Below are 72089 nucleotides of genomic sequence, written 5' to 3' on the forward strand. Positions count from 1 at the left end.
GCGGGCTCCGGCGGGGCTGTGCTTGACGCCGCCGCCGCCCCCTCAGCTCACCGCCGCCACCGCCCCCTTAGCTAGCCGCCGCCGCCACCGCACGCATGAGTGAGAGAGAGGTACGCACGAGTGAGAGAGAGAGAGAGAGTCAGAATAGGGTTTGGCTTTGGAGGGTATTTTCGCCATTAGGAACTTTGGAAACATTTTCTTTTTTAGAAAAAATTGAACCCTAACGGAGTCAGCGAAAGAGGGTCAGACGGAAGCTTCGTACTCGAAAAGGAGGGTCAAATAAGCAAAGTTCAAAAAGTAGGGTCAAATTGGTAATTACAGTTTAAAACAGGGTCAAATAAGCAATTGCCCCTTATTTTTAGGCCAACTCAATGGACTAACATCAAAATCCCCAATCTCAGTTCTCAAGTTTGATATCCCCGGCCAACTTTACCTGGACTTGCTTTATTGAGCAGCCTGAGGTAGTTTCACGAGCTATTGGGGCACTATTTTTCAGGTTTGAATTGGTGAGACCATTGCGTAAGGAGCACAAAAATATAGTCGACGTTGGGCATGCTGACTAAGTCAATGCTCCGTTAATTTTTTTAGCGAGAGTCATTTTTTTCCTTTTTTTTTTCATTTTATCACATATGCATATCAGTGCTCAAAAAGGAAAGTCATATATTTTACATGTTAATATGTACTGTACCATGCAAGGTTTGAATATGTAATTTTTTTATTTCGTAAGAGCTAATGTCTGCTATTTTATTGGACTTTCTCCGGTCAATGGCTGCTGAAATACATAAGGAAGGCAACATCCAAACCCTCTTATTTGGCCCAGGCAACAAAATAGCAAAAGATAAAATCAGTTCTTTTTTTCTTCTGGAAGCAACACAATAGCACCAAATTTCATTTTAATGGTACAAGTTATGGAACTGGAATAAAATGGTTTTGGCTTTGGTAGTACGAGAAAACATTGGCACTACTCCCAAAACCTAGCAAGTTGAAGCATTTCCAACATTTTAGTAAAATGTGTTTTATTGGCAGTTTTTGATAGTAAACCAAACATAAAGAAAAATATTGTCCAAAATACTATTATTTCTATACGACAATGTTTGACTTCCAATCAAACCTGCCTAAAGAAACAAAGACTAGGTACCAGACAATTGTGACAGTGGTGACTAGTGTGGTGGCTAAATTTGTTGCTATTCTATCGTACGCACACTACTGGAAAACCGGTTTTTACCAATGTTGGCCTTTTATTTTTCCTAGCGGACAAAAAAAAAATCCTCTTATAACCATTTGCGAATATAGCTAAAGAAACCTCTAGATTTAGCCCTGCCTACAAAAATCATTTTTTCCAGACAGACCACTTGAAAGATCTGCATATAAAAATACATTTATTTTCGCAGGTGGGCACCCTAAGAGGTCTGCTTTGAAAAATATGATTTTCTCAGGTGCGACCTTTTGTGATCCGTCTGCAAAATACAAGAACATTATAAATTTTGATAAAGTCCCAGCGCAGTCCTCCACTTCTCTCCCTCTCCCTCAATTTTTCCTCCCCCTCCCCTCTCCCTCTACCGGACACGATGGCGACTGCGGGCACAACCAGCGCCGACAGTGGAGGAGGCAGCGCGCGTGGTCCCTCCCCTGCCTCCCTCTCCTTCCCAGATCCGCCGAAGGGGAGGGGTGTCGGCAGTGGCGCGACAAGAGGGGAGGGGGCAACGGCGGTGGGGATACCCTCCCGTCCCTCTCCTTCTCCCTCTACCTCTCGGATCCGGAGAAGGGGAGGGGCAGCGGCGGCGGTGCGGCTCCCCTCCCTCTCCCTCCTAGATCCGGCGGAGGGAAGGGGTGTCGGCGGCGGTGCGACCGGAGGGGTGAGTGGCGGCTTCAGCTGCGGCATGGCTTCCCTCCTTCTCCCTCCCAAAACCATAACCCAAGATCCAAAACACCGGATCTGGCGCCGGGTGTGCGCGAGAGCACTGGATCCGGCGCTGGTGGTGCTCTTCCCAACCATGCGACAACATCGACGGCTGAGGGCTGCGAGTGCATGACGACGGCGGCGGGCGGCAACCACGGTCAGGCTCGGCTCCCGGCCTCCATCTCCTACTACTCCTTCAGTCCTCTTCCCTTCCGTCTCCTAGATCCGGTGTGTGATGTAATTTGTGAACTTGGGAATGCTATATGAATTTGGAATCGAATTTGTGAATGTGAATACTATGAAAGTTTTTGTGATTGAACTTGGGGTTTGATCGAGATTCGGTGGCTGGATGAAGAGCAGGGTACGCTGCGGTTTTTTTTTTGTCATTGAAAATGATTTTTACAGGCGGAGTGCATAACCGAGCCGCCTGCTAAAATTGTTTTTTCAGGCGGATGGTATAACTTAGCCACTTGGAAAGTTGATTTTCGCAGGTGGCCAAGACATCCGCCTGCAAAAATACCTAATATTCGCAGGCCTTTACTTACAAGCGCCATCTCCTTTTGTTAATATTTGTTTTCCATTCATTTGACATTTATTTTGCTATTTTATAATCATAGATTCAAGCTCACTTGAATGCTTGCTAAGGCATACGAAAATGCACTTTCTATTGACAATTTACTTCTTTATTTTTCCTTTTTTTATCTTGATCATGTCTTAGTATGCCTTGAATTTGGTCGATCGTGTACGCTATACGTATGTACTTTGAGCCCACCCTTCATTTTCATCTTAGATTCGCCACTGGTTGACCCCTCGCAAAAATAGTTTTTTCTAGTAGTGGCAGGGCTGCAGGCCATAGCTACTGAGCTGTATCTGGCAATGTCGGGTGGTCATGCTAATCCAGACGCTGTGTCAAAGAGTGCATTTCCCATTGCCGCCTAATCCTATTATGACGATGTCTACTACTCTTACAGTGGCGTCTGGTTTTGACTTGCAGTAGCAAGTAAGGTTCTTGTCAAGTTGCATCTATGAATCTCTCTCACTTTACATCTTTTCTCAACTTAGTTAAATGTGTCATGTGTTATATACAGCATGTTGAAGCTAGCCTTGTTTCTCTCTAGCGTTTGTCCCTTCTGCTGCCTTTATAAAAAATGTGAGTGTTCTCAACATGTACTGGTGCAACAATATAATCCAGTCAATGCGTAAAGGCCGTGCAAAATTGATTATGTATCCTCCCTTTAGACTGGATTTGAGGTACCCTCATGCCCCATATTACAGTGATTTTAGATGACCCCACATGTAATTGGCACAGGGAGGATAAATCTATTCGTATTTTTTTTAATGTAAAGGGAGGGAATGAATATGATCCAATCACCCGAGTTCAACTCTTGTCTTCAATTTCCTGCCAAAAATTACCATTCTGGCTGTACAAGTATCCTTGATTGGTCGATATGTGCGCCTATATTAATTTCAGATCTGTGATAATGTGGAATACTTGGTAATTGTAATTCTGATCGTGATCATCAGCAGTTTCATCAGCTAAAGTGCCATTTGTTCAGCTTGATGGAAGTTTGGTTTTGTCTTAATGTTAGGACTGGTTAAAGTAAACTAGCTAGCTATTACTACCCTGGTAGTCTGGTGCAAGTAGATACTGTACCAATTGGGAGTTTGGAACACATATCAGTGTACTTATATATACCCGTTTAAATTTCATAGTTTGGATGGACGTACTACCCTAATTCTTGATAAGTCTCATCAAAACAGATAGTGGCACAAGAAAATGTTATATTGAAGCCGAAAAGCAACAGTAAAGGGAAGCATATATGTCTGGTAGGATTTTGCAGACTTACTAGATGACATCATGTGCGTTAGTACACTGGTGGAGAAACCATCTTTCGTCGGTCGGCCGATTTCCACAATAGTCCCGGATGCAATAAAAACCGGGGCTAAAGATGATCTTTAGTCCCGGTTCAAAAGGGTAACGGGCATATTTGATCTTTAGTCCCGGTTTGTGTTTCCAATGCTGTCAGGGCCTGTCAGGCCCCCCCGGGATCTTTAGTCCCGGTTGGTAACCGGGACTAAAGATCGTAACTTTAGTCCCGGTTGGTAATACCAACCGGGACTAAAGATCCCGGTGATCTTTAGCCCCGGTTGGTGCTACCAACCGGGACTAAAGTCCCACCCCTATATATATGTCTTCTTCCTCCTCCAGCTGCCCGAGCAAGCTTCAAAATTTCTTCAAAAAAGAGGGGAGGTCATGCCAAAATTTCTATTGAATTTATTTTGGTGATTACATACAAATCGGAGGTGCCTAAAAGGTTTGCAACTTCATCCTCCAATGTTTTTTTTGTCATACTACATTTGCACCTATGTTTTGCACACTTTTTTTGTCTCCAAAATTTAGTTGTAAGTTGATGAGAGAGAAAATGTGTGTGGGGAAGAAAGAATATATAGAAATTTAGTTCATTTGCTAAACAAGGTTTTATAAAATAGTTGAGAAGGAAAACTCTAGTGAAAGTTAATCTTAAATAATAGAAAACAAACTAAAATGAAATTAAAAGAAGTAAAACACATTAAAATTAGTTTAAAACTTTACAAATAGTTTTTAAGAATTATTTGGTGTAATATTTTATGATTTTTGTATGAATAAAGATATCTTATAATTATTGTATGACTGTCATTATTGTAAGAATAATTATTTGTGTACGGTTTTTTTGACTCATGTAGATGGATCGGCAATGGATGTACGCTGACCGGCAGTCCAAAGAGTTTATTGACGGCGTGCACTATTTTTTGAGAGTGGCCGAAGCTAACAGGCAAAGGGGTTTTATTTGTTGTCCATGCAATAAGTGTAAGAATCAGAAGGAGTATTCTGCATCCAGAACTATTCATTTCCACTTGTTTGAGTCGGGGTTCATGCCAAGCTATAATTGTTGGACATCCCACGGAGAGCAAGGTGTTGAAATGGAAGAAGATGAAGTGGAAGACGACAATATTCCGGACTTTGCTCAGTATGTTGGATTTGAAGGAAATCAAACGGGGGAGGAGGAAATAGCTGCTGATGGTAACGACGTTGCGGATGATCTTGGTCAGATGTTGCAGGACGCCAGGGAGGACTGCGAAAGTGAAAAGGAGGCCCATAAATTGGACAAGATGTTGGAGGACCACAGAACTTCGTTGTACCCAGGTTGCGAGCAGGGGCACAAAAAGTTGGATACCACTCTGGAGTTGTTGCAATGGAAGGCAAAAAATGGGGTTAGTGACAAGGCATTTGGCGATTTATTGAAACTCGTCAAGAACATTCTTCCGGGGGGAAACAAATTGCCCGAGACAACGTACGAGGCTAAGAAGATAGTCTGCCCGTTAGGACTGGAAGTTCATAAGATTCACGCATGTCCGAACGATTGTATCCTATATCGCGGTGAGGAGTATGAGAACCTAGAAGCATGCCCTGTTTGCAAAGCACTACGATACAAGATTAGACGGGACGATCCAGGAGAAGTTGACGGGCAGCTAACAAAGAAGAGAATTCCTGCTAAGGTGATGTGGTATTTCCCTATAATACCACGGCTAAGGCGTTTGTTCAGGAACAAGGGGAATGCTAGAATGTTGCGATGGCACGCTGAAGAGCGTCAACAGGACGGGATGCTGAGACACCCCGCCGATGGTTCGCAGTGGCGAAACATCGACAGAAAATTTAAAGAATTTGGAAAGGACGCACGAAACATACGGTTTGGTTTGAGTACGGATGGCATGAATCCTTTTGGAGAGATGAGCAGCGGCCATAGCACTTGGCCCGTTACGATGTGTATCTACAACCTCCCCCCCTGGCTATGCATGAAGAGGAAGTACATAATGATGCCGATTATTATTCAAGGCCCCAAGCAACCTGGTAACGACATCGACGTGTACCTAAGACCACTGGTAGAAGATCTTAAACAGTTGTGGAAGAAGGAAGGTGTCCCCGTGTGGGACGAGGACAAACAGGAGGAGTTTAACCTACGAGCGCTGCTGTTCGTAACCATCAACGATTGGCCTGCACTTAGCAACCTATCCGGACAGTCCAACAAGGGGTACAAGGCTTGCACTCACTGTATGGATGAAACAGAAAGTACGTATCTTAAGCACTGTAGGAAGGTTGTATACATGGGTCATCGTCGATTCCTTGCAGCAAACCACCCGGTACGGAAGAAAGGCAAGCACTTCGAACATAAGGCCGACCACCGTACGAAGCCTAAACATCGCAGCGGGAAAACAGTGTTTGCTATGGTTAAAGATCTTAAAGTAGTGTTCGGAAAGGGGCCTGGAAGCCAGCATATAGAGAGCGAAGATGGTCACGCGGCGATGTGGAAAAAGAACTCTATATTTTGGGAGTTACCATATTGGGAATTCTTGGACGTACGCCACGCAATCGACGTGATGCACCTCACTAAGAACCTTTGCGTAAACCTTCTTGGCTTCCTAGGTGTATACGGAAAGTCGAAAGATACACTGGAAGCACGTAATGATCTGAAGCATATGGAACAACGCGGCGACCTTCACCCGGAACCAAAGGAGAAAGGAAGCCATTACTTGAGTCCAGCCAGCTACACTCTTAGCAAGGCAGAGAAGGAAAGTATGTTTGAATGCTTGGAGAGCATAAAGGTACCGTCTGGATACTCCACGAATATCAAGCGAATAATAAGCACGAAGGAGAAGAAGTTCACAAACCTAAAGTCTCATGACTGTCACGTGTTGATGACACAACTGCTACCAGTTGTAATAAGGGGTATCCTTCCAGACAATGTCCGGGCAACAATAACAAAGCTATGTGCATTCATGAACGCAATTTCGCAGAAGGTCATCGATCCGGATAGATTAGAAGCCCTTCAGAATGAAGTGGTGCAATGTCTCGTCAGTTTTGAGTTGATATTTCCACCTTCATTTTTCAATATAATGACGCATCTGCTTTGTCACCTTGTGAAAGAGATCCGTATTCTCGGGCCTATGTACCTACACAACATGTTTCCTTTCGAGAGGTACATGGGCGTTCTGAAGAAGTATGTTCGTAACCGTGCTCGTCCAGAGGCAAGCATCGCCAAGGGTTATGGAACAGAGGAGGTCATCGAATTTTGCGTAGAATTTATCGAAGACCTTCACCCAATCGGGGTACCTGAATCACGCCATGAAGGGAGACTACGGGGAAAGGGAACTCTCGGAAGGAAAGCAATAATGACGGTAGACAACAATTTATTCCGTAAAGCCCATTTCACTGTTCTGCAACACTCTTCATTGGTAGCTCCTTACATCGAGGAGCACTTGGCTCTAGTTCGCGCCAGGAACATCGGTAAGTCCGATGCATGGATTACACGGCATCACATTGATACTTTCCCCGCGTGGCTACGACAACATCTCATGGGTAACGAGTCGATCAACCAACAACTTGCCTTCCTGGCGAGGGGACCGTCTGGGTCTATCGCGACATTCCAGGGATATGAGATCAATGGGTACACATTCTACACGAGAGCCCAAGACATGAAGAGCACGAACCAAAACAGCGCTGTTCGTGTCGATGCCATGGGACACGATGGAACAACTGCCACGTATTACGGTGCCATCGAGGACATATGGGAACTTGACTATGGTCCTCTCAAGGTTCCTCTGTTCCGGTGCCAATGGGTTAGGTTGACTGGTGGAGGCGTAATGATTGATGACAGTGGGATGACAACTGTTGACCTTAACAAGGTTGGATACTCGGACGAACCTTTTGTCCTTGCCAATGATGTAACGCAAGTCTTTTTCGTGAAGGACATGTCTAGCAAAGGAAAGAAGGGCAGAGGGCCTGATGAGCCTAAGCGTCAAGTGGTTCTCCCAGGCAAAAGAAAAATCGTCGGAGTTGAGGACAAGACTGACGAGGATTACGATCAGTTGGATGGGCAACCCCCTTTCACGGTGACGATTGACCCTAGCATCCTCCTATCAAATGAAGACACCCCTTACTCACGCAGCGATCACAAGGAGGGAACAATAGTGAGGAGAAAGTACGTGCGGTCAACCGTCACCGCCGATGTAATGCCGTAATTATTGTGTACACGATGTAAACTATTTTGGATGTATTGATTATCCATATAAATCAATTGATGTATGGCATATGTTAATTACGCACGATTATTAGAGGTTTCAACAAGTTTAAATCATGTATATGCTAGTTATATGTGATACTTACAATTTTTAAAAGTTTTAAATCACACAGGTTGCAATTTCATATGTATGTTAATTAGATTTTTTAACATTTAATTTACTAGCATTCATATGCTAATTATAATTGACTAGAGGATTTTTAAAAGTTTTAAATCACGCAAGTGGCAATTTCATATGTTAATTAGAGTTTTTAACATTTAATTTACTATCATTCATCTGCTAATTATAATTGACTGGAGAATTTTTAAAAGTATTAAATTTAATATATTTTTAAAACTATCATTCATATATTAGAGTTTTTAGCATTTAATTTAATATAATTCCTACGCTAAGTATATATGATGATTACAATTTTTATTAATTTTAAATCATGCAGTATGTACATACATATCTTAATTAGAGTTTTTACCAATATAATAATATCATTCATATATATGCTAAGTATATATATATATTGGAATTTTTATTAATTATAAGTCATATATTTGCTTATTATGATTTATCCACTTAATTTATTACAGACAAAAATAATTTTTCGAAGTAATTGTCATTAATCTTTGTACTTTAAATAATGTTAATGCATTAACTTCTATTTTATAAACACATATGTAAGCGAAAATCATATGCAGTGCTATAATCTTTAGTCCCGGTTCTTAACCCTAACCGGGTTTAAAAAGAATTTCGAAATAGCGGGAAAAGATATTTAGTCCCGGTTGTTCTCAACAACCGGGAGTAAAGATCCGGGGGTATATATATTCCCGGTGCGCCCTCGTCTTCTTCACCAACACTTAAACGTTTTCGGCCGATTGATCTCTCTCGGCCTCTCTCCTTCGCCGCCACTGCCTAGGGCAAATCCCCGCGCCGACGCCGCCGTCTCTCGCCGTCGTCTCGAGCTCGTTGTCCTCGCCGCCGCCTCCGCCTCCTCCGCTGCCGCCGCATCTCTGGGGTGAGAGCCGCCGCCGCCAGATCTCCCTTCATCTCGATCTCTCCGATCTCGATCTCTCTCCGTCGCGCCGCCTGCCACGAGACGCCACGCCACGACGACGACGCGCCACGCCGACGCCGCGCCAAGCCGCCGCCGGCACGCCACGCCGCCGTCTTCGCCGCCGCGCGCGCAATGCCGCCGCCGGCACGCCACGCCGCCGCCTTCGCCGGCGCGCGCGCATGCCGCCGCCGGCACGCCACGCCGCCGCCTTCGCCGCCGCGCGCGCAATGCCGCCGCCGCCACGCCACGCCGCCGCCGCCACGCCACGCCACGCCGCCGCCGCCACGGCCCCGCAACGCCACGCCGCCGCCGCCACGCCGCCGCGCCAACCGCCGCCCCGATGCCGCCACACCACCGTTAACGAACGAGAACGAGAACGGTCGAACGAACGAGAGCGAGAACGAACACGTCAACGTACGTTGCCGCGAGAACGTGAACGAGAACGAGAACGATCGAACGAACGAGAGCGAGAACGAGAACGAGCGATCGAAGACAAGCGAGAACGAGGGAACGAACGTGAATGAGAACAAGCGAACGAACGTGAATGAGAACGAGCGAACGAACGTGAACGAGCTAGGGAACATGAACGAGCGAACGAACGACGACGAACGTTAACGTGAAATGCAATATATATATATATATATATATATATATATATATATATATATATATATATATATATATATATATATATATATATATATATATATATATATATATATATATATATATATATATATATATATATATATATATATATATATATATATATATATATATATATATATATATATATATATATATATATGTTACTTCGCATTTATCCTAATACATCTTTTTGTATCTTGCAGAAAAGACGTGTTGTCGGAGTCGTCCGTCAAGCCTGAGTGGAAGAGCTAGCCCTAGAAGGAATTGGAGCAGGCAAGTGACGTAATAATATAAATGATTGTTATATTTGTAATGCAATTAATTAAGATTATTAGACCTGTAATTGGACTTATCATATAAGATTGTGTAGTGTTCTAATATTATTTGAGTTTTAATATAAGATTACTTTATTTGTAATTAGACTTAGTATGTATAATTATTGACTACGGAATTGGGGCGACAAGTAGCAATTGACTATTGTAGTCTTAATTAGACTTAGCATATACGCACGAAACACTTAGCATAGATGACTATTTTAGTCTTAGCATGTAATATTATTGGAGTTTTAATATAAGATTACTTTATTTGTAATTAGACTTAGTATGTAATTATTTACTATGGAATTGGTGCGACAAGTAGCAATTGACTATTGTAGTCTTAATTATACTTAGCATATACGCACGAAACACTTAGCATATACATGACTATTTTAGTCTTAGCATGAAATATTATTTGAGTTTTAATATAAGATTACTTTATTTGTAATTAGACTTAGTATGTAATTATTGACTACGGAATTGGTGCGACAAGTAGCAATTGACTATTGTAGTCTTAATTAGACTTAGCATATACGCACGAAACACTTAGCATATACATGACTATTTTAGTCTTAGCATGTAATATTATTTGAGTTTTAATATAAGATTATTTTATTTGTAATTAGACTTAGTATATAATTATTTACTAGCTAGGGTTGTACAATATACGTCACCTAGACTTAGCTTATATCACGATTTGTAATTAGACTTAGCACGTAAGGTTGTGTAGGGTTCTAATGTACGACATTTACACTTAGCATACATGACTTAGATTGTTAAAACATAAATGTCTCGTGACTTAGCAGATGTTTCTTGTATCAACAGATGGCTGACCGCGATGAGGAACAGATATTGTACGATACAATCGCGGAGGGAAGCAGCCAGTACTGGAATGAAGAAGAGGGGAACGAGGATCCAAACCAGTACTTGAACGAGGAAGGGAACGTGGAGAGGGATGCGGAGGGGAACCAGCAGGGGCACGTGGAAAGGGATGTGGAGGGGAACCAGGAGGAGGAGGCTAGTGGTAGTCAACCCTCCGTTGGACAGAAGAGGGCACGCGGGCAACGAGGTGCAGCGAAGAAGCTTGAGGGTCGACACATCATAACGGAAGTGCAAGAAGATGGACGTCCTAGTGCCCCGGCCGAAGCCGCCAAGAACTATGTACGTCACAGCGGTTGGGTTGTGCGGGATAACGTGCCTGTCAGTACGGTGTACTGGCGAAGAACAAGGGCACGCGGAGATCATGAGAGCTTTGTCCCAAATTCGGAGAAAGAGATGCTGTGGACCACAATGCTCGAGACATTCACCCTTCCTGCGGGTACAGAGGACAAAGTGAAAAGGTGGACTCTGAAGAAAATGGCAGAACAGTTTCAGAGCTTCAAGGGAGATCTGTACCAGAAGTATATACTGAAGGGGCAGACACCGAACTTCGACACATTCCCAAAGCTAAGGGATCACTGGGACGAGTTCGTTGCATATAAGACAGGTGAACAAGGGCAGGCGATGATGGAAAGAAACAAAGAAAATGCCGCCAAGAAGAAGTACCATCACCACTTGGGGTCAGGAGGCTATAGCGTCGCGATGCTGAAGTGGGAGGAGATGGAGGCTAGCTTGATTGCGAGGGGTATCGAACCGGCAACAGCCAATTGGCCGGAACGATCGAAGTTCTGGTACTATGCTCACGGTGGAACGCTCAACCCAGCTGATGGCTCACTGGTCTTCGGCGATCAGATACGAGAGGCTGCGCGACGACTAACAGATGCAGTGGAAGCCTCCTCTCAGGGCACGTTCCGACCAGACAGAGATAGGGACGAACTGACACTCGCCCTGCAGACTCCAGAGCATCCAGGACGAACACGAGGGAAAGGGGTGATTCCTTGGAAGATTGGTTTCAAAGAGGACATCCACACGTACAGGAGTCGGATGAGGAGCAAGAGAGATACCGAGGCGAAGATTGCAGACCTAGAGTTCCGGGTATCGAGCTACGAACTCAACATGCAAGAGGAGGTGGCAAGGAAGGTTGATGAACGCATGTCCGCACATCGGTCCCATGATCCCCAGCCGACCATTCCTCCTGCAATGGTGAGCCCGTCAGGAAACCGTAGCAGCTGCGCCTCAACGGGGCAGGTAGGATCACAGAGCATGGACGCCATGCAAACACAGGACGAATCGACATGTCCCGTTGATGACATCACTCAGCGGACACCATGTGAGCTGCATATTCCTTTCAAGAACTTATCAATAAAGGTAAGATTTAGCCATTCCGCTAGTTGCTGCTTATATATGTTGATTACTAATAAATAATCTCTCACAACATGAAGGTGGCGTCGGGCATGGCCATCCCAACGGACCCTTCAGGTACTTACCACTGCAGGCCGATTCCAGCAGGATACTCGAAGGTCGAAGTTGAGTTGGTCGAAGGCGCGTACGAGGACCTCGAGCTGGATTACCCTGGAGGAGACGGTGAGACGCATCTACGAGACACAAGCCATGCCATTATTCTATGGCGCAGGCGGTACATCATCCTCCCTGGGCGACAAGCGGCGTCTCGTGCACCATCTCCTCCGGCTCCGCCATCTCCTCCTCAGGATCCTGCACCGTCTCCTCCTCATGCTCCGCCAGCACCGTCTCCACCTCAGGCTCCAGCATCGACTCCTCCTCAGGATCCTGCACCGACTCCTCCTCGTGCTCCTACACCTACTCCCCCGCAAGCTCCTCTTCCGGCACCTTCAAAGTCAAGGGCCCCCCCAGCTCCACCGCCTGCCCACACAAGGGCAACGAAGAAGGCGAAAGTTGACGCCGCCAAGAACAAGGACCCGGGGTACGATTGCACGCAAGAGGAGCTTGACGCTTACGTTGCATCAGAAGTCAAGAGACAATTCAAGCCTCGAAGTCCAGAAAAGAAGATTCCTATAGACCCCAGTGTCAGGAACTTCTTCAGGGGTATGTCTGCACCTGTCAAGGAGGCCATCAAGCTATCGGACTATGAGCGAACGCTGAAGAAAGCATCTTCTGGAAAGTCCAAACCAGTCCCTCAGCTTGGAGAGCAACCAAACCAGGAGATCGAGCCGTTGGTTACCGGTAAAGAAATGACGATAGAACAATTTATTACTGACACCGGTCTAACTACGGATCAATTGCTAGGAGTCGCACCAATCGAAAAGGCGGAAGTGAAATACATGTACGAACTCGGTAAACCGCTTGTCAAGCCTGAGCTGCTGCAGTCCCTACCCACACAAATGTACAAGTTCCATCAGCTGTACATGGAGATGAGCGCCGCCGGTAGAGAGATGATCGGAGCGAGGATCAGGGACACGGACTTCTTGCAAGGAGATGACATTCTCTGGATCAATTTCAAGGGAATCTACGAACTATACCAGCTGGACGCCCTCGACGTCTCTATTATGAGTTGCTGGATTTTGTAAGTATATCGTTCGGTTAGATTTCTTACTATACGTCTCCTTTAATAAATTAGGTCCTTGTATATAAGTAGACTATAGAAAATAATATACTCCCTTTTATCGTTGTAGAATGGAGATTCAAAGGGCCCGACGGCAGAGGGTTTTCGATACTGGATTCATCGACCCTCGGAGAGTAAACGTCGCAATGCTCGACCAATATCCACAAGAAACAGAGGACAATCTCGTCCATCTCCTGAAGGCGCAGCATTACAAGACGTTCATACTGTTGCCATACAACACAGAGTTAGTTTAATTTTACTGTCTTCCTACATACCAAATTTCATTCCCGTACGAACTTGCTAAGTGTTTCATATGTAATGCATCCCACGCACATTGCAGATTCCACTGGGTGCTTTTACTCTTCGACCTGGAGGCCTGCACCGTCAACGTATATGACTCAATGGATAAAAAAGAGTCTACGTTTGACAAGGTTTTCGAACTTATAGACAGGTACCGTCATAAGTTCCTTTGTTAATTAAGAAAATCTTGTTATGTTAATTGCTACTACGAATCATAGCTTTAAACTCCATGTAGGGCTTGGTATCGGTTCCGTCATTTGGTCCGCGGCAAATGGAGAGAAAGACTTAGGCGGAAGTTCAAATTTCCTGTGAGTACACATGCTCTACATTTATATTTCTCCGATTCAAATACATACAAGTGTATATTAATTAGATCTCTCGTTGTTTGTCATTTATTTGTAGTGCGCAAAGCAAAAGCAGGGAAATAACTTGTGCGGCTATTACGTGTGCGAGTATTGCCACTGCCTTGCAAACCAAATCATCACCACAAGAGAGCTCGATGTACGTACAAATAAATTCAAAATTTCATTACGTAGCGATTTCTTGTTTAATTACTAATCAATTTCATACATTCATATAGTTTATTCGCATGAGGGATAACCTGACCACACACAAGGAATTTATCACGGCGGTTCAAGAACAACTCATGGGATTCATCAACGAAGAAATCCTTAATCCCAAGGGTGAATTCTACTACGACGGAAACACAATTCACCGGTCCTTAGCTTCTGAGCTAGCAGCGAGTACTACTACGTCGAAATGATAGCTAGCTAGCTAGGACATATAATGGATTGTAATTAATACATGACTACATATGTTTCTATATGCATGTGTACACATTTTCTATAATGTAAATATATTTTGGTCATATATATATCTATATACATATGCATTTGCATAACATATATATGTATAAATACATATATATTATGCATGTATATACATATAATATAATATAATATATATATATATACATATATATATATGTATGCATATATATGTATTGAAACATATATATGCATGGTTTATATATATATATATATATATATATATATATATATATATATAAACCATGCAGCAACAGGGCCATGCAAAAAAAAAAAGGTCAGCTCGATCTTTAGTCCCGGTTGGTAACACCAACCGGGACTAAAGATGGCTCAGCCGGCCACGTGGCTGAGCCATCTTTAGTCCCGGTTGGTGTTACCAACCGGGACTAAAGATCGATCTTTACTCCCGGTTATTTCACCTGGGACTAAAGATAGCGATCTTTAGTCCCGGATTGGTACTCCCGGTTTGGAAACCGGGACTAAAGGGGGGTTACGAACCGGGACTACAAAGGGTTTCTCCACCAGTGGTAACTTGCTACGGGAACTCGTAGCCAACAGTAGTTAGAATGAAGTGTTTTTAAACAAATAATCACAGGTGACTAGTAATAACTATATCTAGTGTGTACTAAAAAAACAAGTTCCGATAATTCATATACTCCCTCCGTCCCATAATATAAGAGATTTTTACTTTTTGTTTACACTGTTTGACCATTCATCTTATTCAAAAAATTTTGGAATTAATATTTATTTTATTTGTGACTTACTTTATTATCCAAAGTACTTTAAGAACAACTTTTCGTATTTTATATTTGCACAAATTTTTTGAATAAGACGAATGGTCAAACAGTACAAGAAAAAGTTAAAATCCTTTTTATTATAGGACAGAGAGGGAGTATTATACTACTAATAGAATTTCCGATTTTCAAATCACGGACGAATAATATAACAAAATTAATATTAATTATTAAGGCGAGCAAACAGAGAGCATGCAGCTGATATTTTCTTCACCGTAGAAGCATGGCCTTCCATCACTGTTTGAAGACTCTACGTATAATAGGATTTCTTTGTCAAAGCTGCATGGGACCTTGGACATATGCAATATCTCCGTTGGGGGCTAACTGGGTCAGGTGTGGCTAAGGTTTGCAATTCCGTTTTGCACCTCTCTACACATGAGCGTATACTTCTTTTTTTAATATATGACGCGACTTTTTAAAAACTAAGTTTATCCATTCGTCTTATTAAAAAATTTGCGTAATTATCATTTATTTTATGATGACTCAATTTCTCATCAAATGTTCGTTAAGCATGACTTAAATATTTTTATATTTGAACAAAATTTTTAAATAAGATGAATGGTCAAACGTTGGTTGAAAAGTCATATATTAAAAAGATAGAGGTAGTATTTCTTTAGTGTTATTGCTGGACAATTTCTCCATGCATGGCCACACAGATCATGGAGATTACGGCGGTGAAGGGAACAAATGCACTCCACCGTGCCAGCCCAGCTAGTTGGACCATGTATGGAGCTTGAGTACGGCCAGTAGAGACAGACAGTAGAGACTCACATGCTGCCAGTTGAAAACAGCTTACAGAGTTGCTAACAACACAGTGCATCATTTCTTACTAGTTGGCTGGGACAACTCCAACCATGCCTCAGTGGGCATTCTGCTCCCAAGTTCTCCGATTCCTCCTAGTCCTATCCCTACACTAAATGCATTTATGTTCCCCCTGCAACATGTATATGAGAATGCCATATATACTGCATATGTACCAATTACCAGACATTTGGGTGGGTGATGCTGCTTATGATCATCATCAGTGCGTACGCACGGATCATGGCATGGATATGCACCAAGTTCTCCTCTCCTCTTGCTCTCGCATTCGCTGGTCATTTGGTTTCACTTCCCTGTCAAGAGTCAGAGGAATGCATGAGGCATCCCCTCCCTCCTCCACACTCATAGTGAGAGGAGTCGAAGTGTCTTTCATTCAATTTAATTCGACAATAAGATGATGGATTCGAAATTGTACTCAAGCGCGTACTAGTGCAGTCAGGATTAATTCCTCTGAATTTTTTTCTGCTAGTAGTTTGTTTAGATGTATACATTTTTCTTACGAAATTGTGCCAATATAGTACATGGCTTCTCTCACTATGTAGAAAAAGATCACTGGCCCTTCCTGAATCATGTCTTTGAAGCCGCAGCCCTCCCGTCCAAGACAGCTGTTGTTGCGCATACGGCATGCCTCGCGACATGCACATTCCCCACAACTAGAGGGTCCACCACTAATGTAATCATCACATCCAAGATGTCGAGACGACTGTATGGTATCACTTGCTCAACCAACAATCCCAACTCAACCTAAGCCTTGGCCTGAAGCCAACGTACACCTCTACAGTAGTAGCACCATCCAGATAATCTGGCATGGTAGAGAAATGAGCACCTGTCACAATGTGACAGTCACGTCGGTGGGCCAGCGGTGAAGCTCGGTCGGCGGCCATGGTGGGGTGAAGAGGCTGATCCAACTCTGCTCCTATCCTCCCCCTTCGGGGATGAATATTGTTCGTATTATTTGTGATTTGTGAATGGATTACAATGTTTGTGAATGAATTTGTTGAATGGATTATGAGACTTGTGCTGAATTTGTGATTTGTGAATGGATTAGGGTGACAGAGGATTTTGGATTTGGGGTGGATGATTTTGGATATAGTGAGGGATTTTCACTGATGGTCCTCTTTATGTCCCCAGTAGCGTAAATATATTTTCGCAAGCGGCTTATCGCCACTTGTGAAAATACTCCTGTTTTCATTGACCTTTGGTTGCTAGCGGTTGGACTGGCCACCAGCAAAAATATAAAATGGCCGTAAGAAAAAGACTTTTTTTTATAGTGAGATGAAGGCAATAGATATTTTGCTTTTTTGCATTTTTCTACATTTCTGGTAGTATGTAATGAGTATCAATTTCTGCATTTTCCCATATTCTGCAGCTATCTATGTTGGATATTTCAATTTGAGACAGGTCATATATGAATTTCTAGTGTATTTCCCTTTTTTTCTACTTAAGATAAACCTGAAAAGGCCAGATCATGGACTGTAAACAATTGATGCTTCAACAGAGCACCATCAGTGAAAATAATATATTCACTCTAGATTCTATAAGTTGATCTCTGACTCCTCTCTTTTGTCACCACTAAACTATGTACTTCATCCAGGCATCTCCATTGTTACAGGTGTAGAGTTAATCAAACTCCACAAGGCAATATGGCACCGGCGAGGTGCTAGCCAAGACTCGTCACCTGAGGCCGGCCAACCCGAGTCGTTCATGATGGGCAGCATGTGAGTACCTTCGTTACAGTGTAACTCGCCGTGCTGCCCATCATGCCGTGTGGCGCTCGGGTGAAGGCGAGACGCCGAGCTCACTGCGGTTCAGGAATCGCCTGCAGCTCGCCGCGCCGCACTGGAGAGCTCGCTGCGATGGAGGAACATGATGTTCCATCGCAACATCCACGGCTGCTACCATACTGAACGGAACACTCACGCTAGCTAGAGGGGCGTGTTCTCAAGATGCTATGTCTAGATTTGTGGTGCCGTGTTCTCCGATGCTTCCTAGTCCTAATACCTACTGGCCGCTACTACTACTACGACATGTACAATACATACCTACCATGTAAAAAGTATATTATACGCATGAGGAAAATTAATACAGTAGGCTAGCATGGGGCATTTCTCATGGCTACTTATAGCGTGAGGAGCCTTTTACAATAGTTGGAAATAGATTGGGAGAGAAATTACTCCAATATTAATTAATTTGCAACACCCGTAATGTTAAGAGTAATTTTTCCGATAAAGATGTACCCAATAAAGTCACAATACTTTTAAATTTAAAGATATATTTTTTTTCATTTCTGATATTTTTAGGAACATGCAAAAAAAACTTGCACATATTTGTGTTAAGATTGGACAAAAGATAAAATTGCTGACTTAGTGGGGGTCAACCCCACTAAATAGACTATTTTCACAAATGGGCCTATTAAGACACCCGCCTGCGAAAATAGGCTTTCACACGCAAACCTTAATTGAACACCATCGAAATCTTTTTACATGCTGGCATTATTTTACCAGGCCTTAACTGAACACCATCGAAATCTTTTTACATGCAGACATTATTTTAGCTAGCCTGCTATTAAATAGGGGGTGCATCTGTAAAAAATTGTTTTTTATAGTGAGTATGTTATCATGCCTAGGCGAACATTACGATATACTACGTGTTGACGTTTAGTTCATCTAGCTGGAAGAGGTATGTGGGAAGAAACCTTTGTGAATCACCATCCGCATTAACTTATTGCTTTTCAATATTAAGAGTACATGCATTGATCTTCTTAGAAATGTTAATTAGAGAAAAGTCAAAATCAATTGTGACCAAGAATGAGGAGAGATTCTAGTGTACAAAACCAGAGGAAGAAAATAAGAAACCACCAATGCAAAATCTGTACAATAAGAGGAGACAATGCTGGGGTTTAGAACATGTTAGCTAATCTCATTTAGAATATGGCAGTGTCTTGAAGGATATTATTTGAGGTACCGTACGTCCTTTTTACTGATCATCTCTGCTCATTCTATACCGAGGCATAAGATGATGACTGAACTAGTGTGGTTAGATCTTTCTCTTGTGATATGAGACTCTGAATAAAAAAAACACAAATAGGGGAGTATGTTCTTTTTTTTTTTCGTCGTACATGCAGGAAAGCTGCGTATCGTTATAATAATAAGAAGAAAGGAGAGGGTAATAACCCTTACAACATACACATAAACCTTACATTAGACCAAAAGATGACCTCAACCTAATATATACAAGCAAACACTATTCATCGTTCAGCGTGAGGGCATGCTGTATGAAAGGGGACTATGTTTCCTTGTGGGTTTGTTCAGCTCATCTCTACAAGAAAATGATTGGAAGGAATCAGGGGATTATAATTGCCTACCTTGATATAATTGTGGAATTAGTAATCCCCTTCATTACGTATAAGGGAAGGAATTAACCGAACTAGGTCTTAACAGATAATAATTTTCTCTGTCACTTATATGTGAAATTTTGGCCCAAGCATCCAGTAATGACACGAAAATTCATAAACCCAAGAAGCATTCAAATATTTGAACAACCCCATTATTCACATTCAAATGCTCTTCAAAATTTCAGTATATGGTAGCAGTCGATGAGCACCTGTCACAATGTGACAGTCACATTGTTCCAACTTCCAAGCCTTGAGCACACATAGAGAAGGGCAGGAAGTTACTTGAAGATATATGGCACCACTCCTGCACCACCTAGACGAATGCTGCTTGTGACAACGAATATACACAGCCTTGTGTCGCCGTTGTTTTGGTAGGGCCGTATCCAGTGAGGCAGCTAAGTCGATGATTTCACGGGAGGATATTATGTCAGGGCTGAACCTAACTTTGCAACTGCAACGTCTAGGGTAAGTGACATGGTACTCAAGAGGTTTCTTTTGGTTGAACAATGTGAATCTGAAGATAGCTTCATCAGGAATACACTATTGTTCTCTCTGATGCCTCCTAGTCCTAATCTAAAGATAGTTGTGAGACACCAGGTGCCAGTATAGAAAAGATTCTCCAAATTCGCTGGCATTAAATCTTCTGTAGTGTGGTAATTTATATAATCACCTCTGGCCATGCATGTTCTTCGAATCTGTAGGCAGGCAGGCATGCTTGGTCGCAATTTATACTCTCTCCGTCCCTAAATATTTGACGTCGTTGACTTTTTATACTCGCAGAGGTTTACGTCGTGACCTTGTTTGCTTGCCCTCGTGCGCCATCTTCATCATCCGCGTATACCTTAGCTGCACTGCCGCTCACCGGGTGTAAGAGACGCACACGGAGACAACTGCGACATACATAGGAATGGTCAGCACACAGCGCTTAATTTGACCCCACAAACTGTGCTCGCTGCTGCGAGGATGGATTGATGTTTTTAGCAAACTTACCGTGTAGCCGCAACATCCACGGCTGCAGGTGGGCATTCAGCACGGAATTTTCTGGCTAGCTGCAGGGGGGAAGTTCGAAGATGCTATGGTGAACATCGTGCTGCCCGGTTCTCCCATGCCTCCAACTCCTACTACCTGCTACTACCAATAGTTGCACATGGCATACATAGCATGCAATGTATGTATAACATGAGCATGAGGCAAAATATAGAGGGTAGCATGAGGCATTCCTCATGGCTACTTATAGCATGAGGAGCTTTTTTCTATGGGAGTAGCTATATAACATTTGATAGTTTTGTTATGAAAAATATTTAAATATCATAATAGTATATTAGAGTGTAATTACATTATAACTATATTGTACACGGTAACTTGTATTAGCACCTACAAAGTAAACCACAAAAGCCATGTGATTGGCTTGGCTTGCGCAGAGAGTCTTTCTGTTCGTCTCATCTCTGGTTCATTCATGCTGAAAAAAAATAAAAAAAAAATCCCCTCCGCCCCTGCTCTAGTAATAGCATAATTATTTAATGGTACAGAAATCGAAAGTTTAGGATAAAAAAAACTCTAGAAAATTTACTCAGACAGGTATCTACTCAGAAACTATGATATTACTCTTACGATAAACTAGCATGGAAAAATGCTTCACTGATCAACCGCTATTATTTTTACAAGGCCCCCCTCACCCTACAAACGTACGTGACTTACGTTTAAATGAAAAAACAACTAAAACAGCCTCACCTAATCGGGGTTAGCGATCTACTAATGAACTCACCAATCTTACAATTAGTGTTGTTAAACATACAATCGTTTCTTTGTTTTAAGATTTTCCAAGCCACCAAAATGATAATTGAATTGAGCCATTTTTTGGAAGTCTTGTCAAAACCTCTTACTACCTTAGCACCAACGGTAGAAGTGAGTGAAATCTTGACTTGGAGAAACGGGAATCAGCTCAACCTTAGGAGAATTAGAGATCACACTTATCGAGAAAACGCATATCAGACTGGGATGTGATTAATAAATTCTTCAGCCTGATCATAAACAGAGAAGCAGTGAGATGCTCCAGTCCTCGCTTAGCTATGCGATCGGCCCTCCAGCAGTGGTTATTAATCGCAAGCCATATAAAGGACTTGGACCGCAAGGATGTCCAACTCTTCCAAATTCTTCTACACGGTGAGAATCTTACTGTGCTAACAAGCTAAGACTCATAAGCTGATCTCAAAAATTCCATAACCATTATCCACCCCAATTGTTTTTTGTTGCACTGATGGTACGAGGCATGATGAGAACCATATGTCGATTCGAATGCAATTCTAGTAATAAACCTATATATATAAAGTGTTGGTTTACCTTGGAACAGTTACATGTTCCTTCAAGCGGTACATTAATATAGAGAGAAATTTCTTACCGTCCAACATAGTTTTTGGTACCTCCCGGTACTAGAGTCAGAACCATCCATTCAACCATATCTAACAGTCCACAATCCTAGGCACCACAAGGTATAGGAATCCCGTGCGGGGTACTTTCTGCTTCGTCAGTGTGAATTGAACAAAAGGGAAAGCAAAATAGGATTTTTGCATGGAATCTCTCTCCTCCCAACGCCGACAATCTCTCTCCTCCCGATCCCCTTCCCCCAACGCACGGGAGCGCAGCCAGTCTCGCCGGCTGGAGATGTCGGACGCCTCCACTTATGTCGCTGCATCCAAACTTTCTTTTCCCACCTCCGGCCAGATTCGGCCGCTGCGGATCTCCTTCGTGGGTGGGCCAGCAACGAGCATGACGAAGAGGCGACAAGCTCAGCACTGCAGATGCAGCGTATGGGCAGTGGTGACCTTTGGAGATGGTATAGGCTGATATGGGGATGCCGACTCTACTTCCTAGCCTCCTCCCACTTCTTCGCACGGCTGTGGTCTCCTCCCAACGATGCTGTTGCTTCCTTCCTCCTACATGGTCCGCTCGACCCATCAAGAATGAAGGAGGGTTGGTAATGGTAAGATCATGGCCTGGAATTTGTCAGTCTTGGTTGGGCATGTGAATTTTTATTTTTGGCATGTGAAAACAATTTTTGCTCCTCGACATTGGTTTCTTTGTATTATTGGAAATGACACGCTGAGAATCACTCTTCTTTGTCTCATAGTGGAGCGCTGAAGCCCCTCTTCTCTCTGTTTGCAAGTTTGGGTTCCCAACCCAAATAGTAAGCACGGAAAACGGAGTGGTCCATTAGCATGTGATTAATTAAGTATTTACTAAATATCTTTTTAAAAGGGATCAATATGATTTTTAAGCAACTTTCGTACATAAACTTTTTATAAAAAACGCACCGTTTAACAGTTTGAAAAGCGTGCGCGTGGAAAACGAGAGTAGAGAGTTGGGAAAGAGGGATTCCGAACACACCCAATTGGGTCGGAGCTGAAGCTGTCTTTGGGAGGATTTAGGCTGTTAGGAGACAGATGTGAAGCCATTTGGTGTTTTTTTTAACTTCTTCTGACTTATGTGGATGTGTATGGATGTTATTCCGATTAACATTTTTGTGATTGCTTGTTTGTTCTCGAAAAATTTAATGTATTGTTGTCTCTAAAGAAGTTGATCGATAGCAGTTCCCGTGATTTAGTACTTCGTAACTTTAATTGGATGACAAAGTTGGCAGGTAGGGTTGGTAAGTTCTTGAACCGTGAATTTGTCAGATTTGTTTATGCGTGTCCCTCCAATTTCTTCTTTGGCTTTTTCCACCTTGCTCCTCTCACTTTGAATTCAACAACGCTCGCTGCATGACCAGCAAGTGTGCTAGAGTGCTGCTCTGTGCTGATGCAGACAGAGGCTATTCGTCCTCTCGGCTTAGGGCATGTACAATAGAGGCCACAAGCCCCAGCGGTCTCAATACACCACGTTGGATAGAACCACGTAAAGATCACACTACCCACAGTGAAAACCACTCCAAAAGGTATTTTGCATTTCAGACCCTATCTATTTATATGTCAGCCCTTGCATGTATCTTATTATCAAACCTATTTGAACTTTTTATTTTGAACCCTATAGTAACCAAAAGAAGTAAAGTAAATGTACACCCCTAAACATCTTGTGACCCACTGTCAGCCTCTTCCATCCCCCTCTTTTTTATCCCCCTCTCTCTCACTCTCTCTTCGATTTCTTCTCCACAGAGAGATCTTCTCCACCTTCTCTTCTCAGTCCACCCCACCGACGAGATCCATCCACTCCCCGCGAGCTTGCCGGCGAGAGCCCTCCCCTCCCAGGCCCTCTCACGCCATGCGAGCTCCCCATCTCCCCTCTCCTTCTCTCTATGCAAGGCAAAGGGAGCCAGGACCGATGTCGTTCGAGCTCTCCGGCAATGAGAGCGAGCTAGGCGGCACGGATCCAGCCTCGTGCTTGCTACATCTGGCGAAGTCGACCGTCGGAGAGGTCCACAGATCCGGCGAGCTTCCTCTCCGACCACCGTCGTTGGGCTCTCTTTCCTCCGTCCCTGTTAGTGCGGCAACGGCGGCGGTTCCTCTCCTCCTCCCCTTCTTCACAAGCGTCAGCGGATCCTCGCGGCGGCGGCACCGAATCCCACGATGGTGGCTGCGGCGGCAGATCGGACGGCAACGGCGGCGGATCTGGCGGCGGCGGGGAGCAGCGGTGGTGGTGGATCTAGCGAGGCGACATGAGTGGTGATAACAACCATGGCGAGATGGGTATTTGGGGTAGGTGCACGGGGAGACCGACCGTACGAGGCGACGAGCGGGACTCCGACTCCTCCAACGCGTGGCTTTACCTAGGCGCGACACTTCGATCGGTTCCTCTGCAAGCTCGCTACCAGCCTTTGAAACCACAAGCGTGTCACGCCCCGAACTAGTACCAACCGGAACTAGCCCGTGACGCTCCAAATTAACCTGTTAATCGATACCAGTCCCAGGAAATAGTGCTGGTATCACAGGAAGACAGATTATCACAGCAACAGAGGTCTCTTTATTATAGAGTAGAGGTACAGTCATGTTGGGCTGCGGACAGATCCCGAGCTCACAACTGCATTACAAAAGGGAAGCGGAAGCTAGGACTTGGACCAAACAACACAGGCGCGACTTGGGAACTAGGCCGAAACCCTAAAACTCATCGTAGCCGGCTTGCTCCTGGAAGAACTCCTCTTCAGCAGGATCCGCTTCATCTTCTTCAGCAACTGGGGGGGATTATTTATATAGAGCAAGGGTGAGTACGGGAGTACTCAGCAAGCCATGGGAAATAAGTGTTTAATGCAGGCTTTAAGGAAAGGCTGTTGTTTTTGCAATTGATTTTATTTGAACTCTTTTTTGAAAACAACTAAGTGAGTGCTTCTCAAACGACACGGATGAGACAGTGCGTCTCGTCCGGTCGGAGTATGTGCAATGTATCAGTCTTTAGAATTGTTCAAGATTGGCACCCGGCCAACAACTTTCAAACGGCCACCCGGGCCAACAACTTTCAAACGGCCACCCGGGCCTAGCTGATCCCATCAGCTGCAGATTTTCCAAACAACGATCCCCTTTTCACAACAGCAATTTCACAAGGCAGTAGTCAAACAAAACTACGCTAGGAATCACCTCACATCCGCCCATGACCGTGGGCACGACTGTTCGAACAGTTTGTTAACCTCTGCAGAGGGGGGTACACTTTACCCACACGACATTACTAACCCGGATCACCCAGCCCGTGGGGATCAGCCACGTCGGGAGACCTCCAAGCTTTCATGACAAGGCATTTCCCAAGCCGACACAGGTTTACCATATGCCGACGAGAGGGGTCCCAGACCAACAACAGGTTAGGTCCCAGACCATACTGCGCCAGGAAGCCCAGGGGTCCTCCCCGACACCACCCCGGCGAATCCACATGTCTCTTGGCATCAAGGCTCCCCTGATAAGCTAGTTACTCAGCCAGGGGTGTCCCATTCCACCCATGTGGTCGTACTTGTCTTATGTTCGGATGAAATTCCAAGGAAACGGTCCTTAAGTGCAAGAGCGGGAAACCGTACACCCGGTACGTTCCCCGGTCCGCGGTTTTGGAAATTCATTTGGTTCGCAAGCACCGACCCAGGTGTCGGGTTTTCCAAGTCTTTTGTAAAACCCAAGTTTTACCCAAGAAGTTACTCAGATTTTAAGTTTGAAGGCGACCGTCGATACTCGCACAGAGTGCACGAATATCGAGGCGCAACTAGATGGTTACAAGGGAATATGGTATAACAATTAACAAAGGAAGGATCAGATGCAACAAACTAGGTAGGTCCGCCAATCTGCCTTGTAGACGGGACAAACAGATTAAGTGCGATCCTATCAATGCATAATATTTTTCAAGCAACATAATTAAATTCAAATATAGGCTCAAGATGTTCAAAGGTGGCTTGCCTTGCTCGAGATCTTGAGCTTGATCCTCGAAATCCTCGCACTGCGGGTCTTCGGGCTCCGAAACTACACGCGAAACGGGACAACTCAACAAACGGCGAAAATAAAGCCCTATTAATGACCTCTAAGCGTGCCATTAGATAGATCTCGAGATTTGAGGAATTTTGGAAGTCGAACGGAGTCAAACGGACTTACGGTTGGGAAGATATTGAATTTCTAAGATTATTGGATTTTTGGTCTAAAGGAAAAGGATTTAATTAAATCCTTTTTGGAAAAGAAAAGAAAAGAAAAGAAAAGAGGGAGGGAAATTAGACTTTCCTCGGGCGGCTAGGGCGCGGCCCGAGAGAAAAGGGGCGGCTCGGCCGAGCTAAATGGGCCGGCCGGCCCAAGGCACGCTCTCGCGGGAGGGGAGGAGAGAGAGAGCCGGTGGTCCGGGCTCACCTCGCGTGGTCCCGGGTGGGACCCGCTTGTCGGTGACACGGTTCACCGTGCGGAGCGAGCACACGGCGCACACGCGCGGGCGGGGGAGGGACGCGGTGCACGCGCGCGGTTCGCGGTGGACGCGGATGCGGCGGGCCCACGCGCAGCCTCACGGCTCGCGGTGGAACGCGCGCACGGGGAGGGGCTGACCGGGGTCGGCTCGACCCGGTCTTGGCCGAGCTGGCGCCGACGTGGCGCCTACGTGGCTGCCACGCGGGCCGGCGGGAGGTAGACGACGACGCCGGCCGGAACGGATGGCGGACGACAGCGGCAAGCGGCGGAGCGAACCACAGCGATACAGGCGAAAGCGAGCACACCGGGTGGTTGCACAGGACGAGGGGAGACGAGCCAACGGCTCGGATTCGCCGGAGGGAGCTCGACGGCGGCGGATTGCGGCGGCGGCAACCGGCGGCGGAAAAAGGGGGAAACGGCGACAAGGTCACGAGGGGCCGATTCCCGGCGGCGAGAGCATCTACGAGGCTATGGGAATCCGATGCTAGCATTGGATTGGGCGGAGTTGCGCCGAGCGAGGCCGGCGACGAGCGGCGCTTCCGAGCTCGGGCGGCGACGGCGGCGAGCACACGGCGAGCGGCGGCAACGGTCGGGGCGGCGCCGGCTAGCTACGGGGAGGCTACTCAAGCTACTACCCGAGTCTAAGGGGAGGAGATGGAGCGAGGAGGGAGAACGGGGAGATGCACTACCGTGCGGGCGGGCGCAGTGACGAGAGGCCGACGGCGCGGGAGTAATCTCTCCGGCCTCGGGACGGGGAAGAGGAAGGAGAGGGCGCGCCCGGAGTCCCCTTCCGCGTCCTTGCTCGTGTCGGCTCCTCCGACACGCGCAACGACGAACGGCGACGGCGAACAGAGCACGGGAGGCGGCGGCAATGGCGTGGAGGCGAATGGGAGAGGAAAGGAAAGGGGGAAGCTTGGGTTTATAGGGGCGACAATGTCGGTTTGGGAACCGACCTAAGGCGGTCAAAGGAGAGGGCTAGCGCTCGGCGGTCGCGGCCAAAGCGGAGACAGGGAGGAGGGTGGTGGATGACGCCGGCGGGAGGAAAAAGGGGAAAAGAGGGAGAGAAAAGGGGGCTTGTCCCTTGCCTCTTTGGGAAAAGGAGGAGGGAGCGGGGGCGACGCGGCAGAGGGAGGAGGAGCTCTGCCTCCGTCCCTTGGCAGCTTGTGCGCGGAGTGGCGGGGGCCGGGCGATGACGACGGCGATGACGGCGGGGCGGTTTGGAGCGACGCGACGACACGGGCGGCAGGCGCGGGCAGGCGCGGCAGAGGCTGACGGCGGCGGCGACCAGGCGGTCGGCCACCACGGCGCGCGCGCGCCGGAAGCAACGGACGACGCGGCGGTTTGAGCGGCGCGGCTCAGGCACGCGCGCTGGCTCGCGGGGCCGAGCGGCTGCGCGGCAGGGCAGCGGGGCCGGATGGCGCAGACGGCGCAGGCGCGGCACGGGCGGCCACCACGCGGCTCTCGCGCACGCGCGCGCGGAGCGAGGGCAGAGCGGAGGAGGGAGGGAGAGAGGGCGCCGGGGAGGGAGGGGGAGATGGGCCGAGAGGGATTCGGCCCATCGAACCCGAGGGAGGCGAAACAGACTTTTGCGGAGGGATTTGATTTGGGAAGGATTTGGATTCGGGATTGAACTTTGACGATAGATCGGGGATTTGAGATCTAGGACGGCACGGACACTAGACAACAAGCAAAGAAACAGATTTCGCAAATAGAGTTTTTAGGAGATAGTTTTCCCGCTAGGCGCCACGACGGAACGGGTGCTACAAAGCGCGGGTGCCAGCTCGGCTCAACTCCAACGTGGAGCTGTGAGACCACAAGCCAGAGCCATGCGTTGTACATGGCCTTAGTGGCGGCGTTTTCTGTGCTCAGCGCTGGACAGGATGGCGTTGGATCGAGGATTTGGCAGTGATGGCCAAGAGACTGCTGCGCATATGACCAACTCGTGTCGGCATGCGATTAAATTGCAGCGCTGATAGACAAGCGCACGTATCATCGCATGTCACGGGTCCTCTGCCGCTGCCCAGTTAGTTTCCAATTGTGCCCATCCTAATTAAACGGCTAGATTTCATTTGGTACCGGGGGTACCAGTACCTTGAGGTACCACATGATGAACCGTAAACCTCTCATAGAGAAAAGTCCCTATATACCACTCTAAGTTCAACCATGTTCCTTATGTGCTGCTCATCATGACGTGGACAGCTAGAGCATACCTACTGCCACACAGAATGCGCACCTCAACGGCGGTGCAGAAATCACTTGTTCGAGGGTGAATTTCTAAGTCTTGACATAAGATAAAACCACTCCTGAGCCTACACTACACTGTAATACAGGAAAAGGTTCGATCCATCCAGCAGTAAATGGTTGTTGTATTCGTACAAACTTTTTTGAAGAGTAGGTTGTGTTCTCCGAAGCATCCTAGTCCCACCATTTTTCACCAGGCGATAACATATAATAGGATGTTGCATGCTGCCATTGCAACTGATAATTTGAAGTATTGCAGGACTATTGGATGGTGTTGAGTATGTATATATATATATTCTCTGCAGAGGCTCGATGCAGCCATGCTACGCATACACCCCATCTCTCTCTATATATATATATGGAATCACTTATAAGCTAGCGTACCATGTTTTGCTCGGATAACCAGAGTACAAATAATGCTCTTTAATTAGCTCTCATAGTGGTTGGTACTTTCTGCACTTGATTAGCAATTGTGCTCCACATGGGAATTACTATGGAATTATAGGGACAAACATACACATGAAGGAATTAATGTCACCATCTTTAATTCATCGTCACAACACATTATATGCTTTCAAGGTAGTCGTGTTATTTTAAAGATAGATACACGGTATATCACATACAAGAAATTAGAAGTGAAATATGACCACATTTTGGTGGAATTATTACGTATGGAGACAACTAAACAACATCAGAGTGGTGATTGTTACACACCAAAGTTGAAACTAAATTGCATACCACAAATAAGAAATCAAGCTCATTTCATAGGATGCATGAAAGGTTGAAAAGAAAAGACCCCACTTAGCACATAATACTAAAATATTACTCTATATATCCTGAAATGGAGTGGCCAAATCATCGTCTAACATGTCTTCAAACACATGTTCCTCTACGTTGACAGGTTACAGTATCTATCCTGCAATAGTACATCACAAGCTGAGTGTCAAAATGCTGCCAGGTTTGAAATTGTATTTTGCACTACTCCTCAGAAACCCAGAAACTAAAATGCTGATTTCTTGATACTGATCTGAACATTATAGGTATCACAAAACTGAAACACAAGCAATCAAGTATTTCATGATCTAAATGCAGGCTACAATTTATGAACATAATAAGAATATTGTATAATTATGAGCTGATAACTAAAAATATGTCTCAATTAGACACATAATTGCAAATCTAACAGGGCAATATTATCAGGCAGCATTTGCTTACACTGCAACAATAATGTAGGCTGAAAACATAATGTTCTTTGATCACCCATCGGAATTCAGGACATTCAACAGTAATACATTGAAGGAGTTAAGCACATTCTTGTCATCGTTCCATACTAGAATGAATACTAATTGTCACCTAACCAATATTTTCCCTAACACATTGATGTTCTGTCTGAATTCGCTGAGCCTGCCAAAAGTTCAGCACAAACCAGAGAGAGTGTGGGAGGGAGGAGTTCCTCACCTTGTTGCTGCAGAAGCACAGCTGATCTAGGGGGTTGAAGGGGAGCACAGTAAAGAGGAGGCCCTTGTGGAGGAGAGAGGAGGAGAGGAGCGCTGTGGGTGGGGGCACAGATCAATGACAGACGGCTATGCTGCAGATCGAAGCTCGGTGGAAGCCTTGGCGGCTTGGCGGTTCAGATCGACGCCCTATGATATGGATGGCCGGCGCTGTGGCGGACGGTGTACGCGCGAGGGTGGCGAGCAAAGCTGGCGGCAGCAACGCTCAATGCTGCACACTCCGTGGCACCGTTCTCCCACACGAGCGAGAGAGGCATCGAGCAGGCCGAGCCCGATAATTGTCAGAAAAAAAAAGTGTGGCCTCCCATATTACTTTTCCGTTGGAATGGCCAAAAATACTCGTAAATTTAATAGGTTATGGCTCATCCAAGCAGCGTTTCGTGTTTATCCTGAAAAAGTTTATGGGCCTATAACCTACACTGGTGTTGGGCCAACTACAACCAATTAAAGCTGGCCCAAATATTGAAACTAGCTGAAGCTGGAAGGTCTGAAGATGAATTTTTTTCATTTTTAAATTTTTTTTTTAAAAAAATTACAGAAATAATCTATCGTTGGAAAAATTTACAAAAATAGACCCTGCCGCCCTAGTGGAGGGCGGCAAGCTGACGTGGCAGACGGCGGCTCGACGGGCGGTGACGGCCGATTGAAAAAGTTGAATTTTTTTCATTAACACCCTTGCCGCCCACTGCCAGGGCTGCAAGGGGCCTCCACGCAAAAAGCCAGCCCGGGAAGGGCCATTATCAACATAGCTGGAAAGAAACATTTGACTTGGTTTTTTTGCATCTAGGTCCCTTGCCGCCCTCTAGGAGGGAGGCAAGGGACCTAGATGCAAAAAAACCAGCCAAATGCTTCTTTCCAGCTGGGCAAATTGCATTTCGCCCCTTGCCGCCCACTGTAAGGGCGGCAAGGACCAAAGCGCAAAATGCGCACACGGCGCCGTCGAGCTGTCGTCTGCCATGTCAGCTTGCCGCCCTCCACTAGGGCGGCAGGGTTTATTATTGTAAATTTTTGCGACGATAGATTATTTCTGTAAATATTTTTTTAAAAAAATTTAAAAATGAAAAAAATTCGTCTGAAGATGCCCTGTCAAATATAGTGGTGTCGGGATTTCCGATGCCTCCTAGTCTTACCACCTAGTACTAATATTTGCACGCTTCATACATAGAAATTAAAACATATATAGTCAGCACGAGGCAAAATCTATAGGCTAGCATGAGGCATTCCTATTCGTAGGGCTACTTATACTCTGTGGAGGTTTTTACAATAGGTCAAGTTTATAACAAGGTAACACATTCTAGTATTAATTTGCATTACCTGTAAGGTAACATGAGTTATTTTGCCCTTTAAGATGAACCTAAAAAGAGCTAAAACTGTCTATAAGTTCAAACATTTCTTTTTGGTTTCTGATATGCCTCTAAGTATTAAAGTTTTAAGAGAGGTATCCTAAAATAACAATTAATGGCGTGATACTTTTTAGCACTTCTTCAAGTACCGTAAAATCACATCCAGTGCTATAGACTAGTACTATAAATTAATATAAAAAAGGGCTTTTAGGGTGCTTGAGAGGTATAGGAGGTACCTTCCACCCTACTTCAAATCCACCGTTGATTTAAAAAGGGTAAATTTGGAAATAGAGAATAACGTAAACACAGGCAGTTTAGTAGTAATTCTTTTAGACGGTTCAGTAATTATCATTCGTTAACTTGCTCTCCTTGCCAATTGATTTTTCCATGGAGTAAGATGGTAATCGACTGCTTGGCATTGCTATGTTTCGGTGGTATTTGCGTACAATTTCCTACAAATAAATTAAGAGCAATATGTTCTTTCACCCTAAAAGCATTACTTACAATAGGACCATTCATAACTTCTCTTCTGTAATCCATAAAGATAAGAGGCATATGCATGTCAATTATCTCCTTTCAGAATATTTGTACTTGGTTCTTGTTTTGATCAAGCTTAGTTATATGACTATGTTTTTATTTACAAATAAGTCTTACGCAAGATTACAAAGTTCGACGTCGCTAATTAATTGTACTGCTAGTTGATCTCTGGTTACCTAATATCAAGCACAGTTACCAAGTTTATCTCAGTAGTTTGTTAGAACCGGCCGTTGCCTTCTAATTTGATCTCACATACAAAATTACCTATATAACCCTCCATCTTTTTTTTTACTTAAATACCTGTCCCACATTTTTGTACCTTCCCATATCTATCTTTTATTATAGATCGTTAGATTACCAGCTATGAACGGCTATAGTGCCTCCAAAGCACCTTAGAAAGTCTCTGTAAAAAAATATGGCACCTCCTCAGAGTGTGATATTGCTCTTACAATAAGCTGGCATGACGAGGATGAAAAAATCAATTTGTTTGTTGTTTTACTAATGCTAAAGTGTTGGTGTAACTTGGGACGTCATTGTGAAGACGTTCCTTCAGCATGTATATAGAGAAAAAAATCATATAGGCTATTGTAAGTTCATTGGTTTTCTTATATGCCATCAAAAATTAGCCAGATATTGGTTGGATCCTTAATTTTTGTCTACAAAGTACTTCGGAGAAAAATACAGATGCAAAAGTGATATTTTTATCATGATCATCGTATACAAATGCAGGGAGTTAGAATGTGACAACTAATCTGGTACGGTATGTGCTATGCAGAGTATACGGACTACAGATACTGCACATTGGTGCCTTGAAGGCTTTTCTCAGCAAGCTTGCCGCCACTTTGTGTTGAATTTGTGCCATACTCTGTATAAGCTTCTCATAACTTTGTTTTGTGGTATGTCCTGTCTTGATAGACTCATTACTCAGGACTGTAGCTGCAAGGCATACATTCAGTAAGTCATCATTGAACTCTTGGATTTTTAGTTGGACATTTCTCTTATGCCACACTCCCACACCTCTCGAGATATAAATAACACGAACAAAGGAGTGTTTTACTTTTATCAAAATTTTTACCTTGCTCTTCTTTTATTTTCTCTTGCTATCAGTTATGCTGACAACAATAAAAATTTAACACATGATCCATTAATTATATAGTTTTAGAAACAAACCCCAGGTTTAACAGCTTAAACTATCCTAAAGAATATAATTGCAGGCGATGAACAGGTACTGCTGGAGATTTGGTCCGGTCAGACCGGACAGTGGTTGCCGACCAGACCGGCGTGTATCGAGCGGTCAGACCGGCCAGTCCGCGGTCTGACCGGCCGATTCTGGTTTCAGGTTTTTTCGTTGGATATCCGTGGATAGTTCATGTTTATGGCTTCTAATGGATAATATGCGTATGTAATACTGTTTTTTTGCTAACAATGAGTCAAGTTGGAGATAGCTTGGTCTCTAAATATGGTTTCTTTTATTTGATTCATGTGTAGGTATCTTAATGCCTCGGGAGAGTATTGCCGGTGATGGATTGGGAGTCAACTTGTAGATAAGGTGATGTCTGCATGGTCAGATATCACGCGTGATACTTAGGCCAAAGATCAAATGCACGTGGTTAGTGAAGATTCCATATGTCATACGAGTGAGATATTGTGTGCGTATGGGATGCGGAGTCGAATTTGGAAGGAGTCCAAATTTGGTATGATTGGAGTTTGCAAAATTGGTTTCTTGTATGAGTTTGGTTTGTTGGTTTAGGATGCCTACCTCATGTATAAATAGAGAGGGAGGGTGTGGCTTCCCGGTATCGCTTTTGAGAGCATTGAGTTGAGAGAATAGTTAGGGTTTCGAGTTTAGTCGAGATTTTCGTGAGGAGTGCTGTTGTTGTACTTTGTAAATACAGAGAGAAGTAATAAAGTTGTCATCTACATCAAGAGTTCTTCGATTTGTGTTTTTTCGGGTTCGGCGTTCTAACCTGTGAAACATCACCGGTCGGACCGGTGGCATCGCGGCGGTCAGACCGGTGGCGGCTTCAGGTGATGGCAGTTGATCTCGGCGGTCAGACCGGAGAAACAATCTCGGCCGGTCAGACCGACGGTTTCCAGGCGGTCAGACCGGCGCATCTACTCCGGTCAAACCGCGTGTCATCGAAATTGAGGGTAACTTTTAATTCCGCTAAAAGTTTTGGTTTTTGGGTACATCAACCATTCAACCCCCTCTGGTTGGCTTAGTTCTTGCTGTTCGGTCCAACATGGCGTTGTCTGAGAGATGCTTTTCACAGGGATAAGATCCCTGTTTGTAGATCTGATCTTTTAGATTTTATTCGTTTGAAGGGTGGAAAGAATTCTGTGTGGTTAACTATTTTTACTGCTTGCTTTTGGAGTTTGTGGATTGTGAGGAATAATTGGATTTTTAATAATAAACTGCTTTCAAATGTAATTAACTCGCCTCATCAAGTGATTTCTTTGTTAACACAGTGGAGTGGATTGGCACCTGTGAAATGAAGGGGAGAGTTGGATGTGTTAAGGGGATCTCTGCTTGTCAGTATACAAGAGATAGAAGGGGCTCCAACTCTGCAAACGCTGAGCCGGTTTATTCTTATGTCCTCAAATTGTATGTACTTTTTCTTTGTTTGAATCGGAACCTGTAGCGGCATGAAGGAGAGCTATGCCAGCTGGCACTCAAGTAAATTCTTCCCTGGCTTGTTTAGCTGTGACAGCAGCAGTGAAGAATCTTATGTTAGTGTTTTGTTGGTTGTTTTGGAGAGCCTGCATGCTCGTATAATGCTCTGTCGAAAGCTAGAAATCCCAGCATCCTAGCTTCCTTTTCCTTTTTGTTTTTCCTGGGTGTAAGACTCTTATGCTTTCAAGTAAAGCTGGGCGGATGACCGTCTTTTCTCAAAAGAAAAGTATGAAATGGCATCGTCACGGCATGAGACTTGGCGATGGAGGAGTTCCCGTTGGATGTCCTTCCTATTTCGAAAGTAGTTCTATGAGCAACTTGCTATGGTATTCTCTGAAGCCTCCTAGTCCTACGATTCTCCACCTGAAGATTACGATGGCGATGACACGTCAGGTGCCATTGTAAGAGTATACTTCAAGTTGACTGGGATGTACTATAGGATTGTTTGATACTATAATCGACATGCATCTCATCTCCAACTTTTCTAAAAGCAGAGTAAGCTGGCATGAGGCAACATGCTCCTATTTTATAATAGAGTCAGCTAAAATGTAATTGGTTAGATCTGGTGAAATATATTGTTCACTGATTTAATTTTTATGGTAAATGTTTGAGCATTAATTACACTACCTGTTATAAACAAAAAACTAGAATTCCTAATAACAAACCAAAATCCCCTACACGATTAGTTACAAAACCTTGACGCATTTAATTATGAAAGTTGGCTAAGTAGTTCATCCTCTTAGTCCGAGAGATGAACAAAATAGAAGTTTCTAACATAATCTATTTTGATTACTTCATAATAGTTATTTATCTGCCCACCTCCACGGTTTATTTTATTAAATGTGTGAGAAAAAAAAGGACGCTTTCATGAGAACATGCATAATCCATGTTTTTTTAGAGTGATGCTTCGGTGCTATCTACTGATAGTATTATACTACCAGTATTATTAGGGGTAAATTAGTAATTTACTAATACAATGAATAGGAGTTACTTTGTCATTTATGTTTTAATCCCAGCTAAATCGATCTATGGTCATCCATTGCACTGGCATCGCTCATATTTCAACAAAAAAGCCAAAAAAGGAGAAAAAAAGGTTTAATCACTACTAAATGACGGTTATACGCTAAATAGATCTGAGCCTCTCGATCAAATGAGATGATAGTATAAATAGATCTGAACCTCTGGATCAAATGAGATTAACGATTCAGATTGATTTCTACAATCAGCATAGATGAGGCTCTTCTTTTTATAGTTGGGATTTTTTTTTGGTGGAGCCAAGGGGGTTGATTTACAGGCTATATTGTGGTCTGACATGCAAAGTGTTAAGACAATAATCTACTCGCACGGTGATGTCCAGAGCACTCATTGCTTCTCATTGTACAACCATATATCTCCAAATTTGTGAAATTGTTCGGTGGCTCTCCCTTGTCTGTGTCATGCTTCATCACTGCTGATCAGGGCCAGCCTGCCGTGCCAATTGCCCCAGTTGCACCGTGCAGACTGAGTTGACAGTTTCACATAATCCTATGTCTAAGGTTTTCAATTCCGCTGGAGCGTGCCAATGTCTAGCACAGGTGGCATGTGGTGCAGAAGATGTTTTTTGTGCATGAAGGACATGATTCCGAAGAGAGTTCGAGCATCAGCCATCTACTTTAGTTTTCTGAAAGGCCTTGTGGTCCAACTGTTTGCACTAACAGAGTAGATGGCTGATACTCGAACTCTCTTCCGATAAATCATGTTTCTGCCCTACAAATTCTTTAAACTGATCAGCCATCTACTTTAGTTTTCTGCCGATCAGCCATCTACTTTAGTTTTCTAACAGTTATCAAAATGATTTATCCATCCAATAACAGTTGCCAGCCATCCAAATGATTTAATTCGAAAACACTGATCAGCCATCTACTTTGGATGGCTGACAACTGATGTAAATACTGTTAGAAATACTGATGTAAATACTGATTTGAGATTTGTAAATACTGATGTAATTAAATCATTTGAGATTTGTAAATACTGATGTAAATACTGATCAGCCAGCCATCCAAATGATTTAATTCGAAAACTGATCAGCCATCTACTTTAGTATTGACTATGGGAGGGTTGTTGGACTATGCGTATATATAATCATCATGTTTCTGCCCTCCAAATTCTTCCAAATCTAGAGGAAGGAACGAGGTGTTGTTGCTCCCATTTTTTTTTTTTTTTGAGACAGATCAACATTACCATTGACCCGGCTTTTGGGAGAAAGCCAAAGGTGAGAGCAAACAGAGTCTTATACAAAAAGAAAGAAAACATCACACAAAAGACACAAAGAGTTGGGAACACCAGCATACATGATCACCGCACAAGCTTATAGTCTAGACATAAGAAACCCCTAAGAAACAAAAGCCCAGCATAAGAGCTAAATGGATGTTGGCAAAATTGTCGCCTTCACTTGAGAGAGCTTTCCCAGCACCGCTTCACGCCATTCCTCCAAAACTGCACGCTCGTCCTCTTTTAGCAACATGTCTCATTTCTGAGTAAAGGAGATAGCACGATAAACCACTTGAAGAGGAGATTTGATCAAAACATCATTAAACACCCAATCATTCCTTATGAGCCACAAAGACCAGCACAAACTAGCAACTAATAAAACCCAAGCCTTTTCCTTCTTTTCCTCCCCTATCAGACCCATACCATCCCAAAAAGAAGAGGGAATCTTAGACAGATTCAAAGCCTCTTTCAAAACGCACCAAGAAAAAACAACAACAGGACATTTGAACATAATATGTGTAGTGGATTCACATTTAGAGCAAAGTTTACAGAATTCATCACCCCCCTTCCAACCCCTTTTAACCAATTGAGCTGCGCAAGGGAGTCTATTTCTCCCCATCAAATACAAAAAGTGTTTAATCTTTTGAGGAATTTTACTTTTCCAGATCTTATTCATGTCGATATCTCGAACCCCCCAAACGACACGTAATTATAGATTGATTTTGTAGTAAACCCCTTCTTTCCATTTCTAAGCATCTCCCTCAACTCCCTCACCTCTCTCTCCCTATGCTCATCAAGATTCCTTCTAAAATTCAGACTCCAGCCCCCCTGTATTGAATAAATCCCTCACACTAGCACTTTGGTCATAACTGATGTCAAACAAATCAGGAAACCTCACTTTCAGAGAAGTGTCCCCCAGCCAAAGATCCTTCCAAAACTTAACCCCACAACCATTGTGCACCTCCTTGGTCACTATTTTGGACATCCAGCTCTTACAGTTATGTAGCCCCTTCCAAAACTGAGATCCACCCAACTCTGAACTATCAAAGAAACTGCCATTCCTCATGTATTTTTTTCCTCCGGAGCTCTAGACACATGTCAGTCGCCCCACTCTCCAGCTTCCAAATCCACTTGCTCAGGAGACACATATTCATAGTTCTGGTTTCCATAAACCCCATTCCACCAAACTCTTTTGGTCTACATAGGGCATCCCATCTAATCATATGATACTTCTTCTTTCCACCCACACCTTGCCAATAGAAGTTACTCCTTACAAAGTCCAACTTTTGATGGAAGTCCTCAGGTAGGTGTTGCTCCCAATTTGTAATACGAGTCCACAAAAAAGGAGTGTGAGCAGAAAAGTGATTCATTTGATCCGGTTTAACTGGAGCACTCGGTTCTACAGACAATTGTCATGTACCAGATTTGTCTTGTATGCGTGTTATCTAAACAAGAGACACATAATATAAAAGAATACACACTAGCTTCATAAGTTCTGAACTGTTTATATTGATGTGGCTGTGACATTTTTTGTAAATAATAGTATTTTAATATAAAATCATCAAAATTAGAATGCTGACAGGGGTCATGTATTACTTTGGAAGGCTGATAGGGATCTCTGTTGTATGCTGTAGTTATTTTTGGTCGGCATGGCGATGGAACAGAAATAAATTTTATTAAGATGGTAAAGTTAGAATAACAGCAAAATAATGATTGCAATCTCTCTTTCAGGCTGACATTATGGATCTCTTGAATATCCACGCATTATGCTCCTTTCTAATCATCCATGTGACGAGGAATAATATTACTCCCGAACTCAAGACCAGGCGATCAAAATTTTGAAACTCTACTTCTATTTCTGCACAACTAGTCTTGGAAGTTATCCAGCTCTGGCCGGCAACCCAAAGGCCAAATCCTTGATCTTATCATGTCCGAGATTCAGTTGCAGATATAACCGCAAGCCAGAAATATATAGGTCAAGACATGACTCCTGATCCTTGCACAGTAAGTAAACTGGGTTATGAGGCCAGCCTCTACGACTGAGAGCAGCCCACTCTACTTCCAGCTAAGCTCACTGTGATGAAGAAAGGTCTTGCATGTTCTCATTTCATCGCGGCATCCATGAGGGATGAAATACCCCAATTAGATATTGGATAGAAATTTGTAGATGCTGATATAAACATTGTACTGCCGGGTTCTCCAATGCCTCCTAGTCCAACTACTACTATATATATATATACAATTTGCACATTGTGTACTTGCATTGTGTAGTATAATAGATAGAATGTACATATATGACATCTCACGCCATATACATATTTCAACGAACCTACACACACATAACCCATAAACCTTTGCACTAGCACTGGTGGAGAAACCATCTTTCGTCGGTCGGCCGATTTCCACAATAGTCCCGGATGCAATAAAAACCGGGGCTAAAGATAATCTTTAGTCCCGGTTCAAAAGGGTAACGGGCATATTTGATCTTTAGTCCCGGTTTGTGTTACCAACCGGGACTAAAGATTTAGTCCCGGTTCGAATGCTGTCAGGTCATGTCAGGCCCCCCCGGGATCTTTAGTCCCGAATACCAACCGGGACTAAAGTCGTAACTTTAGTCCCGGTTGGTAGCACCAACCGGGGCTAAAGACGGTGATCTTTAGCCCCGGTTGGTGCTACCAACCGGGACTAAAGTCCCACCCCTATATATATGTCTTCTTCCTCCTCCAGCTGCCCGAGCAAGCTTCAAAATTTCTTCAAAAAAGAGGGGAGGTCATGCCAAAATTTCTATTGAATTTATTTTGGTGATTACATACAAATCGGAGGTGCCTAAAAGGTTTGCAACTCCATCCTCCAATGTTTTTTTTTGTCATACTACATTTGCACCTATGTTTTGCACACTTTTTTTGTCTCCAAAATTTAGTTGTAAGTTGATGAGAGAGAAAATGTGTGTGGGGAAGAAAGAATATATAGAAATTTAGTTCATTTGCTAAACAAGGTTTTATAAAATAGTTGGGAAGGAAAACTCTAGTGAAAGTTAATCTTAAATAATAGAAAACAAACTAAAATGAAAATTAAAAGAAGTAAAACACATTAAAATTAGTTTAAAACTTTACAAATAGTTTTTAAGAATTATTTGGTGTAATATTTTATGATTTTTGTATGAATAAAGATATCTTATAATTATTGTATGACTGTCATTATTGTAAGAATAATTATTTGTGTACGGTTTTTTTGACTCATGTAGATGGATCGGCCATGGATGTACGCTGACCGGCGGTCCAAAGAGTTTATTGACGGCGTGCACTACTTTTTGAGAGTGGCCGAAGCTAACAGGCAAAGGGGTTTTATTTGTTGTCCATGCAATAAGTGTAAGAATCAGAAGGAGTATTCTGCATCCAGGACTATTCATTTCCACTTGTTTGAGTCGGGGTTCATGCCAAGCTATAATTGTTGGACATCTCACGGAGAGCAAGGTGTTGAAATGGAAGAAGATGAAGTGGAAGACGACAATATTCCGGACTTTGCTCAGTATGTTGGATTTGAAGGAAATCAAACGGGCGAGGAGGAAATAGCTGCTGATGGTAACGACGTTGCGGATGATCTTGGTCAGATGTTGCAGGACGCCAGGGAGGACTGCGAAAGTGAAAAGGAGGCCCATAAATTGGACAAGATGTTGGAGGACCACAGAACTTCGTTGTACCCAGGTTGCGAGCAGGGGCACAAAAAGTTGGATACCACTCTAGAGTTGTTGCAATGGAAGGCAAAAAATGGGGTTAGTGACAAGGCATTTGGCGATTTATTGAAACTCATCAAGAACATTCTTCCGGGGGGAAACAAATTGCCCGAGGCAACGTACGAGGCTAAGAAGATAGTCTGCCCGTTAGGACTGGAAGTTCATAAGATTCACGCATGTCCGAACGATTGTATCCTATATCGCGGTGAGGAGTATGAGAACCTAGAAGCATGCCCTGTTTGCAAAGCACTACGATACAAGATTAGACGGGACGATCCAGGAGAAGTTGATGGGCAGCTAACAAAGAAGAGAATTCCTGCTAAGGTGATGTGGTATTTCCCTATAATACCACGGCTAAGGCGTTTGTTCAGGAACAAGGGGAATGCTAGAATGTTGCGATGGCACGCTGAAGAGCGTCAACAGGACGGGATGCTGAGACACCCCGCCGATGGTTCGCAGTGGCGAAACATCGACAGAAAATTTAAAGAATTTGGAAAGGACGCACGAAACATACGGTTTGGTTTGAGTACGGATGGCATGAATCCTTTTGGAGAGATGAGCAGCGGCCATAGCACTTGGCCCGTTACGATGTGTATCTACAACCTCCCCCCCTGGCTATGCATGAAGAGGAAGTACATAATGATGCCGATTATTATTCAAGGCCCCAAGCAACCTGGTAACGACATCGACGTGTACCTAAGACCACTGGTCGAAGATCTTAAACAGTTGTGGAAGAAGGAAGGTGTCCCCGTGTGGGACGAGGACAAACAGGAGGAGTTTAACCTACGAGCGCTGCTGTTCGTAACCATCAACGATTGGCCTGCACTTAGCAACCTATCCGGACAGTCCAACAAGGGGTACAAGGCTTGCACTCACTGTATGGATGAAACAGAAAGTACGTATCTTAAGCACTGTAGGAAGGTTGTATACATGGGTCATCGTCGATTCCTTGCAGCAAACCACCCGGTACGGAAGAAAGGCAAGCACTTCGAACATAAGGCCGACCACCGTACGAAGCCTAAACATCGCAGCGGGAAAACAGTGTTTGCTATGGTTAAAGATCTTAAAGTAGTGTTCGGAAAGGGGCCTGGAAGCCAGCCTATAGAGAGCGAAGATGGTCACGCGGCGATGTGGAAAAAGAACTCTATATTTTGGGAGTTACCATATTGGGAATTCTTGGACGTACGCCACGCAATCGACGTGATGCACCTCACTAAGAACCTTTGCGTAAACCTTCTTGGCTTCCTAGGTGTATACGGAAAGTCGAAAGATACACTGGAAGCACGTAATGATCTGAAGCATATGGAACAACGCGGCGACCTTCACCCGGAACCAAAGGAGAAAGGAAGCCATTACTTGAGTCCAGCCAGCTACACTCTTAGCAAGGCAGAGAAGGAAAGTATGTTTGAATGCTTGGAGAGCATAAAGGTATCGTCTGGATACTCCACGAATATCAAGCGAATAATAAGCACGAAGGAGAAGAAGTTCACAAACCTAAAGTCTCATGACTGTCACGTGTTGATGACACAACTGCTACCAGTTGTAATAAGGGGTATCCTTCCAGACAATGTCCAGGCAACAATAACAAAGCTATGTGCATTCATGAACGCAATTTCGCAGAAGGTCATCGATCCGGATAGATTAGAAGCCCTTCAGAATGAAGTGGTGCAATGTCTCGTCAGTTTTGAGTTGATATTTCCACCTTCATTTTTCAATATAATGACGCATCTGCTTTGTCACCTTGTGAAAGAGATCCGTATTCTCGGGCCTATGTACCTACACAACATGTTTCCTTTCGAGAGGTACATGGGCGTTCTGAAGAAGTATGTTCGTAACCGTGCTCGTCCAGAGGCAAGCATCGCCAAGGGTTATGGAACAGAGGAGGTCATCGAATTTTGCGTAGAATTTATCGAAGACCTTCGCCCAATCGGGGTACCTGAATCACGCCATGAAGGGAGACTACGGGGAAAGGGAACTCTCGGAAGGAAAGCAATAACGACGGTAGACAACAATTTATTCCGTAAAGCCCATTTCACTGTTCTGCAACACTCTTCATTGGTAGCTCCTTACATCGAGGAGCACTTGGCTCTAGTTCGCGCCAGGAACATCGGTAAGTCCGATGCATGGATTACACGGCATCACATTGATACTTTCCCCGCGTGGCTACGACAACATCTCATGGGTAACGAGTCGATCAACCAACAACTTGCCTTCCTGGCGAGGGGACCGTCTGGGTCGATCGCGACATTCCAGGGATATGAGATCAATGGGTACACATTCTACACGAGAGCCCAAGACATGAAGAGCACGAACCAAAACAGCGCTGTTCGTGTCGATGCCATGGGACACGATGGAACAACTGCCACGTATTACGGTGCCATCGAGGACATATGGGAACTTGACTATGGTCCTCTCAAGGTTCCTCTGTTCCGGTGCCAATGGGTTAGGTTGACTGGTGGAGGCGTAATGATTGATGACAGTGGGATGACAACTATTGACCTTAACAAGGTTGGATACTCGGACGAACCTTTTGTCCTTGCCAATGATGTAACGCAAGTCTTTTTCGTGAAGGACATGTCTAGCAAAGGAAAGAAGGGCAGAGGGCCTGATGAGCCTAAGCGTCAAGTGGTTCTCGCAGGCAAAAGAAAAATCGTCGGAGTTGAGGACAAGACTGACGAGGATTACGATCAGTTCGATGGGCAACCCCTTTCACGGTGACGATTGACCCTAGCATTCTCCTATCAAATGAAGACACCCCTTACTCACGCAGCGATCACAAGGAGGGAACAATAGTGAGGAGAAAGTACGTGCGGTCAACCGTCACCGCCGATGTAATGCCGTATATATTGTGTACACGATGTAAACTATTTTGGATGTATTGATTATCCAAATAAATCAATTGATGTATGGCATATGTTAATTACGCACGATTATTAGAGGTTTCAACAAGTTTAAATCATGTATATGCTAGTTATATGTGATACTTACAATTTTTAAAAGTTTTAAATCACACAGGTGGCAATTTCATATGTATGTTAATTAGAGTTTTTAACATTTAATTTACTAGCATTCATATGCTAATTATAATTGACTAGAGGATTTTTAAAAGTTTTAAATCACGCAAGTGGCAATTTCATATGTTAATTAGAGTTTTTAACATTTAATTTACTATCATTCATATGCTAATTATAATTGACTGGAGAATTTTTAAAAGTATTAAATTTAATATATTTTTAAAACTATCATTCATATATTAGAGTTTTTCACAATTTAATTTACTATCTTTCATATGCTACTTATATATGACTATTCGAATTTTTAAAAGGTTTAAATCATGCATGTGGCATTTACATATGTTAATTAGAGTTTTTAGCATTTAATTTAATATAATTCCTACGCTAAGTATATATGATGATTACAATTTTTATTAATTTTAAATCATGCAGTATGTACATACATATCTTAATTAGAGTTTTTACCAATATAATTATATCATTCATATATATGCTAAGTATATATGATTATTGGAATTTTTATTAATTATAAGTCATATATTTGCTTATTACGATTTATCCACTTAATTTATTACAGACAAAAATAATTTTTCGAAGTAATTGTCATTAATCTTTGTACTTTAAATAATGTTAATGCATTAACTTCTATTTTATAAACACATATGTAAGCGAAAATCATATGCAGTGCTATAATCTTTAGTCCCGGTTCTTAACCCTAACCGGGTTTAAACAGAATTTCGAAATAGCGGGAAAAGATATTTACTCCCGGATATCTTTAGTCCCGGTTGTTCTCAACAACCGGGAGTAAAGATCTTTTCTTTACTCCCGGTTGTTCTCAACAACCGGGACTAAAGATATCTTTAGTCCCGGTTGTTGAGAACAACCGGGAGTAAAGATCCGGGGGTATATATATTCCCGGTGCGCCCTCGTCTTCGTCACCAACACTTAGACGTTTTCGGCCGATCGATCTCTCTCGGCCTCTCTCCTTCGCCGCCACTGCCTAGGGTAAATCCCCACGCCGACGCCGCCGTATCTCGCCGTCGTCTCGAGCTCGTCGTCCTCGCTGCCGCCTCCGCCTCCTCCGCTGCCGCCGCATCTCTGGGGTGAGAGCCGCCGCCGCCAGAACGAGGGAACGAACGTGAATGAGAACAAGCGAACGAACGTGAATGAGAACGAGCGAACGAATGTGAACGAGCTAGGGAACGTGAACGAGCTAGGGAACGTGAACGAGCGAACGAACGAGGACGAACGTTAACGTGAAATGCAATATATATATATATATATATATATTTATATATATATATATATATATATATATATATATATATATATATATATATATATATATATATATATATATATATATGTTACTTCGCATTTATCCTAATACATCTTTTTGTATCTTGCAGAAAAGACGTGTTGTCGGAGTCGTCCGTCAAGCCTGAGTGGAAGAGCTAGCCCTAGAAGGAATTGGAGCAGGCAAGTGACGTAATAATATAAATGATTGTTATATTTGTAATGCAATTAATTAAGATTATTAGACCTGTAATTAGACTTATCATATAAGATTGTGTAGTGTTCTAATATTATTTGAGTTTTAATATAAGATTATTTTATTGCAAATTAGACTTAGTCTGACATTATTGACTACGGAATTGGTGCGACTCCTAGCAATTGACTATTGTAGTCTTAATTAGACTTAGCATATACGCACGAAACACTTAGCATACATGACTATTTTAGTCTTAGCATGTAATATTATTTGAGTTTTAATATAAGCTTACTTTATTTGTAATTAGACTTAGTATGTAATTATTGACTACGGAATTGGTGCGACAAGTAGCAATTGACTATTGTAGTCTTAATTAGACTTAGCATATACGCACGAAACACTTAGCATATACATGACTATTTTAGTCTTAGCATGTAATATTATTTGAGTTTTAATATAAGATTATTTTATTTGTAATTAGACTTAGTATATAATTATTTACTAGCTAGGGTTGTATAATATACGTCACCTAGACTTAGCTTATATCACGATTTGTAATTAGACTTAGCACGTAAGGTTGTGTAGGGTTCTAATGTACGACATTTACACTTAGCATACATGACTTAGATTGTTAAAACATAAATGTATCGTGACTTAGCAGATGTTTCTTGTATCAACAGATGGCTGACCGCGATGAGGAACAGATATTGTACGATACAATCGCGGAGGGAAGCAGCCAGTACTGGAATGAAGAAGAGGGGAACGAGGATCCAAACCAGTACTTGAACGAGGAAGGAAACGTGGAGAGGGATGCGGAAGGGAACCAGCAGGGGCACGTGGAAAGGGATGTGGAGGGGAACCAGGAGGAGGAGGCTAGTGGTAGTCAACCCTCCGTTGGACAGAAGAGGGCACGCGGGCAACGAGGTGCAGCGAAGAAGCTTGAGGGTCGGCACATCATAACGGAAGTGCAAGAAGATGGACGTCCAAGTGCCCCGGCCGAAGCCGCCAAGAACTATGTACGTCACAGCGGTTGGGTTGTGCGGGATAACGTGCCTGTCAGTACGGTGTACTGGCGAAGAACAAGGGCACGCGGAGATCATGAGAGCTTTGTCCCAGATTCGGAGAAAGAGATGCTGTGGACCACAATGCTCGAGACATTCACCCTTCCTGCGGGTACAGAGGACAAAGTGAAAAGGTGGACTCTGAAGAAAATGGCAGAACAGTTTCAGAGCTTCAAGGGAGATCTGTACCAGAAGTATATACTGAAGGGGCAGACACCGAACTTCGACACATTCCCAAAGCTAAGGGATCACTGGGACGAGTTCGTTGCATATAAGACAGGTGAACAAGGGCAGGCGATGATGGAAAGAAACAAAGAAAATGCCGCCAAGAAGAAGTACCATCACCACTTGGGGTCAGGAGGCTATAGCGTCGCGATACCGAAGTGGGAGGAGATGGAGGCTAGCTTGATTGAGAGGGGTATCGAACCGGCAACAGCCAATTGGCCGGAACGATTGAAGTTCTGGTACTATGCTCACGGTGGAACGCTCAACCCAGCTGATGGCTCACTGGTCTTCGGCGATCAGATACGAGAGGCTGCGCGACGACTAACAGATGCAGTGGAAGCCTCCTCTCAGGGCACGTTCCGACCAGACAGAGATAGGGACGAGCTGACACTCGCCCTGCAGACTCCAGAGCATCCAGGACGAACACGAGGGAAAGGGGTGATTCCTTGGAAGATTGGTTTCAAGGAGGACATCCACACGTACAGGAGTCGGATGAGGAGCAAGAGAGATACCGAGGCGAAGATTGCAGACCTAGAGTTCCGGGTATCGAGCTACGAACTCAACATGCAAGAGGAGGTGGCAAGGAAGGTTGATGAACGCATGGCCGCACATCGGTCCCATGATCCCCAGCCGACCATTCCTCCTGCAATGGTGAGCCCGTCAGGAAACCGTAGCAGCTGCGCCTCAACGGGGCAGGTAGGATCACAGAGCATGGACGCCATGCAAACACAGGACGAATCGACCTGTCCCGTTGATGACATCACTCAGCGGACACCATGTGAGCTGCATATTCCTTTCAAGAACTTATCAATAAAGGTAAGATTTAGCCATTCCGCTAGTTGCTGCTTATATATGTTGATTACTAATAAATAATCTCTCACAACATGAAGGTGGTGTCGGGCATGGCCATCCCAACGGACCCTTCAGGTACTTACCACTGCAGGCTGATTCCACCAGGATACTCGAAGGTCGAAGTTGAGTTGGTCGAAGGCGCGTACGAGGACCTCGAGCTGGATTACCCTGGAGGAGACGGTGAGACGCATCTACGAGACACAAGTCATGCCATTATTCTATGGCGCAGGCGGTACATCATCCTCCCTGGGCGACAAGCGGCGTCTCGTGCACCATCTCCTCCGGCTCCGCCATCTCCTCCTCAGGATCCTGCACCGTCTCCTCCTCATGCTCCGCCAGCACCGTCTCCACCTCAGGCTCCAGCATCGACTCCTCCTCAGGATCCTGCACCGACTCCTCCTCGTGCTCCTACACCTACTCCTCCGCAAGCTCCTCTTCCGGCACCTTCAAAGTCAAGGGCCCCCCCCCCCCAGCTCCACCGCCTGCCCACACAAGGGCAACGAAGAAGGCGAAAGTTGACGCCGCCAAGAACAAGGACCCGGGGTACGATTGCACGCAAGAGGAGCTTGACGCTTACGTTGCATCAGAAGTCAAGAGACAATTCAAGCCTCGAAGTCCAGAAAAGAAGATTCCTATAGACCCTAGTGTCAGGAACTTCTTCAGGGGTATGTCTGCACCTGTCAAGGAGGCCATCAAGCTATCGGACTATGAGCGAACGCTGAAGAAAGCATCTTCTGGAAAGTCCAAACCAGTCCCTCAGCTTGGAGAGCAACCAAACCAGGAGATCGAGCCGTTGGTGACCGGGGAAGACATGACGATAGAAGAATTTATTATTGACACCGGTCTAACTACGGATCAATTGCTAGGAGTCGCACCAATCGAAAAGGCGGAATTGAAATACATGTATGAACTCGGTAAACCGCTTGTCAAGCCCGAGCTGGTGCAGTCCCTACCCACACAAATGTACAAGTTCCATCAGCTGTACGTGGAGATGAGCGCCACCGGTAGAGAGATGATTGGAGCGAGGATCAGGGACCCGGACTTCTTGCAAGGAGATGATATTCTCTGGATCAATTTCAAGGGAATCTACGAAGTATACCAGCTGGACGCCCTCGACGTCTCTATTATGAGTTGCTGGACTTTGTAAGTATATCGTTCAATTATAATTCTTAATTACTACGTCTCCTTTAATTAATTAGGTCCTTGTATATAAGTAGACTATATAAAATAAAATACTCCCTTTTATCGTTGTAGAATGGAGATTCAAAGGGCCCGACGGCGGAGGGTTTTCGATACTGGATTCATCGACCCTCGGAGAGTAAACGTTGCAATGCTCGACCAATATCCGCAGGAAACAGAGGACAATCTCGCCCATCTCCTGAAGGCGCAGCATTACAAGACGTTCATACTGTTACCGTACAACACAGAGTTAGTTTAATTTTACTGTCTTCCTACATACCAAATTTCATTCCCGTACGAACTTGCTAAGTGTTTCATATGTAATGCATCCCACGCACATTGCAGATTCCACTGGGTGCTTTTACTCTTCGACCTGTCGGCCTGCACCGTCAATGTATATGACTCAATGGATAAAAAAGAGTCTACGTTTGACAAGGTTTTCGAACTTATAGACAGGTACTGGCATAAGTTTCTCTGTTAATTAAGAAATTCTTGTTATGTTAATTATTTCTACTACGAATCATATCTTTAAACTCCATGTAGGGCATGGTTTCGGTTCCGTCATTTGGTCCGCGGCAACTGGAGAGAAAGACTTAGGCGGAGGTTTAAATTTCCTGTGAGTACACATGCTCTACATTTATATTTCTCCGATTCAAATTAATACATACAACTGTATATTAATTAGATCTCACGCCGTTAATTTGTCATTTATTTGTAGTGCGCAAAGCAAAAGCAGGGAACTAACTTGTGCGGCTACTACGTGTGTGAGTATTGCCACTGCCTTGCAGACCAAATCATCACCACAAGAGAGCTCGATGTACGTACAAATAAATTCAAAATTTCATTACGTAACGATTTCTTGTTTAATTACTAATCAATTTCATACATTCATATAGTTTATTCGCATGAGGGATAACCTGACCACACACAAGGAATTTATCGCAGCGGTTCAAGAACAACTCATGGGATTCATCAACGAAGAAATCCTTGATCCCAAGGGTGAATTCTACTACGACGGAAACATAATTCACCGGTCCTTAGCTTCTGAGCTAGCAGCGACTACTACTACATCGAAATCGTAGCTAGCTAGGACATATAATGGATTGTAATTAATACATGACTACATATGTTTCTATATGCATGTGTACACATTTTCTATAATGTAAATATATTTTGGTCATATATATATCTATATACATATGCATTTGCATAACATATATATGTATAAATACATATATATTATGCATGTATATACATATGTACTGAACCATATATACATATAATATAATATAATATATATATATATACATATATATATGTATGCATATATATGTATTGAAACATATATATGCATGGTTTATATATATATATATATATATATATATATATATATATATATATATATATATATATATATATATATATATATATATATATATATATATATATATATATATATATATATATATATAAACCATGCAGCAACAGGGCCATGCAAAAAAAAAAAAGGTCAGCTCGATCTTTAGTCCCGGTTGGTAAGATCGATCTTTACTCCCGGTTATTTCACCCAGATAGCGATCTTTAGTCCCGGATTGGTACTCCCGGTTTGGAAACCGGGACTAAAGGGGGGTTACGAACCGGGACTACAAAGGTTTCTCCACCAGTGTAGAAGTCTTTACTTTCTTATATATATATTTCCGTCCAACACTATCTAGACTTTAATGTGAAACTATTTCCATCATATTACAACACATGGGCCTCGCAGGCAGACGCAACATGTGGTTATCGCAAGCAAGCGCTGTACTTCTCGAAAACCACTATGTAACGAAAGCATCTTAATTCTGCATTATCATTTTAATCACGCATATTAATTAGTAGAGAAACCTCTCTCCTGCTGATGCACATGCCAACTCGACACACTATCAGCATTCACCAAACCTGACTCACTGGTGGAGAAATGATCTTTACTCGCGGTTTGGAATCTCTTGTAGTCCCTTTTTTTAACTGGGACTAAATATCACTATCTTTAGTCCCGATTCAAATACCCAGGACTAAAAATCGATCTTTAGTTCCGGTTAGTAACACCAACTGGGAGTAAAGAGGGGAATCTTTAGTCCCGTTTGGTAGTAAAACCGGGACTAAAAAGGGTAGCGCCATGTCTCTGGTCCCATTCTTCTCTTTTTTTTTTCATTGTTGTTTGCATATTGATTTCACATCAGTCTCACCAAAATCACAAAATCATCACAAATTCCAAATCGAGATGCTCCCTACATCCCCAGATCGAAGTAAAAGCATCACAAATCATAATATTCACATAAAAAATTGTCAGAAAAAAACATCACAAATTCTAAAAAAAATTACATTACAAACACATCACATATCACAAATACATCATAGATCAAATAATATAGATCCAATGAATCACAAATTCTTTAAAAAAAAGAAAAAAAGAGAAAGAAATCCGGTCGCCGCTAGCTCCTGCTGCGGGCCGCCGCCGCCGCCTCGTGCTGTGGGCCGCCATCGCCACCTCCTGCCTCCCACCACGGGCCGCCGTCCCCGTCCAGCCGCCGCCGACCACGCCCGGGCCCCAGCCGCCAGCCTCGCTAGCCGCTCGCTCCTCGCCGGTGCTACCGAGAGACTCGAGAGAAGAGGAATAGAAAGACAAGGAGAGGATATAAGAGTGTGAGAGAGAGGAGGAATAGGAGATAGAAATTTTTTAGAATAAAAGCAAGGGATTATATACGGTACATTGATTTTTAAGTCCCGGTTAGGAACAACAACCGGTTGATATTACCAACCGGGACTAAAGATTTCTGGGACCTGACAGCCTCTTCCAGGGTATTGAAATCCTGGAAGAAAGGCATGAGTACAGGACCACATGATATGTGCTTCCCATTTATGAGGAGAGCAGTAGATACTATCACTACTACAGAAACGTTTTTCTGTACGAGGGGGGCCGGGGGAGGGGGGTTTGGTTCCATGCGGGCGAGTTGTGTCGGCGGCTGGAAAAATCGCCCCTCCCCCCCCCCCCCGGGGGGGCGGGTCGACGAGCCGCATGCATGTTAACCAAGGGCTCTTTCTAAGGGGAATACAAAATAGACTTATTTTCCAGCCATATGGACATTGCCCACAGTTTAGGGAGGAAAAATAGACTTATTATGTGGAGAAGCACGATGGGCTGTCGTGCCTTTGGACCGGCCCAGCACGACCTGGGTCTTACTAGGCCGTGGCTGGGCCGTGCATGCAGCCCGTGGGCTGTCACGGCACGGGCCGGTGTGTAGGTCGGGTCGTGCTAGTCCCACTGACCTTGGCCTAGGCCCGGCTGTGCCAGGCAGCCCATTTGGCCATCTATAGCGCGGGATGAAAATCCGACACCTACGAACCCTTGCAAACTGGCACCTATGGCATATTTTGTACTAGTGAATAACTACCAAAAATAAAAGATTATGGCCTACAGACCCAGCATGCAAACTGCTAAACAATGAGCTCCTTGAGCTAGTGCGCGTTGGTGTCATGAAGACTCTTTGCACCCACTTTTCCGTTTGAAGTGTGAGATATTCTACTTCCTCCGTTTCACAATGTAAGTCATTCTATCATTTGCCACATTCATATTGATGCTAATGAATATAGATAGATATATATGTGTAGATCCATTAATATCAATATGAATGTGGGAAATGCTAGAATGACTTACATTGTGAAACGGATGGAGTATATTTCAGTTTATCCGAACTTTGTTTTCCATCCCTGAACTCTGGTTTCTAGTTGGATCCTTCTCTTCTTCCACCCATTACAATATAAATAACAAAAAAAAGCATTTGTCTTTCCTTTATTTGTTCCTTTTATTAGTTAAATAAATTTATCGGTGAAATTTAACCAGAAGCATCCATTAATAGTCTGTAGAAGATTGAAGAAACCCTATATTATACTAAAGTTTTAGAAGCAAACCCCATTTTTGGTTATTTATTATTCTGAAAATTTTGGTCTCACAGCAGCAAACTAGCATCAGGTGTGCCTCCCAAACCAACTGGGCGCCTCAGGCCATCGCGCTGTTACGCGAATGCTAGGCCATGATCCCGTTAGGCCAATAGTATGCCTGAATTGTGCTGCACACTTGCAGTGTCAAGGCTGAGGACATGGCCAACAAACATGATTTTGAAAAATGTTTGTCGGCAGCACGCTGTTGTGTTCTCCGAAGCCTCCTAGTCCTACTGTTTAGAATTGGAAGGATTATGATGGCCATGAGATTATGAGATGTCAGCTGCCACTGCAAAAGATGCTTCTAATTGGCTGCCATCTACTATTTGAAGGTGTGACATTTAAATCAGGAAAAACATATATCATCTCTCCATGTTTCCTCAATGTAGAGCCAGACATGAGGCATCATATGCATGCTCCCAATTCATTACAGGATTGTTAGGGACTTGGAGCCTTCATGACTAAGGCTATCAAAGAAAAATTGAGGCTCGCGAGCTGCTCAAGCTCGACTCATCCTAGGTTCGATTTGAGTTCAGTTTGAGCTCCAGACAATTAAGTCCGAGCCTCTCCTAAATCTCGCAAGCTTTGTCGAGCCGAGCTCGAGCTTCCAACGAGCATAGCAATATATGATTTTTGTTGTTATTCAATAAATTAGGGGATCACATATGTTATTTGTATGCATCCCGTACAATAAAGTTCCTTTTATTGGCATCATATATTTATTGTATTCGTTTTTCCTCTTCTATTAATATGATGAACTAGAAAATAATTTTTTTAAAAAGATTATCATTGCCATATACATTGTTTTACTTACAAATCAAGCTCAGTAGTGGAGCTCGAGCTTGATCGAGCTTGAAAGTTTTATAGGCTTGGCTCGACCATGTATTGAGTTCGAGCCTGGGCAAGCGAGCTCGCTCGAGCTCATCTCGTTGACAGCCCTATTCATGACTTGGGCTTTAGTGTCAACTTGGTCCATCCGATTGGAAGGGTGCAATACAAAAGTGAGAACCAACAGCCTGGAGGGCATCGAACGGATCAATTGGTGAGAGAAGCTCTTGGCGGCGGTGGCGACCTGTGTGGCCGGTGGCTCCTTTGTCGATTTCTCTCTACCTCCTTTCTTTCCCTACTTGTTATAGAAGCTTCTGGCACCTTCCACCACTTATATCTCCCTATAGTTGTTGTCCATCCTATTCTTAAAATGCAAACAGTATCCACAATGGGTTCTATGGAGAACATACTTGACCAAAACAGAAATGAAGCTGCTAGCTGCTTAGAATTCTGAACAGCTCATGATAAGCATGCTGCCTATCCTAGTTGGAATGCGGTTATTTGTTCACTTAACATACAAAGATAATAATCTCTAGGTGAGGGATCTTGGTACTGACAACGCTAGCCCTACAACGCAAATGACCTGGTTGCTTGTGTTATTGAGTCATTGCTTCCTTGGAATTGGATATTAATTGCTGAGTTGAAACATTTGATGTCATGTGATGAAAATATTATCAGATACATACTAACAAACGGCCTATGTGAGTTTTACTTGGGTTGTGCAATTTTTATTATTGGGAATGCTAGAAAGTCTGATGTGATCGATGTTATAGTGCGGAACTGTTAGTATAGATGAAAGGGATCTGTTAATTGTTTGGGATTTAAAGCACTACAATAGTGGATGGCTGCGTACTTTTTTTGCTGCGAAGCTTTCCCGTCATTCAGCAAACTATGAGCCAGTAATTTCGGATGTTGCTGCTACTAGTGGACTGTCCAGGGTACACGTTATAAAGAAGCAATACTCACTTGTTCATGATTATCACTCTGTGCCTTGTGATAACAATTGTTTCAGCTTCCAGTCTAGGAAAGTCATGATCCATTATGTAGCAAAAAGGTGGAATTCTCTCATGAATTGTGTTGTGCAGAAAAGTTGTCCACGACACTTCTGTTGCCCGAGGTGTCCTATTAAGTTCCTGATGCTGAGAAGGTATTCTGAGAAAAGTTCAGACATATGGCCTGTATCACATGCAAATGTATTCTGTGCTTTGCTAGAATTGTACGTATTGGATCATTGACACTATATGTAACCATTACAATGACAGTGGTAGTCCTTGCCATTGAACTTCTGGCAGATCTTCCTGCTTTTATCCAGGGAGTTAGTCAATATATTGTTCGTTCTCATGCAACACTGAATTACATTTTGCATTGGCCATGCCTGGGGATAGGGGTGATGTTCTCACAGAATATAAAAGCGTCCAGCATAAGTCACTTTTCATTCTAGAGATGAAATGGATAGATGCATTTCTGGTAGTGATCCACAAGGGGTTATTATCTGAAGCTACCACTGCAGTTGATCATATTGTTGCTATGTTTGAACTTCAGCTCTTAGAGAAGAAGGTATATGCACAATTTATCATGCAATTACAACTCCATGAGGCCATTCAGGATGACTTAAGTGCCTACAAGAAGAGGAACATTGCAGACCGCTAACATGCTTCCAAGATGTCGAATGTTAAGGAGGGGAAATTGCTACTTGTATCAAGAAACTTTAAGCATGGGATCCTGGTGGCATTGGCACTTAACAGCACTTTGCATCGGCTTGGGGACAAGCCGAATGTTAAGGAGGGGAGATTGTTAGGGACTTGAGCCTTCATGACTTGGGCTTTGGTGTCAACTTGGTCCATCCGGTTAGAAGGGTGCGATACAAAAGAGAGAACCAACAGCGTGGAGGGCATCAAACGCATCAATTGGTGAGTGAAGCTCTTGGCTGCGGCGGCAACCTGGGTGGCTGGTGGCTCCCATGCCGATCTCTCTCTACCTCCCTTCTTTCCCTACTTGTTCAAGAAGCTTCTGGCACCTTCCACCGCTTGTATCTCCCTATAGTTGTTCGCCATCCAATTCTCTCTTCTGCGGTAGACTTTGCTGCTACTTTTACTGTTGGATTATCAGTTGAGTTGGTGTTGAGATTGCTGATTTGGGTTGCTAAGAAAGATCTGCCAGATGATTAATTCGTTTCATCTGGTTTAACTAGAATGCACACCGGTATAGTATTTTTACACTGAATGCAGAGATGATCAGTAAAATATAATTGATTTAAACTGGAAAAAATCCTTGTATACAAAAAAAAAGTGCATGAAGTCACAGTTTCATTACTATGTAGTAGTCCTCAACCTATGCATAATAGCTAGGTATTTCAGGTTTACAATTTGCATAGCTATCCAAGATTGTGGCCTAATGCAAAGTTTTTTTTTATGGAAAGAAGCGAGACGCAAAGCATCCTCCTATTTCCATTAGCAAAAGGAAAAGATTTAGTACCTCTGACCTGGGGTATGCCGGTGTATTGCAGCGTGCGAAATGAGCCGTGTCCGGTGGTTTCACTTGTGCCCTCGCCCATGGCTCACTTGCACAGTGGATATATAGTGTTAAGGGTAGGTGCATGCTACAGAAAGGGTTCTTCTTGGTTCAAAAATACCAATCTGGCGAATGCTTGACAAAGATAGTCCTGTTGTTCTTTCTGATGTCTCATACTCCTACTGTTTGCATGCCTCATACTCCTACTGTTTGCATGCACTAGAAGATTATTGCTGGTGGCATTATTGCAGAAGGAAAATACATCAAATTCACTAGCACTGACTTTTTGATGGTACGTGTATCACCTCTACTCAAGTTCTGCCAAATATAGAGGTCGGTATGAGGCGTTCAAATACAAATTTATGTTTGAGTTCTCTAAAAATAATAGAAGTGTGAGTTGCAAAGTTGTTGATGTCATCTGGTTCAACTGCAATGCACATGGTTTGTTGTGCTGGCGAGTTGAACATCACATGAAAAGATGATCAACGAGGTCTACGTGTTCAATAGGAAAATTTCTTGTTTATAACTTTTTTTCCATGGTTGATAAAGAGTAAATTATATAAAGTATATATAAAGTTATGCCGTATAGCTATCTTTTATGTTATTTATATAATTATCATATAAAATTTACGTAGCAAGCGCGGGAATTCATATAGTAATTACGCATGGTCTCACAGCCAACACAAGATGTGGTTACTATCAAAATAAATGTCTCGACATTAATCGACTACTATCAATGGGACTGTGGACCGTACCTGAAACGTATATTCACGGTTAATTATGTTCTTGCTACATTCTTGCATGCACGCATATTATTTGAGAAATGAGCATGTGTGTATATATGTTTGCTTGTGCTGTTTTTATTTTAAGAAAGAAGTTGAGAAACCTTTTCCTGCTGATTCGTGCCAACTCAACACCACTACCGAATTGAATCTCCAGCTAGCTTTAACTGGAGACGACATTGTTTCCCATCCTCCATAGAATGTACTTTTGACGCTGCAAGCCGCTACTCTTGACGTACCTTGTGATCGATACTCCTGCGGTTCGAGCAACCATCACTTGCGCTCTGCCTTGCCTCTGTCACCGTACGTCACTGCCCTGGAGCCGACATGACCGACCAAACGCACCAGCCGAGCTGAGCTTAATTACCATCTCAACTGAGCCTATGCCAGTCCTGAAGGAAACGCCTTTACTACGACGACATCCATGGACACCATCATGGCGGATGCAGGTCTTCTGCAGTAAATGCAGAGAACACTGTTTAAATAGTGATATGTGTCTTGTGCTATAGTGGTTTTCATTAGCACGGTAACGAGGCACTGTAGCAGCGATGTTCTACCAGTAACCCATTTTTACTGTTAAATGCTTTTCCTACTGTAGTTCAGACTGTAGCAACTGATATGTACTGTTCAATGAAGATCCAATGGCTCAAAATTTGAGACAATGTAAAATACTGTAGATCCTCTGCATTTTACTCTTCAATGCAGAGGATCTCAGTCCCATCTTGGCACAAAAGAGGTACCTTGTACGTCTTCTTTGTTATCCACATGTAACTTCTATCAAGAGGTGGTTGTTCTGTTCTCTAATGCCTCCTAGCCCTAGCTATCATACTATTTGCACTACATGGATTACTATCGATCGTTATTGTGAGGTATCAATCATGTGATCAGTGGCTCAGTGCTATATATACCACAAAGTGACCAATTAGCATGGACTATTGCTTGGTATTTCACTGACTAACTGTCGGACAATATCAACGTGTGTACATGTATATCCTCTTGACAGAGCCCTCAATGTTGGCTGGCCTTCTTTAAAACAAACCTCGGAGCATGAATGACCATAGGATGCATATCTGTGCTTCCTAATTCCTAGGGTAGTGGATAATATAAGCTTTGGTATACTCTAGCTAGTTCTACCACCTACTTACTTTTTTTTCAATGTTTCCACAATAATTTCGTTAGAAATGAGAAGCTAAAAGGCAACCGCAATCAACAACAAGGATACATATATTTTGTGTGGAAAACACTTAGGAAAAAAAACTCAGGCGCAAAAGCGACGATGAATTGATCAGTGCAATTGGAGAGATACAATTGTAGGAATTTAGGGGAAGCGTTCCATCTGTATAATCCCATATATAGTATAGATAAAAACCCCATATCAATACAAAATGACTTAATTGGCATATATAGAACTGAAATTATGGCGTAACCTGCAGAGTGTCATATATATATAATGGTCTACTGGACGTTTCTGGAGTGACTCGCTCAGCATGCTGCTGTTTTGCCCTGAATTTATGCCATTCTCTATATTTCTGTTTATTTTTCTGAACTTTGGTCTGTAGAACATATTACCAAGATCATATTTAGTTGCCACATTTACAATTGACCATACCTCAAACTCTCAGTGCAACTGCAGATCAGGTACATAATATCTTATAGCTATGTGCCTACGTGCCAAAATAGATACTGATTTGAGCCTATCAATACAAGGAACAGTATTCCAGAGAAAAACACCAATTTTAAATTATCACCATAATTAAGCAGCGGAATTAGAATGTGTATAAAAATCCCCGATTGGATTAGCTGTGAAGAGTATATAGATTTAATAAATTAGACCTGAAGTTGCTAAACATTGAACTACTCTGAAACTCCCTCAGAAAATTGAAGGCACGAAACAAGGATCCATTATTATGTAGAAAATTGAAGCAATATTATCATAAAATAAAGTAATAGAAACAAACCATCATGTTTAACAATGCATAATAGATTTTCTTGTGTCACGGCAGCAAGCGAACATCCAGCATGTCCGTGCCAAAGCCTTTGACATAGGATGATTGGAACCATCAGCACAACCTCTTCGGTCCCTACTGCCATCAAGATTGCCCCTGCAACATGTACCACTCCAGTCCAACCAACCGAGCGCCTGATGCCATCATGTTACGCCAACATCAATCCTAGGCCAAATTTGCACTGCACAATGGCAGTTTGAAGATATGTGACATGCTAAACATTTTGAAAAATGTTTTGACATCAACACGCTCTTATGTTCTCTGAGACCTCCTAGTCCTACTATTTTGCACCAGAAGGATTATGAAGGCCATGAGATGTCAGCTGCCATTGCAAAAGATGCATCAACTGACATCTACTATTTGACATCTTTTGTAATGGCATCTACTATCTGACGGTGTGGCATCTACTATTTCACGGTGTGGCATTATATCCCCTCTCCAAGTCTTCTGAATGTAGAGTCCAACCTGATGCATACAACAAGAGGCTCCCAATTTATGATAGGATTTGTCAGCTGAGTGATTCGTTTGATCTGGTTGAACTGCAGTATATGCACACCAGTGGTTTAATTATGTACTTAATAGAGAGATGATCAGCAAAAGATAAAATATTTTAAGATGAAAACTCCTTATATACAATAGACATGTACTTGGAGACACGGTTTTAATTACTATGGCATCAACCAATATGCACAATCGTTGTATGTTTGTACTTTCCTAATCTTTTGATGTGTGCCGAGTGGTTTTGGGGTTACAACCTCCATAACTATCCAAGATTAAGATGTAAAAATGCAAAAAGCATAACAATAAGGTACGGCACATCTACGTTGCTGATGCCCAAGTCAGTGAGCACTCCCTCAGGTACTGAACAACTCTGAATATGCCAACTGGAATGGTACGGAAGTGGTTCCTCTTGGTTGGAAAATACAAGTCCGGTGAAAGTTAGACAAGTACTATCATGTAGGTTTCTCAGATGCCTCATGGTCCTACTATTTGCACTAGAAGATTATTGTGAGACGAAATTGCAGAAGATACGAGTTCACTACCATTGAATTTTTGATGGTACATGTATCTCCTCTCCAAGCTTCCAAATATAGAGGTTGGCTTGAAGCATCCATGCTCCCAATTTATATTTGGAGTCAACTAAAAGTAATAGTAATAAAAGTGTGAGCTGCAATGTTATTTATATCGTCAAGTTCAACTACAAAGCAAAGATGAACAACGGATCTCTACATATTCAATAATAAAATTTCTGTTAGGAAAACAAAACAGCCACTATTATTGCGTACAAGAGGCGGGTCAAAAAACCGTGTTTGCAGTATGTTGAGTGGTCTAGAATTCTTGTGCATCACAAAAAAATTATCATAAAGAGATGTGACAGTTGAGAGAGAGAGGGAGAGAGAGAGAGAGAGAGTTGATGTAGGAATAAATGAAATTGAGATTACTCCCTAGTATATGTAGGCATGATATAAACGAAATATGAAGATATCAACATCAAGCCATCCAAGTGCTGGAATACGACTTGGCCACCTATTACATTCCTGATTTCAGACGGCCACAAAATTTACATATGAGCTCCATTTTGGGTCCATTAGTATTTGATAGAAATCCCTTGGAGTACTCTTTCAAACGGATCCGGCGACGTCTCTAGAAACTATCAGAGTCGGTCTCACAATAACATAAATAAGGTGTTGCGCCACCAATAATGGGCTTATGGACCTGTAACTTCGTGTGGGACCATGGGCCAAGTGAGACCCATATGGGGTGCGCTCCAACCTAGTGGAGCACGATCCTATAGCCAAGTGGTACCCCTCCAAGGTTTCTTGGGTTTTACTTACATTAAATTTTAGGCATTGCTATTTTTTCGAGTAAAGTCGTAATCTGTTAGATCGTAGTTTTTCTTCTTATGGAACCCCAACTGAATGTTTGTGTTTAAATTCCTATTTGCAATTCAGATTGTTTTACCTTGTTTGTACTTGTTTCTTTGATTCGCTTGCGATAATAGGATTTATTTGCACCGGCGAGATAAAACAACCTGTGAAGAGGTGTATCGATTGCTTAGGCGCAAAGTAACATCTCGTATGGTTGTAGGCGGGTCATTAATGTTTCTCCCAAATTGTATTTATCGTCAACTTACCAAAAGGCCAATGAGAGCCGTGAGAGTGTATCGAGTGGAGCTTAGGGCTCATGACCCCCTCGCTGCAGAAACCTTCTATGATGCATACTCCAATCTCTAGATCTTTGGGATGATGCCCAAAAGCTTAGATAGGCAACATCTCAATTAGATCAAGAGTTGCACATGGAGTTGTGTAAAGTTAATTAAACTGCTGGTAGAGGAGCACACTGAGCTCGCCAATACTAATTAACATCAGTGGTGTATGTTTGCTCTTATACATGACGGTGAGAGATATGCGTGCCTCACATACCATTCACCTCACTCGCCATACGTGCCTTGCAACTCTTTCATGAAAAGTTAAATGTTGAGTTCACCTCAACACATTAACGGCAAGCGAGCGAGCAACATCCACCTTGCTGAGTAGCCGATGGATATAGTCTAAGACCACGGCATGGCTTGTACGTAGCCATATCATATCAGTATTCGTTGCTTCTGGCATGCAGGTCGAGTGGTTTTTGCTAGCTAGATAGGGCAGATAAGAAGATGTTGTTGTGAACATTGTGTTGCCTGGTTGTTTGAGCCCTCCAATGCCTGTTCTTATACGTAGTACTCCCTCCATTCCAAAATATATGATGCCGTTGACTTTTCGTATAATGTTTGATTACTTGTCTTTTACAAATAAAATTATATAAATATTATTTATTTTGTTATGACTTATTTGATTATCAAATAGTTGTACATATTTATACAAATTCGTTTTTAATAAGATAAATCGTCAAATGTTATGAGAAAAATCAACGGTGTTATATATTTTGGAACGGAGGTAGTACTACATAAGCACAAACTAAAAATTGTTTATATGAGAATGTGCAGCCGTCACCATAGATATGATTCGGTGCTATGGCATATTAGCACCATATAAATATTACAATCAAACATCTTCTGAACAACACACCAATTTATTTTCTTTGATAAAATCGCACACAAATTATTTGCTCGACTATGCTGTAGCAGAGATCTATGCCTCTCTGCAAAGTATCTTGTCACTATTCTGACAAGAGAGTAAAGCCTTAAATATAGCCTGGCATATATAATTATGTTCTTGCTATTCACTGTATGCACGCGCACTAATTAGTTATGAAAACGCGTGTGTATGCTAAGAGCTTGTACTGTATTTCTAACCAAAAAAAAAATGTTAACAAACCTAACATATATGCTAACTTGTGCCAACTCAACAGCCCCTACGAGATGACATGGTTTCCCATGCTCCACAGCATGTACCACGCCTAGAGCTAGAGGTAACCATAAGATGCAGGCCGTTGTGTACCTGACCTTGTGAGTGTTGTGTTGATCGATCACCATAGCATGTGCTCCACCCTGCCTCCATCACCATCTCTCACTAGAGCTGAGGTGACCATCTGACCAAAGCTGATAGCCTGCCTTGGTGCGAACGCCTTTTGGACAGCATCCATGGACTCTGTGTTGGTACAGAAGTGGTTGCTCATACTTCTTGTTAGTGCAAGTAACTTCTATTGGCAGAATGTATTTTTGTTCTCCGATTGATGCCTCCTAGCCCTGGCCGTACATTGCACTGCAGAGATTATTATGGTTGTTCTAAGATGCCATCGTGCCAGTGATATTTCAGAAAATAAGACGACATAAATACCTCAAAGTAGCTAATTAACATGGACTATTATGGCATGGTGTGTCACTGAACTGGTATGGCACAGTATCAACATATATCTCATCTTCAAGCTGCTGTCAGTGTTGACTCACTTTCTTTGAAAGAAGCCTGGAAGCATGAAAGACCACATGATGCATCTATGCTTCCTATGTATAAGCAGAGCAGTGGGATAATATGGGTTGTGAAGTTGCTATCGTCTCAACCACCAAAACGCACCAACTCACTTTTATTTACTGTTGGTACAATAATTTCGTTAGAAATCAGAAACCAAAAGGACATGATCAACAACGAGGATACATATTTTTATGTAAATATTATATACCGGTATCCCGTTCGGAGTAGGATAGAACGGTATCCTCTTCCAGTGCACGCGCGGATGAGGCACTAGAGCGTGTGTCGCATGTAGTTGTTAGAGTCGATGGGGAGCGATAGCGATTGCTATGCGGGTGGTGGCGATGGCTATGCGGGCGATGGTGATGCGGGCGAAGATGCAGCTTCCCGGTTGATCCCCACAATACCTAGGTTCTCCAACTCCATTGGATCGATTTCTTTCTTTCCCTATATTAGATTGCCTTCATCCTCTTCTCTTCGATTCCTCGGATATAGAACTTGCCTTCCGATCCTTCTCTTCGATTCCACCAACTTGCTTAGCATATTGATTAATTAGCCCTTGTCCACTAGTTAACAAGACAAGCTCGGTAGTTATGGATTTGGATTAGGAATTGGGAGTTTTTATATTTTGGCTATGCGGGAGTATAGTTAGTTGATTGTAGAGGAATGGAAGGTAATATTACAATGAATTATCTTTTGTGCTACATACTAATAAGTCTTCTTCTTGGTACTGGTGTTGGTGGATGAGAACAGGAACAGGAAGAATGAGGTGGAAAGCAGGAACATGGACAGCTATGGACTATGAAACGCAAGGTAATAAAAGCCCCATCTTAACCAAAAACTTACAAAAGCCCATCACGACTATGAAACGAATGGTAATTTGAGCTATATAAGCATACATTCATAGTACTAGTTGAACTTTAGAATTTCGATTTTGCGAATCACACTACCATATGTTGCAGGCAAAGTTAAATAGACAATAGGCATTCAGAAAATAGAAAATAACGGGTTAGTAATCCCTTCCAGTAGAAGTAATGAAGCATCTTCCAATCACTCCTAGGGCTGCGTGAGAGCAGGTGTTCATGGGTTAAACATGTGCCCATAGTGGGGAATGACCAGGGCAGCATGCATGCCAAATCATTTTCACCATGCAACCTAAGTGCGGCTCTCCGTGCTGGATGACTCCTCCATGCCTGCCACTTGCCCAGTACACATCGCCGAAAAAGCACTGTGCAGTCCAGTAGACCAACACAGCTCTCCGGACAATGGATGTCGCTCGACACCTAACATAGGATCTCAGGACATCACACCATGACAACACCCATGGCTGCTAACATGCGGGTGTACCGTTTCTTACCACTTCGCATGATATTGTCCAAAGATACCGCTATGATTATGGTGCTTCAAGGTTCTCCAAGTCCTCCTAGTCCTATATGTCGCTACCTACATGCTTGCTGTAGGGCATGTTTGATGGCTATGAGACCTTGGCGCCACTGCATATCAAATACCAACTTGGATGGTTTGTTGGAGTGGTTTAAAATCGGAGTGCATCGAAGTATTAAGTATATACCAGTACCTTCTTTCTTCTATATGGGCCAATTGGTTTCACTGCATCGAAAACTAGAGGCAGAGCCATGATGCATCCTACTTATAGCTCATCGTTTAAAATGAGATGAGTGGAAGTGTAGTTCATTTAATTTAATTCGATGACAATTATGCACACCAGCTTTAATTATTTGTATATTGTGTACGTGGTAGTTGGTACATGATATGTAAGAGGGCAAGGAGATTAATGATTCGCAACTGTACCGAAGTGTGCAGTGTTTGGTTAATTAGGAGTATATTGTACCGGACGGTACCACAGCTGCGAGGTGGCGTGCTTTTAATCACACATCTTGTTACCAAATGTTAAAAAATACATGTTACTTGGACTACATTTTACCAAATTTGAAGGCACACTGGCCTAATATGTTGTGATTGTAAGCCATATGGGCATAGCAATCTGCTACATGGATATCGCCAATCAACAAAATTCATATGGCACACATTTTAGGATAAGTGATCGCACCAACATCTCAAGTTAAGGTACCAGCTGTATATTTTACGATTTAATTAACTCATGACTCTTACACATAAGAGGATATGCAGGCACCATTTATCTTAAAGAATTACCAAAAAAGTTTTAGGGATCAATCCCTTGTTCCGACTGGAGAATTTTCCATACGATTTAAATCATCTACAGTTAATTCCTATGTTTTTTCCTCTGCTTCAATAGGACCTCTCCAGGCAACCTCATTCCCATAAATTTGTGCCATAATATTAGTTTTTACCAAATATTGATCCGTACTGTCTTTCGTGACTGTAGATGCATACTCTAACTTGCTTTGTAGTTATACCTTGTCCTCATATTTCTCAAATTAGGGGATATTGCCTGATCTGAGGAAGACGAGGACTACACTTACGGGTTGCTGGGAACAACGGTTATTTATATTTTTACCAAGTAAACATGAAGCTTTTCTTCCTTTTAAGTCTAGTAGTCTAAGTAGTTTCGTTGTTTATTAATCAACCTGTAAACTCTATAATAACTGGCTATAGTTTCTATGAAGTAAAGCCCAGAATTAATTCTATTATCTTAATTAATAAAAGGCTACAAGCGTGTGCTTTCATTAAGCCATCCCTGAACCCCCACATCTTTCTCTAGTACCTGTTCCTCCCAATATAAAAAAAAAACTAAAATAGGGGTGTGTCCCCTTAAGATTACTGATCTTAGTTTTTTATTTATTTTTGTTATCAGTTCTACTCGATAGAGTAGGTGGGGTGCCACTGCCATTGGGAATAATATCAGAGTACCACTGCCATTGGAATTGATCAGATTGCCGACATGGTAGACTGCCAGCACTATTGGAGTAAAGTTAAAAGAATATAGATTTTCATTTGTCTTGATAAGCTATAAGTGAAAATTTAACTCCAAGGATCGATTAATAACATAAAAATTATAATACCCATTAATCATTCAAACATTATAAATAATCCTCATTTTTGTAATTTAGTGAGAGTATGACAGAAGCGGACCAACATCTAGCACGCTCCAATTCCAACTTCCAAGCTGCCTTCTAAGAGGACCAGGGAACTTGGCACATTATGCACAACTGTTGTCCTTCCCGCCGTGCATCCAGTGTTGGAAATTTCAGTCATTTCGGTCACCCCCAATACGATATTATTTCGGCCGAAATTTTTGAATTTTTCAATTTTTTCATTAATTTGGGTAATATTTGTTCAAATTCAACTAAATTTTGCTCAAAATTTCGGAAATTTCGGGATTTCGGTGACCCCCGATACAAATGCCTCAACCGATAGAGTGAACCCTGGGTGCATCCACCACGCTGATGGTTCGCTGCTTGTTATGACGATTGGAAGCAACTGTCGACATTGATGTGCCTTGGCCGGCCGACTGCGTTTCTGATCAGCTTGGCAAGACCGCGTTCCTTCTCCACCGTGCTAACTACGATGACTTCACACTGATCACACATCAGACTTGAATTGCACTGCAAAATTGAAGTGTCCAGGGCAGGTGACATGCTGCTCAAGAGGTTTCTTTTGGATGGTCAATGTGATTCCGATTAGTGTGTTATGAGCAGGATGCTCTTGTTTTCACTGATGCCTCCTAGTCCTAGTATTTGGACTAGAAGATAAACAAAGATGGACAGATGGTTGAGGCCGGCAGGCATCTGGCATGCATGCTCCAAATTTGTAATAGAAAAACAAACTAACTAATGGAAGTGTGAGCTGAAAACTGAGGGCAAGATTTGATCTGGTTCAACTACTAGTATACGGTGCACATAGTTTTGTTGTACCAGCGATACGTGTGTCAAATGGGACACCTCATTTCTCGGATGTCAACCAAATAGAGTGTGTGATCGCCTCACCTACTTAAGCTACTAATGTCACCGAAGTCCTCTTCCACTCGTGTACTAATTAAACTACAACACACGGAAAACTTTAGTGGATCCAGCTTGGCATGGTTTACACGAACAAACTTTTCCGAACTGCGGGTTTATCTGTTCTCTGATGCATCCTAGTCCTATTATTCTGCACCAACAGATACAAAAGGTCCTAATAAAACGTTACATTGGTGCCATTGCAATAGATACAATTCGATGGAATTACCATGGACTATATTAGATGGTGGTCATGATGTATATATATCTATGTCCATTATAGTGTCAGGTTGAGCCAATCGTCAGTGCCTTTACCACATTTATTAAGAAACCGTAAGTGTACCATGTTTTGTTCCTACGACAACCAACGTAAAGTAATGCTCTTTACCCTGCACGTGGTCAGTACTTTGTGATCCTGATTGACAATGTCGGTCGACGTGAATAAGAGTATCGTAGAGAATAGATTAATTGTTCCTCTATTAGTGTTTATAAGTTATAACATTAACTTAACTTTGCTCTTGTGTTTAATGGTATTAGAGACACACAAGAAGGTATATCCCATATCCATCATTATTTTGTCCACAACTTTTTTTTACCGTAAAGAGATATTTTATTAATGACAAAACATAGGATTATATTCCTGATTTAACAGCTCTAGAATTTCAGCCGGAGCGCATAACCTCCACTCCGCTTCAACTCCTGAGGTCATAACCATCTGAGCTAACATATGAGCTATCCTATTTGAATCTCTCTTCACTTTATGCACTTGCACCTGCAGCAAGCATTGCATTGCCACTCTTATCTCGGCAATTATACCTCCCCATTCTGCTCTTGACGCTTGTGTTATATTCAGTCCAGCAACGACATCGGCATTGTCAGATTCAAGTATTATTGGCATATGTATCCAGTTCATCGCCAACCGAACGCCCTCCAGGAAAGCCAAAGCTTCAGCCAGGGTAGCAGAGCTGCATCTTGGAAGCTTCTTACAAGCTGCAAGAAGAACCAGGCCCCAGCAATCTCTGACAATTATTCCAGCACAAGCATCACCCGTCTCCTTCCTGAATCCAGCATCAATGTTTACCTTAGCCACACCTTCCGGTGGAGGTTCCCATTTAGCAATTTGCACAGCACTGGCATGCACTTTTTCTGTCAGTTCCTCAAACATTGGTCGCTTGCCCTTCTTGTCATCAATCTGTTGTCGGACAGGCAACATACATGCTTCATAGTTAACCAAGAAGTTGATAGAGACAGCTATAGGACTGGAATCAGCACCATGTACCATCTCATTTCGAAGATGCCATGCACGCCAAAGCATATATAACGTGTGCGCTCTCTCAACTTCATCAGCTCCATCCAAGAGCAACAGTAGCCGATCCGGTCCAGTTCTAGCAACTTGATTTCAGGAGGTAATCGCCAAACCTCTCTGATAGCCTCTCTAAGTGCTTTTGCTTTTGTGCATTCAACCGTTGCATGAAAACCATCCTCCTCAGCTGATCCGCAAATTTGGCAGATACTTTGTCTTTCAATTTTTCTCCTGCACTTGTTTACCCAAGTTGGTAACCTGTCAAGTGCTAACTTCCAGGCAAAAATCTTGATTTTAGCCTGTACCCTTGTCTTCCACAGAGCCAACCATAGTTTCCTTTCCCCTGATGTTGCTGTGCTTGAAGATGCCTCCACAACATTTTTAGATAGGTTCCAGGCCAACCTGTAAGCACTCTTCACAATAAATAACCCTGTTTTTTCAAGATGCCAAGCAGGGAAATCTTCAGGTTGTTGATTGGACAGCCTAATCTTTAAAACCTCGTCAGCATCTTCCTTGTGCATTACATGGCGGATCAAGTTCTCATTCCAGCTTCTGGAGCCTGCATCCATTAGATCTTTAACATACATTAATCTATTCCTCACCCTCTTTTCCAGAGTTATAAGCCGGTCATCCCATTTGTGTCTCCAGATCTTGATGTTATCACCATTTCCAACCCTCCAAATTATTCCTTGATATAATGCCCTATGCTTAATGGACATATATAACAAAAAGAAGAACGTAACATGAACTACGATTTGGAATGTCAATTACGTAAAATGCCCTATGGATTGGGTATCAATTAGATGGTGCGTCATTGGTGTGATATGTGTATCTGTCTTCAAAGTTGCCTTTAAGGTTTGAAAGATGGCATGCCTTTTTGGAATTGTGGAATTAAGTCTACCACATGAGTGGTTTATGCCTCTCATTTATAAAGAACGCACGTCAGGTTCAACCACAAACATAGAACTTTATTGTTATTAAGTGAGTTGGTACAAGGTGGCTGTTGGAATTGAAAAGTCTGGAGGCAATTTTGAGTTGTGACCAACAGTAAAGGAACCTTGCATATTTTGTTGTGCAGTACTAGCTTATTAATGTAAAAAAAAAACAGAATATACTCTTTTTCCCTCAGTTTTGCTTGAATATTCCCGTTTCTAAGAGATTTGGCAAAAATATGCTGTCGTCGCGTTACAAAGATGCGAACTCACGACAAGTCCGCGTCATGTGGAAGCGAACTTTTAATCGTCATGATTTTGCGGACGGAAGCAGCGAAGTGACTAGCGAACACGCGGATGGGAGCAGTGAGGCAGGCGAGTTCCGCGTGAGAGTTCGCTTGTACTGCATGCGATCGTGCAAGAAAGAAAAAAAAGGCCTGATTAGTTTGCTGCTACCGTCCACGAATAAATCGAGAGAGGAGATCATAAGTTCGCTTCCTCACTTTGCGACGAGTTCGCATCTTTCACAGCGCCACCACGGTATATTTTTACCAACTCTTTTAAACCCCGTATATTCATGCAAAACGATAGAAAAAGTTACATCTTCATTTTTTTTCTAATTAATGCAGCTAGCTATTGTGCGCATTGATACATTAATTCAAGTTCATGGTTTAATTATTGCATTTTTGAACATCAGGTGACATATATAATGCAACAGTTTAAAACGCGTTGGATAGAAACAGACTACTTCCTTTGTCCAAAAATAAGCTGATTTTCAACCTGCCATCATACTCGTGACCCGCGCCAAGCTTGCTGGTAACATGCAGCGGCACGAGCATAGCTTTGCTCCCTGGTTTCTGTCATGGTCGCTGCTGAATTTCTGATATGAACAATCTTTTGCCTGATGTATAGCTCCTGCTGAGCTGATGGTCTCAGCTCAGCCCGTGATCCGGCCGGCAGTGCGTGATGCCAATGTAGCATCCATGGACACGATGGTGGCACCGAAGAGGTCCCTCATCATGCTTGGGAGTAACCGCGAAGAAACCTTTATGAGAGGCATCTGGATGTGTTTCACGATGCCTCCTAGCCTTAGCTGCAGTGTCTTGAGAACTCTCGATGGGGCGCAATGGTGGGCACATATGGTTATAGACTTGTCGAATGTAACATGTGTGAGAGGCTACTTATAACTTATCCCACTCACAATTTTTTTCTGGTGCGATCTATGGATTACTTCCTCCGTTCCAAAATGTAGCTACCTAGTATAGGATGTGACATTATCTAATACTACGAATCTGGACAGCCTCCTGTCCAGATTCGAGTAATGTCACATCCTGTATAGATAGCTATATTTTAGGATGGAGGAAGTAGAAATTAGTGAGATGTAAAAACTAGCTATAATCGATTATCATTATTTGGCACTACTTCAAACCCTCTTCTAAGTCGTTCTCAAGGAAGACGAGCCTTCTTTGTATTTCGGATGCTATAGTACATATTCACATGAGTTTCCTGCCTCCCCATTTACATGTAATATATTGCATGCGAAAGCTTGGCGTTGTACATTTGAGGCTCCTTAAAGGACAACATGATTCTAAAGAATTTCTTAATTACATTGTGTTCTCTGATGCTTCCTTGTCCTATACACTATTACAAGTGATTTTTCTGTACGAGACCCCATGATTTTTGCAAATGGACCATAACTAGTGGCGCCTGCAAAAATCGCGCGGCATTTTCGCAAACGGCTCCTTAAGAAGCCCGTATGGAAAAATCGATTTTCCCATACGGGTCTCTTAAGAGGTCCGCATGCAAAAATGATGTCATTTTTGCATGCGGCTCACTTAAGCGCCCGCATGGAAAAATCGATTTTTTCATGTGGCTCACTTAAGCGCCCGCATGCGAAAATAAAATTTGAAAAATTTGAAAATTTGAAACTAGTGTATCTCACTCATACGAACTCCAAATTGGATGATTCTTTTTCCTAAATGTTTCTAAAATCATGCTCTATCATGTTATTGTGTTCTTACTGTTATTATTTAGGCCATTTTTTCTTGTGACTTTGTTTTATCAATTTAAAATTTAAATTTCAAATCTTCAAATAATATTTTGAAGCAGTAAACGATTTCAGCTGAAAAAGTCAACAACAACAAAGTTGTATAACTTATCAAGATTTATAATTTCTATTTTGGTCATTTCTTCATTTGACAAAGTGATACTAACATTTTCATAAAATTTACATCTCTCTCTTATAGTTTATAAAACTATATAATAGATATGTACATTCTGTGAGTAATCTTACAAATCATTTTGTCGGATGAATAAATGATCAAAATAAAAGTTATAGATATTAATGAGTTACACCAATTTGTTATTGATGATTTTTTCAGTTGAAATCATTTAGTATCTGAAAATGTTGTTTAAAGTTGTTATAATTTGAAATTCAAATTCAGACTGTTCAAACAAAGTCATATAGAAAAATGACCAATACAAAAGTTGTAGATCTTGATAAGTTATACAACTTTGTTTTTGATAACTTTTCCATTTGAAATCATTTACTACCTAAAAAAACTATTTGAATTTCTTATATTTTAAAATTCAAATTTTATATAGTTCAATCAAACTCGGATGGAGAAATGACCAAAAGAAAATTGGTAGATCTCAACGACTTCTACAATTTTATTTTTGACAACTTTTTCATATGAGTTTATTTAAGACCATAAAATTTGATTCGAAGTTCTCACATTTTTAAATTAATTTTTTAATGATTATTTTTACATGCAGACCACTTAAGGAGCCGCATGCAAAAATCTATTTTTCCATGCGGCTCCTTAAGTGGTCCGCAAGCAAAAATATCAACAGTTTTTTCAGTTTTTTCCCTCCTTACCACTTCAAAAATTTTCATCTCCCCTCCTCTCCTCTCTCTCTCCTCTCTCTGATATCCTCACCCCTCTCTTTTTCTTTCTCTTCCTCTCTCTCACTCTCTTTCTCTTCCTCTCTCTCTTTCTCTCCTTTACGCGTGGCCAACGAGGGGGCGCCGAGCAGCGGGCGGCAGGCGGCGTCGAGCAGCGGGCGGCGGGCGGCGCGGCCGAGGAGCCGGCGCCGGGAGCAGGCTGCGGGCGCCACGGCAAGGAGGAGGCGGCGGGCGCCGCAGTGAGGAGGAGGCGTCGGGAACGGGCGGCGGCGGCTCGGCTCGGCAGCCGACAACGACGACGGCCGCGGTGGGAGCGGCGACGGCGGGCGGCGGGAGCGGCTACGGTGGCGGTGGCTTCGCAACCTTGGCTCGGCGGCCGACAACGACGACGGCCGCGGTGGGAGCGGCGACGGC

General features: G+C 43.0%; 1 protein-coding gene and 1 long non-coding RNA gene across 2 annotated transcripts; both read left to right on the forward strand.

The window, feature by feature from the left end:
* Positions 1-13602: 13602 nt before the first annotated feature.
* Positions 13603-14646, forward strand: LOC136356795 (uncharacterized). Its single transcript, XR_010741789.1, has 4 exons — positions 13603-13938; positions 14023-14095; positions 14190-14288; positions 14368-14646. It is a non-coding gene; the product is annotated as an uncharacterized lncRNA (long non-coding RNA).
* Positions 14647-40272: 25626 nt separating this feature from the next.
* Positions 40273-49065, forward strand: LOC112939322 (uncharacterized). Its single transcript, XM_066311694.1, has 4 exons — positions 40273-41276; positions 41679-42093; positions 48217-48542; positions 49041-49065. Exons 1-4 carry the CDS (start codon positions 40273-40275, stop codon positions 49063-49065), a joined length of 1770 nt encoding a protein of 589 aa, XP_066167791.1.
* Positions 49066-72089: the final 23024 nt, after the last annotated feature.

The sequence above is a fragment of the Oryza sativa genome, chromosome 6 (genome assembly GCF_034140825.1).
Source record: "Oryza sativa Japonica Group chromosome 6, ASM3414082v1".
NCBI lineage: Eukaryota > Viridiplantae > Streptophyta > Magnoliopsida > Poales > Poaceae > Oryza > Oryza sativa.

Excerpts from the sequence above, each read along its gene's own strand:
- LOC112939322 (XM_066311694.1), top strand. The coding sequence starts at position 40,273 with ATGGATCGGCCATGGATGTACGCTGACCGGCGGTCCAAAGAGTTTATT. Across the intron at positions 42,094-48,216 it reads GCGGCGACCTTCACCCGGAA|ATGACGATAGAAGAATTTAT; the intron begins CCAAAGGAGAAA and ends ACCGGGGAAGAC. Across the intron at positions 48,543-49,040 it reads GTCTCTATTATGAGTTGCTG|GTACTGGCATAAGTTTCTCT; the intron begins GACTTTGTAAGT and ends ACTTATAGACAG.